Genomic DNA, 72,089 nt, shown 5'->3' on the forward strand with positions numbered 1-72,089 from the left:
TCCACTAATCCAAGATCAAGTCCAAGATTCTCCCACCACCAGCGATTTTTTTTAAGCATGGTATATTGATTGCCTTAGGCTTACTTTCAACCTTCCTATGTATGTTGAACTCACTAGGATTGTTTACCACAGTTTTAGGAGTTCAATATTCACTTAGGATCAACATTTCAGCCAGCAATTCAATCACCAAAACTCAAATTCACAATAGACACAATCATAAGGAAACCTAAAAGTTCAAGAAAAGGTTCACAATCAAAGACTCTCTAAGAATTTTGCATGAACATGTTAAGGACTAATTAACATGAAAGATTTGACTCAAATCAAATAATAGGCTAAAAGAATTTCATACACTCATGAACAAATGAGTTAGACAAAAAAAACAAGAAAATAAAATTCAGCACAACATAAGAAATCTTATGTGACAAGTTTCATGACTAGACATGACTTCTATGACAAAACTACAATAGGTGAACAAGTCACTCTAGATTTTTGAGGTTTTCTTCTACATTAATATTTTTGTAAGAATTTTATGGTTTAGGTTTAAGCCACAAAAAATAACAAGACAAAACTCAAAGGAACCTAAACTCAACACAATTCATGGTTCAAGAACAAGAACAAGAAATTTGAACCATAGAAAATCAAATCTAGCTTCTATAGCAAGTTTAATCGGTGGAAACTCTAAAGAATAATGTTAACAACATTTAGGACAAGACATGTGAGGAGATACATGGAGAAAAATGAAGAAACAACAATGGAAGAGAAGGTAAAGCAAAAAATTAATGGAGGTTTAAGGAGCACCTACTTGAAGCTCTTGTGCTCTAATTACCACTTGATGGAAGCTTGCTTGTGGGGCTTCTATGGAGGCTAGATCTTTGAGCTTCAATGAGGTCCTTTAATGGTGATTTTCCACCATAGAGATGCAGCAGAAGACAAAGGAGAAGAGGTGAGAGGAGGCACCATCCACTAGGGAATAAGCCATGGAAGAAGGAGCTTCACCACCAAGATGAGCCTTGGATAAGAAGCTTGGAGAGGATGCTTCAATGGAGGAAAAGAAAGAGGGAGAGAAAGAGAGAGGGGGGAGCACGAAATTGAAGGAAGAAAAAGGGAGAGAAGTTGAACTTTGAGTTGTGTCTCACAAGACTCTAATTCATCAAAGTTACAACAAGTGTTACACATGCTTCTATTTATAGACTAGGTAGCTTCCTTGAGAAGCTTTCTTGAGAAAACTTCCTTGAGAAGTTTCTTTGAGAAAACTTACTTGGGAACCTAGAGCTTAGCTACACACACCCCTCTTATAACTAAGCTCACCTCCTTGAGAAGCTTCCTTGAGAAGATTCCTAAAGAAGCTAGAGCTTAGCAACACACACCTTTCTAATAGCTAAGCTCACCTCCTTGAGATGAGAAGCTAGAGCGTAGCTACACACCCCCTATAATAGCTAAGCTCACCCCCATGACAAAATACATGAAAATACAAAAAAGTCCCTACTACAAAGACTACTCAAAATGCCTCGAAATACAAGGCTAAAACCCTATACTACTAGAATGACCAAAATACAAGGCCCAAACGAAGGAAAAACCTATTCTAATATTTACAAAGATAAGAGGGCTCGTACTTAGCCCATGGGCTCAAAATCTACCCTAAGGCTCATGAGAACCCTAGGGCCTTCCCTTTGATCTCTGGCCCAATCTACTTGGAGTCTTTTATCCAATGCCCTTGTAGGGTAGGATTGCATCAGTAGTAGAAGATGTATTGGTCAAGGTGCGTCATTTCACATTCCCTGCTGATTTTTTTATCATGGATATAGAAAAAGATGCTGAGATTCCATTGATCTTAGGCCGTCCATTCATGTTGACGTCCAAATGCATGGTGGATATGGGAAATGGTAACCTAGAAATGAGCGTCGATGATCAAAAGGTTACCTTCAATTTGTTTGACGTAATTAAGCATCCAAGTGACCACAAGGCATGTTTTAAGATGGAGAAAGTTGAACATGAGGTGGCTATGGTAGCTCGAGCTATGGTGCTACAATCTCCATTAGAAAAAGCTTTAACCAATGTTGTGGAGTGCCTTACAAAGGAAGAAGAAAAAGAATTGCAAAAATGCCTAGAAGAGTTAGATGGCTTGAAAGGAAGCCCCTCAGAAAAAGTCATATTTGGAGAACTGAAGAAGGACATGCCCAACGAGAAGGCTAAGGTGGACCTGAAGATCTTGTCGGAGCATCTAAAATATGTGTTCTTAAAAGATAATGAGGCAAGTCCAGTGGTTATTAGCAACTCTTTGACTGATGAGGAGGAATGCTGGCTGGTGCAAGTCCTGAAAAAGCATAAGGCAGCTATTGGATAGCACATTTCAAACCTTAAGGGAATTATCCCTTCCTACTGCATGCATAAGATCAACATGGAAGCCGAGTACAAACCTGTGCGACAACCGCAAAGAAGACCAAATCCTTCTATGAAGGAAGAAGTGCACAAAGAAGTGCTTAAGTTGCTGGAAGCAGGCCTCATTTATCCCATTTCTGATAGTGCATGGGTTAGCCCTGTACAGGTAGTCCCAAAGAAGGGTGGCATAACAGTAATCAGGAATGAAAAGAATGATTTGATCCCCACAAGAACGGTCACGGGGTGGAGGATGTGCATCGATTACAAAAAGTTGAATGATGCCACAAGGAAGGATCACTTCCCTCTTCCTTTCATGGACCAGATGCTTAAGAGATTAGCTGGTCAATCATTCTATTGTTTTCTAGACGGCTACTCTGGTTATAATCAAATTGTTGTGGACACAAATGATCAAGAGAAGACAACATTCACCTTCCCCTTTGGTGTGTTTGCTTACAGAAGAATGCCCTTTGAGCTTTGCAATGCCCCTACTACGTTTCAACGATGCATGATGGCAATATTTGTTGACATGGTAGAGAAGTGTATTAAGGTGTTTATGGATGACTTCTCGGTGTTCGACTCATCATTCGATTACTATCTAGAAAATTTGGAGCTGACGTTGCAACACTGTGAGGAAACCAATCTGGTACTTAATTGGGAAAAATGCCACTTCATGGTCCAAGAAGGGATTGTATTGGGCCACAAAATTTCTGTAAGGGGAATTGAGGTAGATAAAGCAAAGATTGATGTTATTGAGAAGCTGCCTCCTCCAGTGAATGTCAAGGGAGTAAGAAGCTTTTGGGGGAATGTTGGGTTCTATAGGCAGTTTATTAAAGATTTCTCAAAGATTTCAAAATCTCTCAGTAATTTGCTCAATAAGGATGCTATGTTCTTATTCAATGAAGAGTGTTTGAAGGCATTCAACGCCTTAAAGACCAGCTTAGTGTCCTCTCTCATCATTACAGCACCGGATTGGAGCCAAGAATTTGAGCTCATGTGCGACGCAAGTGACTATGCCGTTGGTGCTGTGTTGGGCCAGAGGAAGGGCATAATTTTTCATGCTATCTACTATGTGAGCAAGGTTTTAAATGATGCTCAGTTGAACTATGCCACCACAGAAAAGGAGATTCTTGCAATTGTCTATGCCCTAGAAAAATTTAGATCATTCTTGGTGGGATCCAAGGTTATTGTGTACACTGACCATGCAGCTATTAATTATTTGTTGACTAAAGTCGATTCTAAGCCCAGGCTAATCAGGTGGATTTTATTGCTGCAAGAATTTGATCTAGTCATTCAAGACAAGAAAGGATCTGAAAATCTGGTGGTTGATCACTTGTCAAGACTAGTCAATAAGGAAGTGACTTTGAAGGAGCTGGAGATAAGGGATGAATTTCCAGATGAATCACTGTTAGTGGTGAATGAAAGGCCATGGTTTGCTGACCTGGCTAACTTCAAGGCAGCAGGAATCCTTCCAAAGGATTTGAATTGGCAGTAAAAGAAGAAATTTTTGCATGATGCCCGATTTTATGTCTAGGATGATCCATACCTACTTAAGATTGGTGCTGATAATCTTTTGAGGAGATGTGTAACAAAAGAAAAGTCTAGAAGCATATTATGGCACTGCCATAATTCACCTTGTGGAGGCCATTATAGTGGAGACAAAATAGCAGCCAAGGTCCTACAATCAGGATTCTTTTGGCCATCACTTTTCAAGGATGCCAATGAACATGTAACTTAGTGCGATCAATGTCAAAGAATTGGAGGAATTTCAAGGAGAAATGAAATGCCCCTACAGAATATTATGGAGGTAGAAGTCTTTGACTGTTGGGGAATTGACTTTGTAGGTCCACTTCCTCCATGTTTTGGGAATGAATACATCCTTGTAGCTATTGATTATGTCTCCAAGTGGGTTGAAGCAGTGGCTGCCCCAAAGAATGATGCCAAAACTGTGGTAAAGTTCTTGTAGAAGAATATCTCTTCTCGCTTTGGGGTGCCAAGGGTCCTAATCAGTGATGAGGGCTCTCACTTTTGCAACAACCAACTTCAGAAGGTGTTAGGCCATTACTGCGTCACACACAAAGTGGCCTCACCATACCACCCATAAACGAACGATCAAGCTGAGGTTTCCAACAGGGAACTGAAGAAGATTTTAGAGAAAACTGTGGCCTCTACTAGAAAAGATTAGTCAAGCAAGTTGGATGATGCATTGTGGGCTTATAAGATTGCCTTTAAGACCCTCATAGGCCTATCTCCATTTCAAATGGTTTATGGCAAAGCTTGCCACTTACCAGTAGAGATGGAGCATAAAGCATATTGGGCTTTGAAGTTCCTAAATTTTGATGCGGGTCTATCAAGGGAGAAAAGGAAGCTGCAACTACTGGAGTTGGAGGAGATGAGACTGAATGCATATGAATCCTCCAGGCTATACAAGCAAAAGGTAAAAGCATATCATGACAAGAAGTTGCTGAAGAAAGACTTCCAACCAGGCCAACAAATTTTGCGGTTCAACTCAAGACTAAAGCTGTTCCCAGGAAAATTGAAGTCTAAATGGTCTGGACCATTTACTATCAAGGAAGTAAAGCCATACGGATCAGTGGGGTTAATGGATCCTCAGTCAACAACTCCTGAGAGAAGTTGGACTGTGAATGGGAAAAGATTGAAGTTGTATCATGGTGGGAACATTGAGAGATTGACCACCATCTTGCACTTACAGGACCCTTAGAGGTGACACACGTCAAGCTAGTGATGTTAAAGAAGTGCTTTCTAGGAGGCAACCCGACTTTTCTTACCTTTCTCAATCATTTTTGTTGTTTTAATGCATGTTAGTTAGGTTGTGTTCATTTGAGACTGCTAGAGTAGAGTGAAAAAACATGTTTTTAATGGGAAAGAGGTTGGCCATAAGCTTCTCTGAAGCTAAGGATGGGAAAGACTTAGAAAATTTTTCAAGCCTCTAACTCACTCAGCGCGACACTCGCACTAAGCGAGCCATAGCCTATGCACTGAGCGAGGAACACTCTTGCTAAGCACGCCAACCCCTCATCTAGTGGCTGTTGGGGTCTCGCTAAGCGAGACCATCACGCTAAGCCCATAACCTTCTCGGGTTGTGCATTTAATGAAATTGGGCTAAGCGAGCCAGCTCACTAAGCGCGTCATGTTCTCTTGCTAAGCGTGTTAAGCGCAAAAGTCTCTCTGTCTGAGCTTTAATGTTAATTGGGCTAAGCAAGCCATCTCGCTAAGCCCAAAAGTCTCTCTGGAATGGCAATTGCGCTAAGGGAGACCATCTCGCTAAGCACCACCCCACTACTGCATCCTCATTCATTTATCCGTTGAGCGAGCCATGACCCGCTTAGCGGAAGTTGCAGACCAATCAGAGCTGCAGAACTCACTAAGCGCATATCTGCGCACTAAGCCCAAAAACCTATCGATTTCACATTTTAGATAATTGGCCTAAGTGAGTCTGTCTTGCTAAGCGCGTGAATTCAAATTCTGAAAATTCAAACGTCACAGAGTGCTCGCTTAGCAAGACACTTGCACTTAGCGAGAAAATCAAAACTGAAAAAGGAAAACATAACTGCCTTAGGGCAGTTGCATTTTAAATTCTATAACTGCATCTTATTCAACCTTCTTCTCATCATTTGCATTGTTCATTGCACTCTACTTACCTTGCATTTTCCGCTCTATTCCTGCAATTCCAAGTAAGTTATCTTCTTTCCCTCTCTTGTTAATCTTCATTTTTGAACCCTAGGGTAGATGACTTAAAAAGTTTCATTTTGATTATCTACATTTGTTGTTGTTGATGATTGTTGGTTCTTTGTTTAGTTAGTATGATGTTAGGAATATAATATAGGTTGCATTGAGGGCTAAGCCTCAAACTTCCAAGCCTGACTAGTGGCTTGGGGAGTTGAGGCTGACAAGCCCAAATTCTGGGTTTTGTGATGAACTCGCTAAGCGAGTTCATCCGTTTTGATGAATTTCTGGGTTTTAGGATGAACTCGCTAAGCACTCCCTATTCCGCTAAGTAAGTTCATCAAGTTTGTTTAAATTTCTACATTTTTGTATGAACTCGCTAAGCCATTGCACTACGGCTTAACGAGTCTTTGAACTTCTGCTTTTATATTTCTGGGTTTGTATGAACTCCCTAAGCTGGCCATCTGTGCTTAGCGAGCACACGTAGATAGTTCTGAGACTTAGAGGCTTTTTGCATTCGTTCTATGGCTTAGCGAGCCATGCTTGCTAAGCCCAAATATGCCTCTAGAATAAAATTGGGCTAAGCAAGCCTGTCTCGCTAAGCCCAAGGCAATTTAATTTTTTGTATGTTTTGTTCATGCGCTAAGCGAGCCATGCCCGCTGAGCGCAAATACCTCTCTGTCATAGAATAAGGCTTAGTGAGCCTGAGACACTAGTGTTAGTTGTAGTGAGTCTCGCTAAGCACCCACTGGCGCTAAGCCTAGATAGTCTGTCGTGCTAAGCGCGCCCTATGCGCTAAGCGCAATTACCTCTCTATGTGTGAATAAGGCTTAGCAAGTCACTCTCGCTTAGCCACATTTGTGTTTCAGCTAAGCGAGAGGGTCTCGCTTAGCCATTGTTAGTGTTTTTCTGTTGTCACGCTAAGCGAGCCCATCTCGCTTAGCACCCAACCTATTTTACTACTTGTTTTTTTCTTAGGTCTGTTTTTCAATAAAACCCTGCCTAACTTCTGTCAATTGCTTTGTTTTGGTGCAGATGGCCTCAAAGAAGAGACGTGCTTCATCCTCTAGACCTCACGAGCCCTATGACACATCCAGATTTGTGTCTGAGGTCGCATGAGAGAGAAATATGGAGATAGCTTACTCCCATTATGACGAGTTCCTCCAAGAGCTGGAGAGGCGCCAGTGGCACAGGAACTTGACAAGGCAAATGGAGAATCACATTGACCTCGCCTTGGTCAAAGAGTTTTATGCAAACCTCTATGATCCAGAGGATCGCTCCCCCAGATAATGCAAAGTGAAGGGGAAGATGATCAAATTCGACGCCGCAACACTAAATGCCTTCTTGGAGACCTCGGTGGTACTAGAGCCTGGGGAGAGGTACTCGGCATACTCCTGCTTCTGCCACACACACCCGGACCCGTAGGCTTTGACAGCCAAACTTTGTCTTCTAGGGAGAGGGTTTGTTCTAAATGTTGAGGGGGCGCCGTGGAAGTTATTGAGGAAGGACCTGACCACTCTCGCATAGACTTGGAGTGTCTTTTCTTACTCCAACCTAGCCCCTACTTCTCACACCTCCGATCTTAATATGGACAGGGCGAGGATGGTGTATGGCCTTGTTATGAAGATGAATATGGATTTGGGCTCGATCATCTTAGGCCAGATCTCCCAGATGGCCCAGTCCAACGCCTCTAGGTTGGGCTTCCCTGCTCTTATCACAGCCCTATGCATAGCCAAAGAGGTTGTGTCTAATTCACTTACCTTCGAGTCTCTCAGCCTGACCACTAACCTGGCCTATATCAGGAAGAACTACTGAAACCCAGAGGATCCCTCCATTACATTTCCTGGGTCCCGCAAGGCCAGGGCCCCTTCAGACGCTTCAGCTTTAGCTTCAGTTCCAGCTCTCACACCAGCACCAGCCCCTCCACTTTCAGCACCGACTCTAGCTCCAGCTGGCCCTTCTATGTATAGCACTGATGCCATTGTGCTGATGCTGCAGAGCCTTCTCCAAGCCTTTGGCTGGTGATGCAGAGCATACACAATTTAGCTCAGCAGTGATCGATTATTAGCATAGAGGACTTCATGGCACAGGTGGCTTGGCCCGGAGTCCCACCTTTCTTTTTGGGGGCAGGTGAGGCTCTTGTGGCCCAGGAGCCATACATACAGGTTCCTGAAGATCCTGAAGACACTCTAGTTGAAGCAGCTGCGGATGATACCCCAGAAGCAAAGGCGGAAGCTGAGGAGACACCTGTAGATACACCGATGGAGGCGGCTGAGGAGGGAGGCACAACAGAGGCAGGCATTGACGAGGACTATGTAGTATATGTCACTGCGGCATAGGGGACTTGGGATCCATGGCCCACTTCAGCTCAGGACGAGCCCACTCTAGCCCAAGATGATTGAAGCGATTTAATTATTCTTCTTATTGAACAGTTTTTAATTTAGCTTTTTATTTACTTAGTATTTTACTGCTTTTGAAACATATTATTGTTTTTGAAGTTTGAACAGTGGTTTAATTCTGCACTTTATGGTTCTCCATATTTTACTGCTTTTGAAATATATTCTTTTATTGGTTTTTCCTGGCATATGTAATATTGCCCGCAATAAGAATAATTAATGACTTAATATCACCTAATATAGATTTGATGAATAGTTGCAATACTTTCTTCCACTTTAAGCTACATTTTTAAATACATTCGGCATCTAATATTAATATCCATTAATCACAAAAAAAAAAAAAATACTTCAAGACATTTTAAGATATGATTCAACCAATACTTTAGTTCAATAAATCAGCAGAATATAAGCATTTCAAAAAATTTCTATAACATTTTTTTGTCTTATCACGTTGCAATTATTGAGGGCTTTTGATTTATTTTGGAACTTTGGTATTGTATATCTACAAGATATTAATTGTTGAAATTATTTTGAATATTATGCCAAGTCTATAAATATTACCATAAAAAAAAACAGATATAACTTTTTATTATGAATTACCACCTTGTCTATATATATTTTAGTTTAATATTATACATGAATAAAATTTATTTATTTAACTAAAATTTATATATATATATATATATATATATATATATATATATATATATATATATATATATATATATATATAAAATTCTAAAAGTATTCTCATAAAATATAGTTCTTAAAAACATTAAGATTATTTTTGTTATCATTGGTACAATGAATCTATCAACTTTTTGTTCATGATTAATATCTGTCATACCCTAATTTCGTCCGGGGACCTTTGCTCGATGACGTGCGACCATTCTTTGGTCCTCGTAAGGTGCTTGGCACCCATCATTAGGCAATTTGTGAAATTCCAGGACATGCCGAAAAACCAAAAAAATATTGATGCACAATCCGTAAGTTTCCGTGACACACCGGAAATCAAATGGAAGCATCGTTGCATAATTAAGTGAGGTTCCGTAACATTCCGTAAGTCAAAAAGGGGATGATTATGTAATCCGCAAGGTTCCGTAACATTACGGAAAGAAAACAAGTATCGTTACGAAATTCGTAAGTTTCCGTAACTTTACGAAAAAAAGAATCACCAAAAAATAGCAGAGGGGGGTGTACTTAGTAAAAATGGGGGTGCAAATAGCACCCAGGCCCACTTGGGCCCTCTGGAATATTCCTCCAGAAGGCGGTTGCTTCTGGAGGAAGCAACCCTGCTCGCCTGGGCGAGCTGGGCGGCAACCACCTCCCCTATTTTGCTATAAATAGGGGAGGAATGTAAGAAGGAAGGGGTTCAGCCCCTTTGGCACTTCTCTCTCTTTCGAATTTGCTTGAAAAAAATCGTTTCCGTGAAGAAAATCTAAGCCGAGGCGCTTCCGAAACGTTTCCGTAACGTTTTCCGTGAAGAATTTCGCAAAGGTTTCAACCGTTCTTCGACGTTCTTCATTCGTTCTTCATCGTTCTTCGATCTTCAACGGGTAAGTACCTCGAACCAAGCTTTTCGATTCATTCTATGTACCCGTAGTGGTCCACATTGTGTTTCGTGCATTTTTATTCTCGTTTTGTTTACTTTTTATACCCCCTGTTGACGTGCTTAAGCCATTTTACTTAAGTCATTTCTCGCTTAACTTAAAAATAAAATAAATTTCCACCGAACGTTTGAATTGTATTATCCATTAACTTCGGTTAAAATAAATTTCGACCGTTCAGTCGTGCCGTAACCACGTTGGAAATCAAAAAGAGGTAAAAAATAATATAATAATCAAAAAGACATCTTTTAGTAAAATAAAGCGGAAAATCAATCGGACGTTTTCTCTTTGGGATTTCTCATTCTTAATCGAATTGATTAATAACTAAAGTGAAATTAAGGCTAAAATCAACTCGCCTAGTCAAGCTCGTCCACAAAAATAGGCTTTTGAAGTTTGTCATTTCAATTTCTCACTAAGTAAAATGGATCATTTTTAAGGTCCAACGCCTTAAAATGATCACCACTTAAGTAAAAAAGAATCATTTGATAAGAAAGAACTACGTAGGTCTGAGTTCCTCATTGAGGATACGTAGGAGCAAAAGCCCCGCTTTTGTCGACCACCCCAAGGGATCGTTAATGGTCCAATGCCTTAACGTTTCTCTCCTTTCAAAAACAAGAGATCGTTAATGGTCCAACGCCTTAACGTTTCTCCCCTTTCAAAATCAAAAGACCGTTTAACGGTTCAACACCTTAAATGACCTTTTGTTCAATAAAAACATATTTTTGCAAAAAAGACAAAAACAACTTAACAAAACACTTTGTTCCGAAAGAACTACGTAGGTCTGATTTTCTCATCCCAAATTGAGGAATACGTAGGAGCAAAGGGAAACACCCTTGTCGACCACAAAAAAGGAAAAATATAAAAAGGGTATAAAGGATATAAGAACATAAAAGGGAACATAAAAATCAAAGTCATGTTTGCACATTCGATTAAAGGCTGCCGTCCCTTGGGACGGACGTGTGGGGTGCTAATACCTTCCCCGTGCGTAAATACAACTCCCGAACCTTTCACTTAAAAGTTCGTAGATCACGTCTTTTCCGGTTTTTCCGACGTTTTCCTCAAATAAACGTTGGTGGCGACTCCGCGCGTATTCCTTTCGTGGAACACGCATCCCGCGAGTCTCGCGTCGCCCTCCCACCGAAGGGTAGGTTGCGACAGTTGGCGACTCCACTGGGGACCATTTTTAGAGAGTTAGGCCATTTAATCTTGTGCAATGTTTTATCATGACTTTCTCCTTTGTTGGTTTCCCTTTATTTGTCTTATGTTCTTGTGTATATAAACTACCTGTTGCTTTTAGTGTGTTTTAGAATGTATGCATGAGGTAAATATTTATTCATTTGATACACACAAACACCAACACTATTTGCACACACTGTGAGTGAAAAAGGGCCCTATACCCGGGTTCATGGGAGCATAAGGAGTGGAGGTGAATCTGTGATCATGCTAGGTCTCCGACTTGCTTGATTACAGTGAACCCTCATCTAGAGCTTTTCTCTTTGAAAACCTATTGTTGCTAGTAGTCCCTACTGCTACAATATGTTCTTCAAAGGGGATGATACCTCTAGAAACCATCAAGAGAGATATAACTACCTTGGGGATTATTGCTAAAAGCCTTGTTAGTTCTCTCCCTTATAGGTCCCTTAAATAGAGGCACGAAGCAAACACGCTGCGTGCCATTTTTCACACTGCCATGCATGAGTATCATATACCCTTTTGCTTATGTTCGGTAAATATTGTCATACTGTGCACATTCCCGCATTGTGTCTTTTGCATAGGCATTGCATATGGGTTCTGTCTTGATCCCTGCTGTAAACCAACCAACGGAGGGTCCGTGTCGCCTTCTTAAAAACGTGCGTTGGGGCATTTCGCTACCCCTAGACGTCGTATCTAAGAAGGGGACAAATTCCCCGGACCCCCGTATTCGTAAATTGCATCTGTGTCATATGCATTTCTTCATGCATTCATCCATCCCACCCATGAGATATCGGAGTTTTGATTTGCACCAGCTTTTGTCTCACTTTAGTAAGCATGGGAACAAATCAAACCGGCAAGAGGTTCTACCAAGTCAAGGTCAAAAGCCCAGATACCACCAGCATCAAGGAATTAGGGCGGTTGATGGAACCCCTCCAAATGCAAGCCTTCCGCAAGACTTACGGAAAGATCTTAGAGTTGACCATAGCAGAAGTGTCCATAGAAGCCATTGCATCACTCACCCAATACTACGACCAGCCTTTGAGATGCTTCACATTCGGAGACTTCCAATTAGTACCAACCATTGAAGAATTTGAAGAAATTCTAGGATGTCCTCTCAGGGGAAGAAAACCATATCTTTCCTCCGGATGTCTCCCCTCCTTGAGCAGAATTGCAACTGTGGTCAAGGATTCCGCAAGAGGTTTGGACCGCATAAAACAGACTCGGAACGGCATAGCGGGCCTACCACAGAAGTACCTAGAAGACAAAGCGAGGGGTATGGCCAATCAAGGAGAATGGGTCCCGTTTATGGATGTGTTAGCTTTGCTAATTTTTGGGGTCGTCCTCTTTCCAAACGTGGATGGTTTGGTAGGCCTAGCAGCAATCGACGCTTTCCTTGCCTACCACCATAGCAAGGAAAGTCCGGTGGTAGCTGTCTTGGCAGATCTATTTGACACATTTGACCGAAGGTGCGAGAAGAGTAGCGCACGGATCATCTGTTGCTTACCCGCCCTCTGTGTTTGGTTGGTTTCACGCTTGTTCCAACAAGACACAAGACATCCATGTCCGCTCCTGAGCCATCGCTCGTGTACTGAAAAGAGGAGAATGGATTGGGACCAGCTCTTGGCCGGGATAGGAAGTAGAACAATCAGTTGGTTCCCCCGATGGAAGGAAGGAAAAGAAGGAGTCCTTTTCTCATGTGGAAGATACCCAAACATTCCGCTGGTAGGAACGAGGGGTTGTATTAATTACAATCCCACGCTCGCTATAAGACAACTAGGGTACCCCATGAGGGGAGCACCGACGGAAGAAAGCATGTCTCCTTTCCTTGTGAGGGATCTCGGCGCACAAAATTCCAAGACTATACAAAGAATCCATAAGGCATGGGAAACCCCGTTAAGGAAAGATCAAGAGCTTAGAGGCATTCGTAATGGCATCATTGGTGGGTACCACGAATGGCTGAAAGTTCGCATACGAGGTTTAGATTGGCTCGCCAAGTTAAAAGTCGTCAGCGAAGAGAATTTTGAAGCACCGGAAGAGGACGAGGAAGTCCAAGCTCTCAAAAGCGAGTTAGGAAAGGCAAAACTCGCCAAGGAGAAGTTCAAGTTGGCTGCTACACACGTTCGGAAGGAGTGTGCCGGGTTACGGGAAGAGAATGCAATTACCGCAAGAGCCCTTGAACGAGAGACCAAGAGGGCTCGCAAGGAAGAGTATGGCCGGAACAAATTTCGCGGAGCCCTATGGGGTAGCAATAATGAACTCAAGTTGCGAAGGGAGGAGAGGGACCAGTCGCGAGCACATAGCATGGTTTTGAAAGAGGAGTTAGTTGCCTGTTCAAGGTCCAAAAGAAGCTTGTCTCAGCATTTATGCGAGACGGAGACCAACATGCTAGCTATCATCGCCAAGTACCAAGAAGAGTTAGGTCTAGCCACGGCCCACGAGCATAGAATCGCGGATGAGTATGCCCAAGTATACGCGGAAAAAGAGGCTAGAGGAAGGGTGATCGACTCTTTACACCAAGAGGCAACCATGTGGATGGATCGGTTTGCCCTTACCTTGAACGGGAGTCAAGAACTTCCCCGATTGTTAGCCAAGGCCAAGGCGATGGCAGACACCTACTCCGCCCCCGAAGAGATTCATGGGCTTCTCGGCTATTGTCAGCATATGATAGACTTAATGGCCCACATAATTAGAAATCGTTAGGAAACTTGTATGGTCTCTCAGACCTTGACTAGATATGACTTCCTTTTTGAAATAAAATGAGTTGGTCCCATGTTTCTACTCCAAAAAGCTTGTGCAAATCAAATCACTCCTACATCTCATCTCTAGCATGCATTTTCTTTCTTTACCCACTCCTCACGTTTGGTTTTTTAGGGAAAAACACCATAACTAAACGCGCCGCAAGGGATCCCTATCGCACCAGATCCAAATCTAGAACGATGGGTGATCAAGAGGAGACGCAGGAACAGATGAAAGCCGACATGTCGGCTCTGAAAGAACAAATGGCCTCCATGATGGAGGCCATGTTAGGTATGAAACAGCTCATGGAGAAGAACGCGGCCACTGCCGCCGCTGTCAGTTCGGCTGCCGAAGCAGACCCGACTCTCTTGGCAACTACGCACCATCCTCCCTCAAACATAGTAGGACGGGGAAGGGACACACTGGGGCACGATGGCAGCCCTCACCTGGGAAACAACCGAGCGGCTTACCCTTATGGATTGCCGCCCAACTATTCACCACCCATCTTGCAAGAAGATGCGGGCCACATTGCTTCTCCCGTCCATGAAAAGGAGCCTCCTCAGCAGCCCGACGAAGTCCATAAAGACCCTCAAGATTATGCTCGGAGGGATGTCGAGTTTTATCCCCCGATCCCCGAAGGGCCGGCACCAGGCACGTTGCCCCAACCCAACATCGCAGCATCGCCAATAGTTTTGTCTATGGAAGGGCCGCCCCCGGCAATTGAAGAAAGGAGGAAGCTCGATCTCCTTGAGGAAAGATTGAGGGCTGTGGAAGGATTTGGGGACTATCCGTTTGCAGACATGACGGATCTTTGCTTAGTACCCGATGTTGTTATTCCCCCGAAATTCAAAGTGCCGGACTTCGACAAGTATAAAGGGACGACTTGTCCCAAAAACCATCTCAAGATGTACTGCCGTAAGATGGGCGCTCATTCTAAAGATGAAAAGCTGTTGATACACTTCTTTCAGGATAGCTTGGCCGGAGCTGCGGTAGTGTGGTACACTAATTTGGAAGCTTCCCGTATCCGTACTTGGAAGGATCTGATTACCGCCTTCCTAAGGCAGTATCAGTACAATTCTGATATGGCTCCTGACCGTACTCAACTGCAGAATATGTTTAAGAAAGAGGGTGAAACCTTTAAAGAATATGCGCAGCGATGGAGGGATTTGGCGGCACAAGTAGCTCCTCCCATGGTTGAGAGAGAGATGATCACCATGATGGTAGACACTCTGCCAGTGTTCTACTATGAGAAGCTAGTGGGTTACATGCCGTCCAGCTTTGCGGATCTGGTGTTTGCCGGGGAAAGAATCGAGGTTGGATTGAAGAGAGGAAAGTTTGATTACGTTTCCTCCACAAACGTGAACGCCAAAAGAATCGGGGCAACAGGGGCAAAAAGGAAGGAAGGAGATGCCCATGCCGTCTCTTCAACACCCGCATGGGTCAAACCCCAGCAAACACCTCATGGTACCCATCAGTACGCGCAACATCACCCAAGCTTCTCGGCTCGTGCTGGGAACGCCTCTAGTTCAACACCCGTGCAGCCTAAGGCACCCACCCAGAGGGAAGCTCCCCAAGTTCCAACTCCGAACACGGCTCGACCGGCCGGTAATTCCAACACGACAAGGAACTTCCCTCCGAGGCCATTGCCGGAATTCACCCCGCTCCCGATGACGTACGAAGATCTTCTACCATCCCTCATCGCCAATCATTTGGCCGTGGTAACTCCCGGAAGGGTCCTCGAACCCCCTTTCCTGAAGTGGTATGACCCTAATGCAACTTGCAAGTACCATGGGGGTGCCCCGGGGCATTCCGTCGAAAAATGCTTGGCCCTTAAATACAAGGTCCAACATCTAATGGATGTCGGATGGCTGACTTTCCAAGAGGATCGGCCCAATGTAAGGACCAACCCGCTCGCCAATCATGGAGGGGGAGCAGTTAATGCAGTTGAATCCGATAGGCCCCACAGGTCCAAACCTTTAAGAGATGTGGCAACCCCTAGGAGGTTTATCTTTGAGGCCCTACAAAAGGGAGGTGTAATTCCCCATAGTGGGTGTAAGGAGGATTCCTGTCTGCTACATTCCGGCGAGATGCATGACATGGAGACGTGTTTGGAAGTAGAGGAATTGTTACAGCGGATGATAGACCAAGGTCGACTAGAAGTCGGCATTAAAGGAAAAGAAGAGCAGCATATATGCATGCAATCTACGGAGGGGAGCGGTGTTGCGAAGCCCAAACCCTTGGTGATATACTTCACTAAAAGTGCAGCCTCGCAAAAGCCCGGGCACCCCTTAATGGCCAAACCTGTTCCTTTCCCGTACCAAAGTAGTCACGCGGTCCCGTGGAGATATACACCTCCAGGGAAGAAGGAAGAAGAAGTCACTGACGTCAGCTCGCTGTCAGCTAAAGTAACAAATATCACGGGGCTGAGCGGTGTGACCCGTAGTGGTCGTGTGTTCGCACCTCCGGACCTACCAGTCCAACCCGCCGACGTCAAAGGAAAAGGAAAAGTGGTGGAGGAACAAGATGGCGAAGCACCCCACGCTTCGAATAAAGATATGTCAGCAAAGGGGCCCCCAGAGAAAAGGGATGGTAGAAAGGAGGTGTCGCTAGAGGAAGCCAGCGAGTTCCTTCGGATAATTCAGCAGAGCGAATTCAAGGTTATCGAACAGCTCAACAAAACCCCGGCTAGGGTCTCGCTGCTAGAGTTACTTATGAGCTCCGAGCCTCATCGGGCTCTGCTAGTAAAAGTGCTGAACGAGGCTCACGTGGCCCAAGATATTTCGGTAGAAGGTTTCGGAGGGCTGGTCAACGATATCACTGCCAACAACTATCTTGCCTTCGCCGAAGAAGAAATCCCCGCCGAGGGGAGAGGGCATAATAAGGCTTTACACGTATCAGTCAAGTGTATGGACCATATCATGGCCAAGGTACTCATCGATAATGGTTCCAGTTTAAACGTGATGCCTAAGAGCACTTTGGACAAGTTACCATTCAATGCTTCCCATTTAAAACCAAGTTCAATGGTGGTTCGGGCCTTCGACGGCACTCGCCGAGAGGTTAGGGGAGAGATCGATCTCCCAGTACAAATAGGCCCTCACACCTGTCAAGTCACCTTCCAAATAATGGATATTAACCCCCCCTACAGCTGCCTGTTGGGGCGCCCTTGGATCCACTCAGTGGGAGTTGTGCCTTCTACACTCCACCAAAAGCTGAAATTCGTAGTGGAGGGGCACTTGGTCATCGTGTCAGGCGAGGAAGATATCTTGGTAAGCTGCCCATCCTCCATGCCTTATGTGGAAGCCGCAGAAGAATCGTTAGAAACCGCTTTCCAGTCTTTTGAGGTGGTCAGCATTTCCTCCGTGGACTCCCTCTTTGGGCAACCTTGTCTGTCCGATGCGGCGGTAATGATGGCCCGAGTTATGTTGGGGAACGGTTATGAACCCGGGATGGGTTTAGGCAAAGACAATGGCGGCATAACTAGCCTGATAAAAACCCAAGGAAATCGTGGGAAGTATGGTTTAGGCTATAAGCCCACTCAGGCGGACATGAAAAGAAGCATCGCGGGAAGGAAGAACAGTGGTCAGAGCTCGCGTTGGAGACAAGAAAGTGAAGGAAGCCCGCCCTGCCACATAAGTAGAAGCTTTATAAGTGCGGGTCTGGGAGACGAAGGTCAAGTGTTCGCGATATGTGAAGATGATGTTCCAAGTACTTCGGATTTGGTCCGACCATGCCCTCCTGATTTCCAGCTGGGAAATTGGCGAGTGGAGGAACGCCCCGGCATTTACGCAACAAGCATAATGTAAACCTTTACGGTTTTAAAAGCTCTATAGTTGGGCCTAGGCTTTAGAGTTTTCGTTTTGTTAAGGCTTTGTGTCTTTTGTTTTTGAATTTATAATACAAGGATCTTTCTTCATCTGTTCCTGGTCTCTACCCATTCTCATTCATTTGCATGTTTACTTCTTTTTCTGAAACGGCAGATTCGATGACGAGTCCCCCGAAGGTACTAATACCTGGGACCCGTCTATCAACTTCGAGCAAGAAATGAACCAAACGGAAGATGAAGGAGATGAGGATGTGGGACTTCCTTCGGAACTAGAAAGAATGGTCGCCCATGAGGACCAAGAAATGGGGCCTCATCAAGAAGAAACAGAGCTAGTAGACTTAGGAATTGGCAGTGGAAAGAGGGAAGTAAAGATAGGTACAGGCATTACCGCACCTATCCGTGAAGAATTAATAATCCTGCTAAAAGACTACCAAGACATCTTTGCTTGGTCATACCAAGATATGCCCGGTTTGAGTTCTGACATTGTGCAGCACCGGTTGCCTCTAAATCCCGGGTGTCCCCCAGTAAAACAGAAATTGAGGAGGATGAAGCCCGAAACGTCCTTGAAGATAAAAGAAGAAGTGAAGAAGCAGTTTGACGCTGGATTTCTGGCCGTTGCTCGGTATCCAGAATGGGTTGCCAACATCGTACCAGTTCCTAAAAAAGGTGGGAAAGTACGAATGTGTGTAGATTACCGGGACCTGAATCGGGCCAGTCCCAAGGACAATTTTCCGTTACCACACATCGATATCCTCGTAGATAACACGACCAATTTCGCTTTATTTTCCTTCATGGATGGTTTCTCTGGTTACAATCAGATAAAGATGGCGCCCGAGGATATGGAAAAGACTACTTTCGTCACCCTGTGGGGAACGTTCTGTTACAAGGTGATGTCCTTTGGACTCAAGAATGCCGGGGCAACTTATCAACGGGCCATGGTAGCTTTGTTCCATGATATGATGCATCAAGAGATCGAGGTCTACGTGGACGACATAATTGCTAAATCTAAATCTGAGGAAGAACACCTTGTCAACCTGCGGAAATTGTTCGAAAGGCTTAAGAAATATCAATTAAGGTTGAACCCCGCTAAATGTACCTTTGGGGTCAAATCAGGGAAATTGCTTGGTTTCGTTGTAAGCCAGAAAGGGATAGAGGTAGACCCCGAAAAAGTGAAGGCTATCCTTGAGATGCCAGAACCCCGTACAGAGAGGCAAGTCCGAGGTTTCCTGGGGCGCTTGAATTATATTGCCAGATTCATATCGCAGCTCACCGCCATTTGTGAGCCGTTGTTTAAACTCTTGCGTAAAAACCAAACTGACCGGTGGAATGAGGATTGCCAAGAGGCTTTTGGAAGGATCAAAAAGTGCCTAATGAATCCTCCCGTGCTTATGCCACCAGTACCTGGAAGGCCTCTCATTTTGTACATGACAATCTTGGACGAGTCAATGGGGTGTATGCTGGGGCAACATGACGAATCCGGGAAGAAAGAGCGCGCTGTTTACTACCTAAGTAAGAAGTTCACGACCTGTGAGATGAATTACTCCTTGCTCGAAAGAACGTGTTGTGCTTTAGTATGGGCATCCCATCGCCTGAGGCAGTACATGCTGAGTCATACTACCTGGTTGATATCCAAAATGGACCCGGTTAAGTACATCTTTGAAAAGCCAGCTCTTACAGGACGAATCGCCCGGTGGCAAGTCTTGCTATCTGAGTTTGATATAGTCTACGTCACCCAAAAGGCGATAAAAGGAAGCGCTTTGGCAGATTATTTGGCTCAACAGCCTCTTAACGACTACCAGCCCATGCATCCGGAATTCCCGGATGAGGACATCATGGCCTTGTTCGAGGAAAAGTTGGACGAAGATCGGGACAAATGGACTGTATGGTTTGACGGAGCGTCAAACATTCTAGGTCATGGCGTTGGGGCAGTGTTGATCTCTCCGGACAATCAATGTGTACCTTTCACAGCCAGGCTAGGATTCGACTGCACCAACAACATGGCCGAATATGAAGCATGTGCCCTAGCCGTCCAGGCAGCAATTGACTCCGATGTCAAACTACTCAAGGTGTACGGCGACTCAGCGTTGGTAATCCATCAGCTGAGAGGAGAATGGGAAACTAGAGATCCCAAGCTGATACCCTACAAAGCCTACATCAAGGAGTTGGCTGAGACTTTCGATGAGATCTCCTTCCATCATATTCCCCGCGAGGAAAATCAAATGGCGGATGCACTTGCTACATTGGCATCTATGTTCCAGCTAACACCGCACGGGGACCTACCCTACATTGAATTTCAGTGTCGTGGCAAACCCGCACATTGTTGCCAAGTGGAAGAGGAACGGGACGGAAAGCCCTGGTATTACGACATCAAGCGATATGTCGAAAGCAAAGAATACCCGCCAGAGATTGCCGACAACGATAAAAGGACATTGAGGAGGTTGGCAGCCAGTTTCTTCATGAGCGGAGGCACACTGTATAAGAGAAATCACGACATGACACTCCTGCGATGTGTGGATGCCAAGGAGGCAAATCACATGATCGAGGAAGTCCATGAGGGCTCGTTTGGAACGCACGCCAACGGGCATGCTATGGCCAGGAAGATCTTAAGAGCAGGTTATTACTGGCTTACCATGGAAAGTGATTGTTGTGTCCATGTGAGGAAGTGCCACAAATGTCAAGCATTCGCGGATAATGTCAATGCCCCACCGCATCCTCTGAATGTCATGTCCGCCCCTTGGCCTTTCTACATGTGGGGAATAGATGTCATTGGGGCCATTGAGCCCAAGGCCTCGAATGGTCATCGTTCATCCTTGTAGCAATAGATTATTTCACCAAGTGGGTCGAGGTGGCTTCATATACCAATGTCACGAGGAATGTGGTGGTCAGGTTCATTAAGAAGGAGATTATCTGCCGATATGGTTTGCCAAGGAAGATTATCACGGACAACGGCACCAACCTGAATAACAAGATGATGGGGGAAATGTGCGAGGAGTTTAAAATCCAGCATCACAATTCCACACCCTACCGGCCAAAGATGAATGGAGCCGTGGAAGCAGCCAATAAGAATATCAAAAAGATTATCCAAAAGATGACCGTGTCATACAAGGATTGGCACGAGATGCTCCCATTCGCGTTACACGGTTACCGGACTTCAGTACGAACGTCAACTGGGGCAACGCCGTTCTCATTGGTATATGGGATGGAGGCGGTGTTACCATTTGAGGTAGAAGTCCCGTCATTAAGGATCTTGGCAGAATCGGATTAAAGGAATCAGAATGGGCTCAAACACGCTACGATCAGCTCAACCTCATTGAGGGTAAGCGCTTAACGCCATGAGTCATGGGCGCTTATACCAGCAAAGAATGAAGAGTGCATTCGACAAGAAAGTACGCTTACGCAAGTTCCATGAGGGAGACCTTGTGCTAAAGAAAATGTCCCATGCTGTCAAGGACCATCGAGGGAAATGGGCCCCGAACTACGAAGGGCCTTTTGTTGTGAAGAGGGCTTTTTCCGGAGGAGCCCTGGTGCTTACCAACATGGATGGCGAAGAGCTACCTTCACCCGTGAACTCTGATGTCGTCAAACGATATTATGCTTAGAAGCTGGGGCAATTAAGGATGTCGCTGCATGTTCTTTATCTTTATGCGTTTTCTGGATTTCCCCAGGGATTTCCTGTCTGTTGTATCTCTCGTTACAATCTTTCAAAGAAATGACGTGGATTTGAGGCTTTTAGTCCTCACGTTAGTTTCACACCTTGCGTTAATTTGTGATCGCCTGAGCCCTTCCGCTCAGTTCATGGGATCCCCCAAGCGCTTAATTAGAATTGAACCTGAACCAACTTTCCCTAAATTTTCTGCGTTGGAAAACATCCATGCATACGCATACGCATACGCATGTATATGTTGTGGTAAAAACAGGGCAGGGATCACCTTGGGCTACCTTCTGGAGTGGAGACAAAACACGAACGGCAGAAACAATCAAGGTAGGGTAATGATGCGGTCAAGATTGGCCATACCTGGTTGTTTATTACTTGCAGCACTAAGGATGAACGCAAGCGGGGATGGGGTCACGACGACCGATCGTTGCTCTTCTCTGTGCGAAGCAAGCAGGGAATGTCGCTGCAAGGCAACCCCGTATCCTTTGTATTTTGCAGCTTTCTTTTACTATTTGTTTGTTTTAAAAAGGAAAAGAGTAATAATAAAATAAGTAATCAACGCCTAATTCTGACCTAAGTAAGTTCAAGTTAGGCAAAATGCTAATCCCTGAGGAGGGAGGGGAAATGGTTAATGTTCCCCTCGAAAAAAAAAAAAAAAAAAAAAAAGTGCAGGTTAGTCGCCTGGGCGAGCTGAGCTCGCCTGGCGAGCACCTCTGCACCAAAATATAAAAGTGACGAAAGGGGGGACGTTTTTTTTCATTCAAAAACTTCTTTTCCCCTTTTCAAAAGCCATACCCACGGGATTTACGAGTTTGCAGTCCTAGGTATCATTTTCGCATTTTTTGTTCTGTTTCGCGCTTTTGTTCATCACAACAAGTAAGTATTCTCCACCCTAAGTTTCTAGCTTTTCATTGGTTATTTTGATCTCCTTTTGGTGCTCTAAATTGTGGGAATGTGCTCAAATATGTGGGCAATTTTGGTTTGTTTTCTTGCTTGATTAAGTTGAATTGGGGATTTGTATGAGATGGCCCTAGGCCTATAATGCATTTTGAAGTAATGGGGCATGCCACATTGTCCAGTTCTCTTGCTATTGATGCCTAAACGCGCGCCCACCAAGTGTTCGGTTGAAATGCCTCAACGGCATTAGCGCGTGATTGGCTGATTTCCAAGAGGATCGGCCGAATGTAAGGACACCCGGCTCGCAATCATGAGGGGAGGCAGTTAATGCAGTTGAATCCGATAGGCCCACAGGTCCAACCTTTAAGAGATGTGGCAACCCCTAGGAGGTTTATCTTTGAGGCCCTACAAAAGGGAGGTGTAATTCCCCATAGTGGGTGTAAGGAGGATTCCTGTCTGCTACATTCCGGCGAGATGCATGACATGGAGACGTGTTTGGAAGTAGAGGAATTGTTACGGGATGATAGACCAAGGTCGACTAGAAGTCGCATTAAAGGAAAAGAGAGCACATATATGCATGCAATTACGGAAGGGGAGCGGTGTTGCGAAGCCCAAACCCTTGGTGATATACTTCACTAAAGTGCAGCCTCGCAAAACCCGGGCACCCTTAATGGCCAACATGTTCCTTTCCCGTACCAAAGTAGTCACACGCGGTCCCGTGGAGATATACACCTCAGGGAAGGAAGGAAGAAGAAGTCCACTGACGTCAAGCTCGCTGTCAGCTAAAGTAACAAATATCACGGGGCTGAGCCGGTGTGACCCGTAGTGGTCGTGTGTTCGCACCTCCGGACCTACAGTCCAACCCGCCGACGTCAAAGGAAAAGGAAAAGTGGTGGATGAACAAGATGGCGAAGCACCCCACGCTTCGATAAAGATATGTCAGCAAAGGGGCCCCCAGAGAAAAGGGATGGTAGAAAGGAGGTGTCGCTAGAGGAAGCCAGCGAGTTACCTTGCGGATAATTCAGCAGAGCGAATTCAAGGTTATCGAACAGCTCAACAAAACCCCGCTAGGGTCACGCTGCTAGAGTTTACTTATGAGCCTCCGAGCCTCATCGGGCTCTGCTAGTAAAAGTGCTGACGAGGCTCACGTGGCCCAAGATATTTCGTAGAAGGTTTGGAGGGCTGGTCAACGATATCACTGCCAACAACTATCTTGCTTCGCCGAAGAAGAATCCCGCCGAGGGGGGAGAGGGCATAATAAGGCTTTACACGTATCAGTCAAGTGTATGGACCATATCATGGCCAAGGTACTCATCGATATGGTTCCAGTTTTAAAACGTGATGCCTAAGAGCACTTGGACAAAGTTACCATTCAATGCTTCCCATTTAAACCAAGTTCATGGTGGTTCGGGCCTTCGACGGCACTCGCCGAGAGTTAGGGGAGAGATCGATCTCCCAGTACAAATAGGCCCTCACACCTGTCAAGATCACCTTCCAAATAATGGATATAACCCCCCCTAACAGCTGCCTGTTGGGGCCGCCCTTGGATCCACTCAGTGGAGTTGTGCCTCTACACTCCACCAAAGCTGATAATTCGTAGTGGAGGGGCACTTGGTCATCGTGTCAGGCGAGGAAGATATCTTGGTAAGCTGCCCATCCTCCATCCTTTATGTGGAAGCCGCAAAGAATGTTAGAAACCGCTTTCCAGTCTTTTGAGGTGGTGCAGCATTTCTCCGTGACTCCCTCTTTGGGCAACCTTGTCTGTCCGATGCGGCGGTAAATGATGGCCGAGTTATGTTGGGGAACGTTATGAAACCCGGGATGGGTTTAGGCAAAGACAATGGCCGGCATAACTAGCCTGATAAAAACCCAAGGAATCGTGGAAGTATGGTTAGGCTATAAGCCACTCAGGCGGACATGAAAAGAAGCATCGGGGAAGGAAGAACAGTGGTCAGAGCTCGCGTTGGAAGACAGAAAGTGAAGGAAGCCCGCCCTGCCACATAAGTAGAAAAGCTTTATAAGTGCGGGTCTGGAGACGAAGGCAAGTGTTCGCGATATGTGAAGATGATGTTCCAAGTACTTCGGATTTGGTCCGACCATGCCCTCCTGATTTTCCAGCTGGGAAATTGGCGAGTGAGGAACGCCCCGGCATTACGCAACAAGCATAATGTAAACTTTACGGTTTTAAAAGCTCTATAGTTGGGCCCCTAGGCTTTAGAGTTTTTCGTTTTGTTGAAGGCTTTGTGTCTTTTGTTTTTGATATTATAATAACAAGGATCTTTCTTATCTGTTCCTGGTCTCTACCCATTCTCATTCATTGCATGTTTACTTCTTTTTCTGAAACGGAGATTCGATGACGAGTCCCGAAGGTACTAATACCTGGGACCCGTCTATCAACTTCGAGCAAGAAATGAACCAAACGGAAGATAAGGAGATGGAGGATGTGGGACTTCCTTCGGAACTAGAAAGAATGGTCGCCCATGAGGACCAAGAAATGGGGCCTCATCAGAAGAAACAGAGCTAGTAGACTTAGGAATTGGCAGTGGAAAGAGGGAAGTAAAGATAGGTAACAGGCATTACCGCACCTATCCGTGAAGAATTTATAATCCTGCTAAAAGACTACCAAGACATCTTTGCTTTGTCATACCAAGATTATGCCCGGTTTGAGTTCTGACATTGTGCAGCACCGGTTGCCTCTAAAATCCCGGGTGTCCCCAAACAAAAACAGAAATTGAGGAGGATGAAGCCCGAAACGTCCTTTGAGATAAAAGAAGAAGTGAAGAAGCAGTTTGACGCTGGATTTCTGGCCGTTGCTCGGTATGATCCAGAATGGGTTGCCAACATCGTACCAGTTTCCTAAAAAAGGTGGGAAATACGAATGTGTGTAGATTACCGGGACCGAATCGGGCCAGTCCCAAGGACAATTTTCCGTTACCACACATCGATATCCTCGTAGATAACACGACCAATTTCGCTTTATTTTCCTTCATGGATGGTTTCTCTGGTTACAATCAGATAAAGATGGCGCCCGAGGATATGGAAAAGACTACTTTCGTCACCTGTGGGGAACGTTCTGTTACACAGGTGATGTCCTTTGGACTCAAGAATGCCGGGGCAAACTTATCAACGGGCCATGGTAGCTTTGTCCATGATATGATGCATCAAGAGATCGAGGTCTACGTGGACGACATAATTGCTAAATCTAAATCTGAGGAAGAACACCTTGTCAACCTGCGGAAATTGTTCGAAAGGCTTAAGAAATATCAATTAAGTTGAACCCCGCTAAATGTACCTTTGGGGTCAAATCAGGGAAATTGGCTTGGTTTCGTTGTAAGCCAGAAAGGGATAGAGGTAGACCCCGAAAAAGTGAAGGATTCCTTGAGATGCCAGAACCCCGTACAGAGAGGCAAGTCCGAGGTTTCCTGGGGCGCTTGAATTATATTGCCAGATTCATATCGGCAGCTCACCGCCATTTGTGAGCCGTTGTTTAAACTCTTGCTAAAAACCAAACTGACGGTGGAATGAGGGATTGCCAAGAGGCTTTTGGAAGGATCAAAAAGAGTGCCTTAATGAATCCTCCGTGCTTATGCCACCAGTACCTGGAAGGCCTCTCATTTTGTACATGACAATCTTGACGAGTCAATGGGGTGTAATGCTGGGGCAACATGACGAATCCGGGAAGAAAAGAGCGCGCTGTTTACTACTAAGTAAGAAGTTACGCGACTGTGAGATGAATTACTCCTTGCTCGAAAGAACGTGTTGTGCTTTAGTTATGGGCATCCCATCGCCTGAGGCAGTAAATGCTGAGTCATACTACCTGGTTGATATCCAAAATGGACCCGGTTAAGTACATCTTTGAAAAGCCAGCTGCTTACAGGACGAATCGCCCGGTGGCAAAGTCTTGCTATCTGAGTTTGATATAGTCTACGTCACCAAAAAGGCGATAAAAAGGAAGCGCTTTGGCAGATTATTTGGCTCAACAGCCTCTTAAACGACTACCAGCCCATGCATCCGGAATTCCGGATGAGGACATCATGGCCTTGTTCGAGGAAAAGTTGACGAAGATCGGGACAAATGACTGTATGGTTTGACGGAGCGTCAACATTCTAGGTCATGGCGTTGGGGCAGTGTTGATCTCTCCGGACAATCATGTGTACTTTTCACAGCCAGGCTAGGATTCGACTGCACCAACAACATGGCCGAATAATGAAGCATGTGCCCTAGCGCCCAGGCAGCAATACCTCCGATGTCAAACTACTTCAAGGTGTACGGCGACTCAGCTTGGTAAATCGCATCAGCTGAGAGGAGAATGGGAAACTAGAGATCCAAGCTGATTACCCTACAAGCCTACATCAAGGAGTTGGCTGAGACTTTCGATGAGATTCTCCTTCCATCATATTCCCCGCGAGGAAAATCAAATGGCGGATGCACTTGCTACATTGGCATCTATGTTCCAGCTAACACCCGCACGGGGACCTACCCTACATTGAATTTCAGTGTCGTGGCAAACCCAGCACATTGTAAGTTGGCTGCTACACACGTTCGGAAGGAGTGTGCCGGGTTACGGGAAGAGAATGCAATTACCGCAAGAGCCCTTGAACGAGAGACCAAGAGGGCTCGCAAGGAAGAGTATGGCCGGAACAAATTTCGCGGAGCCCTATGGGGTAGCAATAATGAACTCAAGTTGCGAAGGGAGGAAAGGGACCAGTCGCGAGCACATAGCATGGTTTGAAAGAGGAGTTAGTTGCCTGTTCAAGGTCCAAAAGAAGCTTGTCTCAGCGTTTATGCGAGACGGAGACCAACATGCTAGCTATCATCGCCAAAGTACCAAGAAGAGTTAGGTCTAGCCACGGCCCACGAGCATAGAATCGCGGATGAGTATGCCCAAGTATACGCGGAAAAAGAGGCTAGAGGAAGGGTGATCGACTCTTTACACCAAGAGGCAACCATGTGGATGGATCGGTTTGCCCTTACTTGAACGGGAGTCAAGAACTTCCCCGATTGTTAGCCAAGGCCAAGGCGATGGCAGACACCTACTCCGCCCCCGAAGAGATTCATGGGCTTCTCGGCTATTGTCAGCATATGATAGACTTAATGGCCCACATAATTAGAAATCGTTAGGAAACTTGTATGGTCTCTCAGACCTTGACTAGATATGACTTCCTTTTTGAAATAAAATGAGTTGGTCCCATGTTTCTACTCCAAAAAGCTTGTGCAAATCAAATCACTCCTACATCTCATCTCTAGCATGCATTTTCTTTCTTTACCCACTCCTCACGTTTGGTTTTTTAGGGAAAAACACCATAACTAAACGCGCCGCAAGGGATCCCTATCGCACCAGATCCAAATCTAGAACGATGGGTGATCAAGAGGAGACGCAGGAACAGATGAAAGCCGACATGTCGCTCTGAAAGAACAAATGCCTCCATGATGGAGGCCATGTTAGGTATGAAACAGCTCATGGAGAAGAACGCGGCCACTGCCGCCGCTGTCAGTTCGGCTGCCGAAGCAGACCCGACTCTCTTGGCAACTACGCACCATCCTCCCTCAAACATAGTAGGACGGGGAAGGGACACACTGGGGCACGATGGCAGCCCTCACCTGGGAAACAACCGAGCGGCTTACCCTTATGGATTGCCGCCCAACTATTCACCACCCATCTTGCAAGAAGATGCGGGCCACATTGCTTCTCCCGTCCATGAAAAGGAGCCTCCTCAGCAAGCCCGACGAAGTCCATAAAGACCCTCAAGATTATGCTCGGAGGGATGTCGAGTTTTATCCCCCGATCCCCGAAGGGCCGGCACCAGGCACGTTGCCCCAACCCAACATCGCAGCATCGCCAATAGTTTTGTCTATGGAAGGGCCGCCCCCGGCAATTGAAGAAAGGAGGAAGCTCGATCTCCTTGAGGAAAGATTGAGGGGCTGTGGAAGGATTTGGGGACTATCCGTTTGCAGACATGACGGATCTTTGCTTAGTACCCGATGTTGTTATTCCCCCGAAATTCAAAGTGCCGGACTTCGACAAGTATAAAGGGACGACTTGTCCCAAAAACCATCTCAAGATGTACTGCCGTAAGATGGGCGCTCATTCTAAAGATGAAAAGCTGTTGATACACTTCTTTCAGGATAGCTTGGCCGAGCTGCGGTAGTGTGGTACACTAATTTGGAAGCTTCCCGTATCCGTACTTGGAAGGATCTGATTACCGCCTTCCTAAGGCAGTATCAGTACAATTCTGATATGGCTCCTGACCGTACTCAACTGCAGAATATGTTTAAGAAAGAGGGTGAAACCTTTAAAGAATATGCGCAGCGATGGAGGGATTTGGCGGCACAAGTAGCTCCTCCCATGGTTGAGAGAGAGATGATCACCATGATGGTAGACACTCTGCCAGTGTTCTACTATGAGAAGCTAGTGGGTTACATGCCGTCCAGCTTTGCGGATCTGGTGTTTGCCGGGGAAAGAATCGAGGTTGATTGAAGAGAGGAAAGTTTGATTACGTTTCCTCCACAAACGTGAACGCCAAAAGAATCGGGGCAACAGGGGCAAAAAGGAAGGAAGGAGATGCCCATGCCGTCTCTTCAACACCCGCATGGGTCAAACCCCAGCAAACACCTCATGGTACCCATCAGTACGCGCAACATCACCCAAGCTTCTCGGCTCGTGCTGGGAACGCCTCTAGTTCAACACCCGTGCAGCCTAAGGCACCCACCCAGAGGGAAGCTCCCCAAGTTCCAACTCCGAACACGGCTCGACCGGCCGGTAATTCCAACACGACAAGGAACTTCCCTCCGAGGCCATTGCCGGAATTCACCCCGCTCCCGATGACGTACGAAGATCTTCTACCATCCCTCATCGCCAATCATTTGGCCGTGGTAACTCCCGGAAGGGTCCTCGAACCCCCTTTCCTGAAGTGGTATGACCCTAATGCAACTTGCAAGTACCATGGGGGTGCCCCGGGGCATTCCGTCGAAAAATGCTTGGCCCTTAAATACAAGGTCCAACATCTAATGGATGTCGGATGGCTGACTTTCCAAGAGGATCGGCCCAATGTAAGGACCAACCCGCTCGCCAATCATGGAGGGGGAGCAGTTAATGCAGTTGAATCCGATAGGCCCCACAGGTCCAAACCTTTAAGAGATGTGGCAACCCCTAGGAGGTTTATCTTTGAGGCCCTACAAAAGGGAGGTGTAATTCCCCATAGTGGGTGTAAGGAGGATTCCTGTCTGCTACATTCCGGCGAGATGCATGACATGGAGACGTGTTTGGAAGTAGAGGAATTGTTACAGCGGATGATAGACCAAGGTCGACTAGAAGTCGGCATTAAAGGAAAAGAAGAGCAGCATATATGCATGCAATCTACGGAGGGGAGCGGTGTTGCGAAGCCCAAACCCTTGGTGATATACTTCACTAAAAGTGCAGCCTCGCAAAAGCCCGGGCACCCCTTAATGGCCAAACCTGTTCCTTTCCCGTACCAAAGTAGTCACGCGGTCCCGTGGAGATATACACCTCCAGGGAAGAAGGAAGAAGAAGTCACTGACGTCAGCTCGCTGTCAGCTAAAGTAACAAATATCACGGGGCTGAGCGGTGTGACCCGTAGTGGTCGTGTGTTCGCACCTCCGGACCTACCAGTCCAACCCGCCGACGTCAAAGGAAAAGGAAAAGTGGTGGAGGAACAAGATGGCGAAGCACCCCACGCTTCGAATAAAGATATGTCAGCAAAGGGGCCCCCAGAGAAAAGGGATGGTAGAAAGGAGGTGTCGCTAGAGGAAGCCAGCGAGTTCCTTCGGATAATTCAGCAGAGCGAATTCAAGGTTATCGAACAGCTCAACAAAACCCCGGCTAGGGTCTCGCTGCTAGAGTTACTTATGAGCTCCGAGCCTCATCGGGCTCTGCTAGTAAAAGTGCTGAACGAGGCTCACGTGGCCCAAGATATTTCGGTAGAAGGTTTCGGAGGGCTGGTCAACGATATCACTGCCAACAACTATCTTGCCTTCGCCGAAGAAGAAATCCCCGCCGAGGGGAGAGGGCATAATAAGGCTTTACACGTATCAGTCAAGTGTATGGACCATATCATGGCCAAGGTACTCATCGATAATGGTTCCAGTTTAAACGTGATGCCTAAGAGCACTTTGGACAAGTTACCATTCAATGCTTCCCATTTAAAACCAAGTTCAATGGTGGTTCGGGCCTTCGACGGCACTCGCCGAGAGGTTAGGGGAGAGATCGATCTCCCAGTACAAATAGGCCCTCACACCTGTCAAGTCACCTTCCAAATAATGGATATTAACCCCCCCTACAGCTGCCTGTTGGGGCGCCCTTGGATCCACTCAGTGGGAGTTGTGCCTTCTACACTCCACCAAAAGCTGAAATTCGTAGTGGAGGGGCACTTGGTCATCGTGTCAGGCGAGGAAGATATCTTGGTAAGCTGCCCATCCTCCATGCCTTATGTGGAAGCCGCAGAAGAATCGTTAGAAACCGCTTTCCAGTCTTTTGAGGTGGTCAGCATTTCCTCCGTGGACTCCCTCTTTGGGCAACCTTGTCTGTCCGATGCGGCGGTAATGATGGCCCGAGTTATGTTGGGGAACGGTTATGAACCCGGGATGGGTTTAGGCAAAGACAATGGCGGCATAACTAGCCTGATAAAAACCCAAGGAAATCGTGGGAAGTATGGTTTAGGCTATAAGCCCACTCAGGCGGACATGAAAAGAAGCATCGCGGGAAGGAAGAACAGTGGTCAGAGCTCGCGTTGGAGACAAGAAAGTGAAGGAAGCCCGCCCTGCCACATAAGTAGAAGCTTTATAAGTGCGGGTCTGGGAGACGAAGGTCAAGTGTTCGCGATATGTGAAGATGATGTTCCAAGTACTTCGGATTTGGTCCGACCATGCCCTCCTGATTTCCAGCTGGGAAATTGGCGAGTGGAGGAACGCCCCGGCATTTACGCAACAAGCATAATGTAAACCTTTACGGTTTTAAAAGCTCTATAGTTGGGCCTAGGCTTTAGAGTTTTCGTTTTGTTAAGGCTTTGTGTCTTTTGTTTTTGAATTTATAATACAAGGATCTTTCTTCATCTGTTCCTGGTCTCTACCCATTCTCATTCATTTGCATGTTTACTTCTTTTTCTGAAACGGCAGATTCGATGACGAGTCCCCCGAAGGTACTAATACCTGGGACCCGTCTATCAACTTCGAGCAAGAAATGAACCAAACGGAAGATGAAGGAGATGAGGATGTGGGACTTCCTTCGGAACTAGAAAGAATGGTCGCCCATGAGGACCAAGAAATGGGGCCTCATCAAGAAGAAACAGAGCTAGTAGACTTAGGAATTGGCAGTGGAAAGAGGGAAGTAAAGATAGGTACAGGCATTACCGCACCTATCCGTGAAGAATTAATAATCCTGCTAAAAGACTACCAAGACATCTTTGCTTGGTCATACCAAGATATGCCCGGTTTGAGTTCTGACATTGTGCAGCACCGGTTGCCTCTAAATCCCGGGTGTCCCCCAGTAAAACAGAAATTGAGGAGGATGAAGCCCGAAACGTCCTTGAAGATAAAAGAAGAAGTGAAGAAGCAGTTTGACGCTGGATTTCTGGCCGTTGCTCGGTATCCAGAATGGGTTGCCAACATCGTACCAGTTCCTAAAAAAGGTGGGAAAGTACGAATGTGTGTAGATTACCGGGACCTGAATCGGGCCAGTCCCAAGGACAATTTTCCGTTACCACACATCGATATCCTCGTAGATAACACGACCAATTTCGCTTTATTTTCCTTCATGGATGGTTTCTCTGGTTACAATCAGATAAAGATGGCGCCCGAGGATATGGAAAAGACTACTTTCGTCACCCTGTGGGGAACGTTCTGTTACAAGGTGATGTCCTTTGGACTCAAGAATGCCGGGGCAACTTATCAACGGGCCATGGTAGCTTTGTTCCATGATATGATGCATCAAGAGATCGAGGTCTACGTGGACGACATAATTGCTAAATCTAAATCTGAGGAAGAACACCTTGTCAACCTGCGGAAATTGTTCGAAAGGCTTAAGAAATATCAATTAAGGTTGAACCCCGCTAAATGTACCTTTGGGGTCAAATCAGGGAAATTGCTTGGTTTCGTTGTAAGCCAGAAAGGGATAGAGGTAGACCCCGAAAAAGTGAAGGCTATCCTTGAGATGCCAGAACCCCGTACAGAGAGGCAAGTCCGAGGTTTCCTGGGGCGCTTGAATTATATTGCCAGATTCATATCGCAGCTCACCGCCATTTGTGAGCCGTTGTTTAAACTCTTGCGTAAAAACCAAACTGACCGGTGGAATGAGGATTGCCAAGAGGCTTTTGGAAGGATCAAAAAGTGCCTAATGAATCCTCCCGTGCTTATGCCACCAGTACCTGGAAGGCCTCTCATTTTGTACATGACAATCTTGGACGAGTCAATGGGGTGTATGCTGGGGCAACATGACGAATCCGGGAAGAAAGAGCGCGCTGTTTACTACCTAAGTAAGAAGTTCACGACCTGTGAGATGAATTACTCCTTGCTCGAAAGAACGTGTTGTGCTTTAGTATGGGCATCCCATCGCCTGAGGCAGTACATGCTGAGTCATACTACCTGGTTGATATCCAAAATGGACCCGGTTAAGTACATCTTTGAAAAGCCAGCTCTTACAGGACGAATCGCCCGGTGGCAAGTCTTGCTATCTGAGTTTGATATAGTCTACGTCACCCAAAAGGCGATAAAAGGAAGCGCTTTGGCAGATTATTTGGCTCAACAGCCTCTTAACGACTACCAGCCCATGCATCCGGAATTCCCGGATGAGGACATCATGGCCTTGTTCGAGGAAAAGTTGGACGAAGATCGGGACAAATGGACTGTATGGTTTGACGGAGCGTCAAACATTCTAGGTCATGGCGTTGGGGCAGTGTTGATCTCTCCGGACAATCAATGTGTACCTTTCACAGCCAGGCTAGGATTCGACTGCACCAACAACATGGCCGAATATGAAGCATGTGCCCTAGCCGTCCAGGCAGCAATTGACTCCGATGTCAAACTACTCAAGGTGTACGGCGACTCAGCGTTGGTAATCCATCAGCTGAGAGGAGAATGGGAAACTAGAGATCCCAAGCTGATACCCTACAAAGCCTACATCAAGGAGTTGGCTGAGACTTTCGATGAGATCTCCTTCCATCATATTCCCCGCGAGGAAAATCAAATGGCGGATGCACTTGCTACATTGGCATCTATGTTCCAGCTAACACCGCACGGGGACCTACCCTACATTGAATTTCAGTGTCGTGGCAAACCCGCACATTGTTGCCAAGTGGAAGAGGAACGGGACGGAAAGCCCTGGTATTACGACATCAAGCGATATGTCGAAAGCAAAGAATACCCGCCAGAGATTGCCGACAACGATAAAAGGACATTGAGGAGGTTGGCAGCCAGTTTCTTCATGAGCGGAGGCACACTGTATAAGAGAAATCACGACATGACACTCCTGCGATGTGTGGATGCCAAGGAGGCAAATCACATGATCGAGGAAGTCCATGAGGGCTCGTTTGGAACGCACGCCAACGGGCATGCTATGGCCAGGAAGATCTTAAGAGCAGGTTATTACTGGCTTACCATGGAAAGTGATTGTTGTGTCCATGTGAGGAAGTGCCACAAATGTCAAGCATTCGCGGATAATGTCAATGCCCCACCGCATCCTCTGAATGTCATGTCCGCCCCTTGGCCTTTCTACATGTGGGGAATAGATGTCATTGGGGCCATTGAGCCCAAGGCCTCGAATGGTCATCGCTTCATCCTTGTAGCAATAGATTATTTCACCAAGTGGGTCGAGGTGGCTTCATATACCAATGTCACGAGGAATGTGGTGGTCAGGTTCATTAAGAAGGAGATTATCTGCCGATATGGTTTGCCAAGGAAGATTATCACGGACAACGGCACCAACCTGAATAACAAGATGATGGGGGAAATGTGCGAGGAGTTTAAAATCCAGCATCACAATTCCACACCCTACCGGCCAAAGATGAATGGAGCCGTGGAAGCAGCCAATAAGAATATCAAAAAGATTATCCAAAAGATGACCGTGTCATACAAGGATTGGCACGAGATGCTCCCATTCGCGTTACACGGTTACCGGACTTCAGTACGAACGTCAACTGGGGCAACGCCGTTCTCATTGGTATATGGGATGGAGGCGGTGTTACCATTTGAGGTAGAAGTCCCGTCATTAAGGATCTTGGCAGAATCCGGATTAAAGGAATCAGAATGGGCTCAAACACGCTACGATCAGCTCAACCTCATTGAGGGTAAGCGCTTAACGGCCATGAGTCATGGGCGCTTATACCAGCAAAGAATGAAGAGTGCATTCGACAAGAAAGTACGCTTACGCAAGTTCCATGAGGGAGACCTTGTGCTAAAGAAAATGTCCCATGCTGTCAAGGACCATCGAGGGAAATGGGCCCCGAACTACGAAGGGCCTTTTGTTGTGAAGAGGGCTTTTTCCGGAGGAGCCCTGGTGCTTACCAACATGGATGGCGAAGAGCTACCTTCACCCGTGAACTCTGATGTCGTCAAACGATATTATGCTTAGAAGCTGGGGCAATTAAGGATGTCGCTGCATGTTCTTTATCTTTATGCGTTTTCTGGATTTCCCCCAGGGATTTCCTGTCTGTTGTATCTCTCGTTACAATCTTTCAAAGAAATGAACGTGGATTTGAGGCTTTTAGTCCTCACGTTAGTTTCACACCTTGCGTTAATTTGTGATCGCCTGAGCCCTTCCGCTCAGTTCATGGGATCCCCCAAGCGCTTAATTAGAATTGAACCTGAACCAACTTTCCCTAAATTTTCTGCGTTGGAAAACATCCATGCATACGCATACGCATACGCATGTATATTGTTGTGGTAAAACAGGGGCAGGATCACCTTGGGCTACCTTCTGGAGTGGAGACAAAACACGAACGGCAGAAACCAATCAAGGTAGGGTAATGATGCGGTCAAGATTGGCCATACCTGGTTGTTTATTACTTGCAGGCACTTAAGGATGAACGCAAGCGGGGATGGGGTCACGACCGACCGATCGTTGCTCTTCTCTGTGCGAAGCAAGCAGGGAATGTCGCTGCAAGGCAACCCCGTATCCTTTGTATTTTGCAGCTTTCTTTTACTATTTGTTTGTTTTAAAAAGGAAAAGAGTAATAATAAAATAAGTAATCAACGCCTAATTCTGACCTAAGTAAGTTCAAGTTAGGCAAAATGCTAATCCCTGAGGAGGGAGGGGACATGGTTAATGTTCCCCTCGAAAAAAAAAAAAAAAAAAAAAAAAAGTGCAGGTTAGCTCGCCTGGGCGAGCTGAGCTCGCCTGGGCGAGCCACCTCTGCACCAAAATATAAAAGTGACGAAAGGGGGGACGTTTTTTTTCATTCAAAAACTTCTTTTCCCCCTTTTCAAAAGCCATACCCACGGGATTTACGAGTTTGCAGTCCTAGGGTCATCATTTTCGCATTTTTTGATTCTGTTTCGCGCTTTTGTTCATCACCAACAAGTAAGTATTCCATCCCTAAGCTTTCTAGCTTTTCATTGGTGTATTTTGATCTCCTTTTGGTGCTCTAAATTGTGGGAATGTGCTCAAATATGTGGGGCAATTTTGGTTTGTTTTCTTGCTTGATTAAGTTGAATTGGGGATTTGTATGAGATGGCCCTAGGCCTATAATGCATTTTGAAGTAATGGGGCATGCCACATTGTCCCCGTTCTCTTGCTATTGATGCCTAAACGCGCGCCCACCAAGTGTTCGGTGAAATGCCTCAACGGCATTAGCGCGTGATTGTTGTAGGGAAACAACCCATGGGGCAATTTGGTTTGCACATATTTTTGGGACATGCATTCATTTTCGAAAGAGCTAGAGTAATAGCCCCGCATATGTCCTAGGCCTAGAAACTAAAATTTTATGCAAAAAGAATACAAAAGGAGGTGCATATTGGGTAAAGTTACCCTTTTTGGCCAGCAATCAGCTATGGGCCACGCTACAATATTTTCCCTATGCCTAGAGGGTTAGGAATGTTGCTCATCATAAATGTGTAGGTTTAGAATAGGTAGCAAAATACCTTTGGCAATTTACACTTTGGGTATGAATAGCAAAATACTTGAATGTATGTATATATAATTTTTTTGGTAGTCAAAATGTCTCGCAAATAAAAATATATATAAATATGTTGCATGTTATGTGAAGAAAACATATTACAAAAAATATACCTTTTAATTTGAATACAATTTTAGTCCGCAAAGGAAAATATGCTTGAATTTGCGTGCGGCTTTAGGTAGCAAAAACTTGAAAAAAGGGATGAAGTGTAGCACCTTTTTGTGAAGATAGTCAAGATTCATCATGAAGTTTGTGTATATATAGGTATTAGAAATACCAAGATGTGCACATGTGCAATTTTTGGTACCCCAAAATGCTTTGAGTATGCATGTATGTAAATTCAGCCAAGGAGATGTGTGTGATGTAAGTAACGAATACACCTTGGCAGTACGTGTAAATAATCTAGGTAACGAAGCTGCCTTGATTGTATATGGGTGCACTTTTTCGGTTAAATGTCTTGTGCAAGAGAACGTATGTAAGGAAATATGCGCATAAGCTTGCTCTAAATTTACATTGGTGTTTGTATTTATGGGAGGAGGTTATATGCCATTTTTGCTTTAAGAGTAATGTCCCACTGGTAAAACTAACTTTCCAAATGTTTGCCTTCGCAGGAATGGCCCCGAGGAAGCTTGCCTCAAAGAGGTCCAGGAAGGACAAGGCGGCCGAAGGAACTAGTTCCGCCCCGGAGTACGACAGTCACCGCTTTAGGAGCATTGTGCACCAGCAGCGCTTCGAAGCCATCAAGGGATGGTCGTTTCTCCGGGAGCGACGCGTCCAGCTCAGGGACGACGAGTATACTGATTTCCAGGAGGAAATAGGGCGCCGGCGGTGGGCACCACTGGTTACTCCCATGGCCAAGTTTGATCCAGAAATAGTCCTTGAGTTTTATGCCAATGCTTGGCCAACAGAGGAGGGCGTGCGTGACATGAGATCCTGGGTTAGGGGTCAGTGGATCCCGTTCGATGCCGACGCTATCAGCCAGCTCCTGGGGTATCCGATGGTATTGGAAGAGGGCCAGGAATGCGAGTATGGCCAGAGGAGGAACCGGTCTGATGGGTTCGATGAGGAGGCCATCGCCCAGCTGCTATGTGTACCGGGGCAGGATTTTGCCCGGACTGCTGCCGGAAGACGGGTGCGGATCATGCGCACCAACATGACCACCCTGACTCAGATATGGATGACTCTGCTGCTCAGCAACATCCTGCCCACCGATCATAATTCCGACCTCCCCATGCCGAAGTGCCAGCTGGTGTACGCCATCCTGACACGGATGAGCATCCATGTGGCTCAGTTGATCGCTGATGCCATCTATATTTTTGCAGGTATGGCGCCCACTAGGCACCCTTTGGACCCAGATAAGTCCAACAGGGCCCTGGGATTCCCCGCACTGATCACAGGACTCTGCCAGTCGTTCGGAGTCCCCGTTGCACCTACCAAGGTGATTCGGCCGCCCATCACCCGGGCTTTTATCGAGAAGTACTATACCCAGAGACAGGCTCAGGGTGATGCTCCACAGGCCGCAGGCGCGCCCCCACCACCTCATCAGGCTGGCCAGGCTGGGGCATTTGACATGGAGCAGTATTTACGGCATTTGGTTCGCCAGCAGGCGGCCAACCACCGAGCACATGTACGGACCCATGATTGTCTGTACCAGATGAGCCTTAGCATGCAGAGCCAGGGCTTCGCTCCTTTTTCATGCCCTACTCCAGACCAGTTCAGGGCAGAGGTTGCATGGCCCGGAGATTGGCCCGAGGCCCAAGCAGGAGAGGCACCCCCAGAAGCTCCCGGCGATGGAGAAGAAGCCCACGAGGATGAGGAGATGGCCGATTTGCTTGACTTCTTGGGAGGGAGTGGAGATACGTGACTAGGAGATCCCCAGATTCATGTTTTCTTTCATATTTCTTTTGTCATTTTTATTCTATGTTATTATTTTGACTTGAGAGACTAACGTTTATTTTTGCTGTTTTGATTGTCATTTGTACAGCGCATACATTTTTGTTTAGATTGTTGCGTTAGTATTTATATATCATTACTATCAATGATGTTTTTCTGGAACTGTGTAGAGTTCTTCGTTTAGGAACATCGTTCGAAAGCATATATGTAAAATAAACAAAAAATCATCATAAAAATAAAAATAGAAAAGAAAAGAAAATGAAATGGAAAAGAGAACAAAAGAAAAGAAAATGAAATGAAAAAGAGAGCAAATAAGAAAAAAAGAAGAAGGCAAGTAAGGAAAAAGGTGGAAAAAGAGAAAATAAGTTGTCTAGCTAAAAATGACATGCTTTTGAAAAGAGACGATTTCCAACTTTTCTTTGAAAAAATTCATTGATCATAACCAATTTTTGGAAAATGTGTATACACCTGAAGGGTGAATGCTGTGAAGATTTTCCCAGACGCCCGAAATGGACTCGGATGAATGCACAAATTGATAAAAGAACATATTTTGGAAACATTGGGTTGATTTAAAATAGAGGAAATGAATCCTGAGCCCTAGCATCACATGACCATAAAAATTTGACACTTGAGTGTCCACATAGGTGCATGCATGACCAGTTTTGCATAAAATTTCCAAATCATCATTTTTGCATTTGTGTCATGGAAATAATGTGGGGCATCCCTTTTTATCCTTGAACCAAACCAAACCCCGACATGTATCATGTCTAGCCATTCTACAAACCTTGAGCCAAGATCCTGACTCACCATGAACCTTGACCTAGGGTGAGAATGTCAATCCTTACCCTCGGGAGCAAAAAAGAAAAGAAGGAAAATTCCCCAATCAAAGAGTGGGAGAAAGCAAAAAAAGAAAAGAAGGAAAATTTCCAATCAAAGAGAAAGTCAAAAAGAAAAGAAAGAAAATTCCCAACCAAAGAATAGGAGAAAGTAAAAAAGGAAGGAAAGAAAGTTCTTGATCAAAGAACTAGAAGAAATGTGCAGAAAGGTCTTTTGACCAGACAATATCTGAACAATACAGAATTGTCACCAAATGAACGAAAAAAGAAGGAAAGAGAACCACAACCTAAAATAGTCTTCTCCCTTTGATTACCAACCAGAATCCCGTGCGCTAGCGACTTTTTTTTCTCGCCCCGCACTAAACAAAAACAGAAAAAGAAAAAAGCCAGAAAAATCAAAAGCCAAAAACACACAAAAGCCGAAAGAAGAAACCACCAAAAGAACCCATTCCCAAGGGAAGCCCTATTGATCCATGATCACGCGTGTAATTTTTGATTTGATAGGAAATAATTTGCAAAGTCAAGTCATGACATATCTATGGTTCGGAATTAGGATGAAACACTTACCTGTGCGAGATTGATACACTTTGAGTAGATTTCTTCTATTTTTTTCGAACCCAGTGTTTCCTCTAAATGATCATTTAGAAACGAAATGCTAACATCCAAAATCTCATTTATGGTTATGGGAGATTTCATCAGCAGACTCTCCTTCCCCGGTAGACGCATTGTTTTTCACTCAAAAAGGCATATGCTGCTCTAAGTCAGTTGGAATATTTGTCTCTTTGCTAAAGCATGTTTGCATTTTAGTGGAGAAAACAAACGAGACTTTTTCAAGTCTCACAAGTTATCCAGAACTACGTAGGTCTGAATTCCTCATGGGAGGATACGTAGGAGCAAGAGCCTCGCTTTTGTCGACCACACCGCCTTTTGTTGCCATGACTCAAGAGCTGGTAGCCCGCGGAGATACCTTACGGTTATCCGCACCTTTTTGTCATCCAGAGGCGGCGGGCCCGATGACAAGCAGAGACCAAGTTTGGTCATTCTGCACCCATGATACGCGGAGATACCTTACGGTTATCCGCACCTTTTTGTCATCCAGAGGCGGCGGGCCCGATGACAAGCAGAGACCAAGTTTGGTCATTCTGCACCCATGATACGCGGAGATACCTTACGGTTATCCGCACCTTTTTGTCATCCAGAGGCGGCGGGCCCGATGACAAGCAGAGACCAAGTTTGGTCATTCTGCACCCATGATACGCGGAGATACCTTACGGTTATTCGCACCCTTTTGTCATCCAGAGGCGGCGGGCCCGATGACAAGCAGAGACCAAGTTTGGTCATTCTGCACCCTTGTATCATCCAGAGGCGGCGGGCCCGATGATACGCGGAAATACCCGAGTGGTTATCCGTATAAACATTCTTTTGCTATCTGTAAGACAAAACGCTTGATAGCATGCAGAGGCTGACATAGTCTTCTGCACCTTTTGTTCCTCCGGGAACAACAACTCATTTACATGCGGAAATTTCATGGTCGCCCGCGACTCTCGTCAACCGAGAGGAGCGAAATTAGTGTCATACACTAATTTTCGGGGACCTTTGCTTGATGACATGCGACCATTCTTTGGTCCTTGTGAGGTGCTTGGCATCCATCATTAGGCAATTTGTGAAATTCTAGGAGCGACAAGTCACGGTCACCCGCGACTCTCGTCAACCGAGAGGAACGAAATTAGTGTCATACACTGATTTTTGGGACCTTTGCTTGATGACAAGCGACCATTCTTTGGTCCTTGTGAGGTGCTTGGCACCCATCATTAGGCGATTTGTGAAATTTTGGGAACAACGAGTCATTTGCATGTGGAGATTTTATGGTCACCTGCGACTCTCGTCAAATCGAGAGGAACGAAATTAGTGTCTTATCTTTACTTTCCTTTTATCTCCAATAAAAGACAAGTAAAGAGGGGCAACTGTCATACCCTAATTTCGTCCGGGGACCTTTGCTCGATGACGTGCGACCATTCTTTGGTCCTCGTAAGGTGCTTGGCACCCATCATTAGGCAATTTGTGAAATTCCAGGACATGCCGAAAAACCAAAAAAATATTGATGCACAATCCGTAAGTTTCCGTGACACACCGGAAATCAAATGGAAGCATCGTTGCATAATTAAGTGAGGTTCCGTAACATTCCGTAAGTCAAAAAGGGGATGATTATGTAATCCGCAAGGTTCCGTAACATTACGGAAAGAAAACAAGTATCGTTACGAAATTCGTAAGTTTCCGTAACTTTACGAAAAAAAGAATCACCAAAAAATAGCAGAGGGGGGTGTACTTAGTAAAAATGGGGGTGCAAATAGCACCCAGGCCCACTTGGGCCCTCTGGAATATTCCTCCAGAAGGCGGTTGCTTCTGGAGGAAGCAACCCTGCTCGCCTGGGCGAGCTGGGCGGCAACCACCTCCCCTATTTTGCTATAAATAGGGGAGGAATGCAAGAAGGAAGGGGTTCAGCCCCTTTGGCACTTCTCTCTCTTTCGAATTTGCTTGAAAAAAATCGTTTCCGTGAAGAAAATCTAAGCCGAGGCGCTTCCGAAACGTTTCCGTAACGTTTTCCGTGAAGAATTTCGCAAAGGTTTCAACCGTTCTTCGACGTTCTTCATTCGTTCTTCATCGTTCTTCGATCTTCAACGGGTAAGTACCTCGAACCAAGCTTTTCGATTCATTCTATGTACCCGTAGTGGTCCACATTGTGTTTCGTGCATTTTTATTCTCGTTTTGTTTACTTTTTATACCCCCTGTTGACGTGCTTAAGCCATTTTACTTAAGTCATTTCTTGCTTAACTTAAAAATAAAATAAATTTCCACCGAACGTTTGAATTGTATTATCCATTAACTTCGGTTAAAATAAATTCCGACCGTTCGGTCGTGCCGTAACCACATTGGAAATCAAAAAGAGGTAAAAAATAATATAATAATCAAAAAGACATCTTTTAGTAAAATAAAGCGGAAAATCAATCGGACGTTTTCTCTTTGGGATTTCTCATTCTTAATCGAATTGATTAATAACTAAAGTGAAATTAAGGCTAAAATCAACTCGCCTAGTCAAGCTCGTCCACAAAAATAGGCTTTTGAAGTTTGTCATTTCAATTTCTCACTAAGTAAAATGGATCATTTTTAAGGTCCAACGCCTTAAAATGATCACCACTTAAGTAAAAAAGAATCATTTGATAAGAAAGAACTACGTAGGTCTGAGTTCCTCATTGAGGATACGTAGGAGCAAAAGCCCCGCTTTTGTCGACCACCCCAAGGGATCGTTAATGGTCCAATGCCTTAACGTTTCTCTCCTTTCAAAAACAAGAGATCGTTAATGGTCCAACGCCTTAACGTTTCTCCCCTTTCAAAATCAAAAGACCGTTTAACGGTTCAACACCTTAAATGACCTTTTGTTCAATAAAAACATATTTTTGCAAAAAAGACAAAAACAACTTAACAAAACACTTTGTTCCGAAAGAACTACGTAGGTCTGATTTTCTCATCCCAAATTGAGGAATACGTAGGAGCAAAGGGAAACACCCTTGTCGACCACAAAAAAGGAAAAATATAAAAAGGGTATAAAGGATATAAGAACATAAAAGGGAACATAAAAATCAAAGTCATGTTTGCACATTCGATTAAAGGCTGCCGTCCCTTGGGACGGACGTGTGGGGTGCTAATACCTTCCCCGTGCGTAAATACAACTCCCGAACCTTTCACTTAAAAGTTCGTAGATCACGTCTTTTCCGGTTTTTCCGACGTTTTCCTCAAATAAACGTTGGTGGCGACTCCGCGCGTATTCCTTTCGTGGAACACGCATCCCGCGAGTCTCGCGTCGCCCTCCCACCGAAGGGTAGGTTGCGACAATATCTATTGAATAACTTATTATTTTTAATAATATTTTTTTAATTATATTTTTTTTATTTATAAAATTTAAATTTAAGACTTTACTTAAGAAATTAAATTTAGTTTCATTAGGACTAACATTATTTTAATAAAAATAACTATTCTAAATTATATATAAAGGATAACATCAAATTATTCTACTATAAACTATCCTATTTATTAAAATTTGGCTAAATCTAAAAATACAACTTATTTTGGAACATAATCTTGGTACATAGTCTGTAATAGATAGACTCGTCCCGTCGCGTTTTTTTTTTAATATCTTTCCGATTTTATAGAGTGATGTAATTTTTTAAAACATTAATAAATTTTTGCATTATATGAAAATTGAATGGGTTCGAAACTTACACGTCTGCTAAAAGAATCAGTTTCATTGTATTTTTAAATTGTTTTTTAATAAAAAATACTCATAATCTATTGAAGAAAAATGCTAATCTAAAAACCTTCGTCATTATTATTAAAACATATTTAATCCAAAGGGAAGCTCGAATCTTGTCTTGGATATCTCAGTGTGAAAAATGACAAAGGGTAAAATGGAAAAATGGAAGGATACCATCTGTAGCTTGGTGAACAAGGTTTACTGGCACTTACTCGGTTTTCGAAGCTTCACCTTCCATTCCACACACAAACCACAGGTCCGGAGTTCCGTTAGGTCACTCGTGGGGCCCATCCAAACCGCAGGCGCGTCTCTTCGTAGTGGAAAACACCGAAGACGAGGCACAGGTTCGGAAACCCAACCTCTTCCATGGCAATTCCAACGCACATCCTTGGTGGAATTTCCCGCTCACTTGTACACACTGTCGCTTTCTTTGTCTTTGCCTACTGAGAAATAGCAACAAAAAAAACGTTGTAGAGGTTGAATACGCTGAACTTGTCTCTCGAATGCGTTTTCTTTGTTGCTCTTCTTCGATACAATGGCTAGGTGAGCTTAGAATCAGTGATGCCCAACACTGCAGAAACAAAGTTTTCGTTTGTGAAGTTGGAGAGACATGTTTTGTTTCGAAAGCTTCTTCCTTTTTTATTTTTATTAGCCCCTTCAACTTTTTTTTTTTGTGTGTGGGTTGGGTGTAACATGGACCTGGTTGAGTTTTGAGGTTTTTGTGTAGTGTAGGGTGTGTCACAGTTTAAGTTTCTTTCATTCTTTCTTGTTTTTATTTTAATTTTTGTTGTGTTTTTTCTTTTGGTCTTCTGGGGTTAATGATGGATTAGGACAGTTTGTTTTGGAATTTTTTTTTTCAATCTCTGAAATGATTGTTTGTGGGTATTCTGACATTCCCATTTTGGGGATTTGCTGTTTTTGTGTAATAGAATGGAAATAAGAGGAACACAAGTGGAAATAAAGTGAATGGTACTGTAAATTTTAGCTATTTTCCCTTCTTAGAATGGAGGTTCATAACATTTTTGGTGCTTTAGTTTGACCACAAGTTAGAATGGGTGGGCGGGGGGTATGGTTGACACTCTTGCAACGTGGGCAGAGGACAGTTGGGAAGTGCTAGATAGTGATTAGGGATTCTTTTGGAAGATTGAAATACACCCATTTGAGCTAGCGAATGTGTAAATATAGTAGTGAAGACTTGCTGGGGTTTCATAGTTACTTATGTCAATGAGAATGAAAATATAGGGGTGGCCTGTAATGGAAGTGATGAACATGGACATTGAGTGAAATCAGTTTGTATCAGACCATGATATTGATAATCCGTGAAGGACGTTAATTTGGAGCTTTGTTGTTGTTTACTTGTTTTATGTATTGTTTTGGGTGTTTGCACCCCAAATGAAACCACGAGAAACTGACTTTGCACATTCTATTGAATATTATGTCTGACATGTGTAAAGGAGCAGGGTTTCTAGCTGATTATATATGATATAAGCAAATCTTTCGTATCATTTTGGGCTGATTTGGTGGGGAAATTTTGATGTTTCTTATATTGATGATTTTATTTAATTTCGTTATACTACAAAATGCTACTTGTTTGCCGTTGCACCCTGTCCTTGCATGTCTATTTTCAGTTTCTCAGGCAGTAGGATGTGTTGCTGCTACATAGAGCCATTAGAATTTACTGCATCTGGAATCTATAGCAATGTATTGTGTTCTGTTCCCACAATTCCCTCTTATTTTGTTCCTTCTGCATGCTTTTCTTTGGTTGCCCTTGGTCAAAACTCAGTATATGTTATTGACATTCTTAAGTGACTGAGTGCATTTTCTTTTAATCATGTAAAGAAGCTGATTCACATTTGCTAAAACAAAAATACTAGAAATTTGAGTTTCAGTTATCTATCAGTGCTCTTGTTCTGTTGGTCATTCTTAAGTAAATACGCATTTAAAGTTCTTCAGCTTTTTTTCATTTGTTAGTCACAGACTGGCAATATAGAGTATATTTGCTAATTTTCTCTACAGGAGCTGGCTTATTGACATTGGAGGATTTGCAAAGAAAGTGAAAAGCACTACTCTATCTTCAGCTGATCAAATCAAAGATTGTGGGGCATATCGTGAATGTCCAAACTGTTCTTATCATATTGATAACAGTGATGTATGTTACAATTTGACATTATATTCATTCTATGTTCATAACAGCTTACTCAAATTCACACATGCACTAAAAATGCAGTAATGTTAGAAGCAATTTCTGCTCTTACAGTAGAGCTTTTCATGTTACTATAGAGACTGTTTATGCTCCTATTCCTTTATCCTTTGGTTTTTTTTTTTTTTTTCTTGTGGTACACAGAATTAATTCTATTGTTTAATGTGCTTGCGGGAAAGTTTGCATACTTTACTTCTGTAGCAGGATTCATTTCTTGAAAAAGTTTAGCATGAGTTTGAATGATAGAAGATGTTTCATTAGAAATATTTCTTTGCATGTAGGTTTCTACTGAGTGGCCTGGCTTTCCTCTTGGTGTAAAGTTTGATCCTTCTGATGTAGAACTCTTAGAACATTTAGCAGCAAAATGTGGCATTGGAAACACTCAGCAACACATGTTTATCAATGAGTTCATCCCAACACTGGAAGGAGACCAAGGAATTTGCTACACACATCCGGAAAATCTTCCAGGTGAGATTTCTCTGACCTTTTTGCTTTCAATTCAAATATGTAAACTTTTACCACTCTTTTTATTATACTTGATTGATCAATGAACCTGTAAAATGAAGTCATTAATCAAACCACACAAACATCTGGAAGGAAGACTGATCAATGTAAGTGACTAGAGATGTCCCTTGTGGAACTGGTTATGGAAAAGTGCCATGAATGACACATCAATGTAATTTGACTGCCTTTTGCACCTTAGAATTCAATGCATGTTTTTAAATTGATGTTTGAAAAAATAAAACAGGACACAATATAATCTAAAAACACATTGAAAGTTTAAGTTCATTGAATCTCAATTTCCCTGTTAGATAGACCTGAACCTAATCAAGATTCTAATCATGCTGATAGTTATGTTTAATGCTTCACTGATGGGGGTTGAGGGAAGGAAGAATATTTTATTGCCAGAAAAACTTAGTGGCTTCTAATTATGATTATCTTATAATTAAATCTACATGTTTAGGCTATTGGCCCTTTTCTGGAACTGTGTAACCAAATTATGTCTATTTTGTTTTTCAGGTGCTAAGAAAGATGGGAGTTATGTCCATTTCTTTCACAGAACAACCAATGCATATGCTACTGGTCAACGAAAGCGTCGAAAGATTCATCATCAACAGGGTTTGACTGAAGAGCATGTGCGCTGGCATAAGACTGGCAAGACGAAAGCTATAATAGAAGATGGAGCACATAAGGGCTTTAAGAAGATCATGGTTCTCTATGTAAGATCCAGTGAGAATGGGTCCAGGTCTTATAAATCCAACTGGGTAATGCATCAGTACCATCTAGGGACTGTAGAAGAAGAAAAGGAAGGTGAATATGTGGTTTCAAAAATTTTCTGTCAACAGCAAAAGCAGACTGAGAAAAATGAGGGCAATCCAATGGCTGAAGATCCTGACAATATAATATCACGAACAGGTCCTAGAACTCCGAAACCAAATCCCCCCAATCCACCTCGTGCGGGAAAATCTGTTGATTGTGATGATAACATTGATGAAACTGTACTTCTGTCTTCTGCCCTGGTGAGTAAACTATATATGATGCATATGGTTAAATATGATTATTAATTTCACTTTAAGGTCAATTATCTTCTAGAAAAATCAAATGGAAAAGAGTTGTTCTAGATCTAATGAGTACACAAGTGATGCAATAGTTTTACTTGACATTTTTTACCATCTACTTGGTTCACTAAAATTTACTTTCTATGAACTAGGATACCAAGACAATCCCTGGAGAATCACATGCTCCACAATCAGATATTCAGGATCAAGACTTTACTGGCAATGCTGCATGGCTAGCTGGCGAATCGCAGGCTGAGGAAAGCACCAAATATGATGGCTGTGACGACATCTTATTGTGCAAGGAGATCTTAGATTCTTCTGCTATATTAAATGACCCTGGATTGGACTCCACCAATCTTGAAGACATTGCAGGCTATGCTACCCAAAGGGCTAGAAATGATAATGAATCTTGCGGAATTTCTGTTCTGGATTCACTGGAATTGGATACTCCTGATTTTGATCTTTCTGTAAGCATAATTTTACTCTTGCTGACTCCACTTTTTTATTGAGTTCTCCAACTTACTAACATAGTCTGATTTTCAATTTGCATGCAGAGTTTGTATTTTTGTTCTCAAGACAGTATCCTTGATTGGATGGACAGGTTATGAGGTGCTCTATGTATGATGCCCTTTTTGGTACCAAATCCAGAAGTTGTTCCATTCAATTGCCGGGGTAGTGCATCCTTTTTCTCCCTTTCATGCTTCAATTGCTGTGGTTTTTCTTCTTCTGGATGCAGCAAATATAGTGCATGAAGTTTTGGTCGTCATCATCTGATGTTTCATGCTAGTAAGCGGAAATAATACTACTTTCTTTGGTTCCTCAACTCTTGCAACTTTTGTCATATTATGAAGTTAAGCTCTTATCTAGCTAGAGCTGGAGTTTTGCCTTCTTCATTGGAGGTTATTTGTGTGAGAAATTGTTTTTGGAGGCTATTTGTTTCTTCATGGCCAATTTAAACTTGTGCTTTGGCTCATTATGTCAGCCGTGAAAGTGAATACTACTTTGGTGATGAAATCCGAAATGGTGTAGTTGACTATATGTACTAGATTTCAAGATGGTGAGTGTTCTATGTGAATATTGATAACATAATTATTGCGTACAATTATTTTCAAGGCAAAATATTCTCTACACTAGTAGTTCCATTTACAGGTATCTATATTGTTCATAATATTTACGTGTTGTGATGATTTACAATAACGTGTAATGTGATAACAAAATCTAGAAAAATCATTCTTATTCTTTTAGGCTTTCTTTTTAATCATTTTGATTTTTCCCCCAACAAAATACCAAGATGGGTGGTCAAACAAACTATTTAACCATCATGTGTTTTTTTGGGTCACGTCGGATTCAAAAGATGTGGTGTAATGATCTTTTACATTGGCTGTAAAAATAATCCAGATAAAAGATTATTGTGTCGTATAGGATGGCGCCTCTTATATCAAATGTGACAAAAATAACCATGATAGGTAAATTAGTTTGTTTGACCGTACATTTTGAGTTTTTGTTTGAAAAAAAGTCCAAAATGATAAAAAAAAGTCTTTATACTTATATATATATATATATATATATATATATATATATATATATATATATATATATATATATATATATAATTAAATAATATTAACTAAATAAATTATAAAATATAAGAAAACGTGAAAACTAAAATAATTCTTAACAATATTTCTTGTAAAAAAAATTTGTTAGTAATATTTTTTACAATATTTTTTAATAACTAAAATGTATTTGGGACTTTTATTTGACACCTAACTTTTTTTTAATGACTAAGATGTATTTGAGATTTTTGTTTGATTAGGATATATAATATGAGATAAAAATATTTTACATGAGAATAAGAATTAATTTTGAATTGTGAAAATTTAATATCATTTGATCAGTTAAAAAATCATATTTTTAGTATTAAATCTTAATCATTTATAGTTTTATATGTTAAATTTAAAATATTTTCTATCATTAGATATATCTTTTTTATTTGATACCTAAGTGATTCTCCTCTTGATTATAATAATGAGATATTTTAATAACCATAAGAACTTTAGATTCAATCTATTTTAACACCGTTATCTATCTCTACCCCAATTTATATTCTGATCTTCACTTAAGATTAGGTTCTAGAAATAGCGTAATTTGTATTCCGAATTTAGGCCATTGATATTTTTACTTCCACCTCTTATTAATATACCTCTTATTTTTTCTTCCAAAAATCTCCTAATATTATTTCGGATTCTTATTATAACATCTAAATAACTAATTTATCATTATTACAAAAATTGATTAATTTAGTTGAGAGTATTAAATTTATTTTGATATATTTTTCCAAAACAACAAAACTAACAAATATTAATGGATTATATTTTTCTTATTGCAATATCATTCTAAGACTCACTTTAATTAAGGATAAAAATAATTAATACAAATAATATTTTAAGAGTCCGTGCTTCATAGTGTCCAACACATTTAAGAGTCTCGATCATAGAAATAAATTTTAGAATATTTTTCTCAACTGAAGTGAGAAAATAATGCAAAATTAAAAATAAAAAATAATGCAAAATTAAAAATTAAAAATAAATTTTCTCACTCAAAGCAAGAAAATAATGTTGGAATGGTTGAGACGTGTTATGAATTTCATTATAATTTGATCTTGCGCAAGAGAAAATTATATTCTTTTGAGTTTACATTGCAAGATAAAACTCTTCTCGTCTCTCTGATCATATTATTCATAACTATGATATGTATATTTATATTGTTCACAAAAACATAAAATTTATTTAGACATATTGTGTCTTGAAGACACTATCAAATAAAGAAATTCTAAAAATATTTTTGAAAAAGATCCCGAAGACCTTAAAGTGTGAACTCAAAAGAATATGACTCATTTGACTTACATTGCTCCATTCCCTGAAGTGAATGTTGCACATATGTATTTTTATCAAATAATCATTCAAATAGTTTGTTTTTATTATACAACTTTTATTCATTATTGTTATAGACGTAATTAACATTGATTACATATGATTTAAATGTTTTATATGGAAATCTTTTGGATTATTTTGTAATCATGCTTATTCCTACATTATGATTTGATTCATGTTTTTGTCAGAAGACATATTATTTGGCTTAAAATATTTGTAAATTCATGGAATCAATAACACACACATATGTGTGTGTGTGGATTTTACTTATGTTTCTTAAACCTTTTAGTAAATTGGTTTATAGACCAATATATGGTATTTGTTGCTTGTGGCAATGATCAAAATTCAAATTATTTTGAGCGTCATATATGTATGTTGTCATCTTTATATTTATATATGCATTCAGTGAATTATCATTGTCCATTTTGTTTATCATGGGCATAATTAATGATATATTAAAATGAATATGAAATTGTTTTAAAGTTATGTATTGCGCATGATTGATTTTATATAACAAATTATAATAATTTTTACATGTATTAAGGTCGCAAATCTTGTGCTTGAATGGTTTTTTTGGTTTATAAACATGTATACATTGTATGTGATGTGTCTTTTATGGTAAGCAATATCAAGAAAAATAATTTAAGAAATAGTTTGAGATATATTTTGTATGTCTCATTAATAGTATAATGATTCACACAAGACAAAAGATCAATGTTAAATTTGCATTGCATGTTTAATAGTACAATTGAAAAACATACAATTGTAAACCAGAAGTTTACAAAAAAAAATGAGTTTGTTGTTTTGGCATGACCAATTGGGTCATCCCGTGTCTGTTATGATGAGAAAAATATTTGAAATTTCATGTGAACACCCATTGAAGAACCATAAGATTCTTCAATATAGTGATTTCTTATATACTATATGTTTCCAAAGGAAGTTGATAATTAAACCATCACCAAGAAAAAATGAGAATGAGTTCATTTCATTTTTAGAATGGACATAGGGTGATATTTGTGGATCAATACACTCACCATGTGAATCATTTAGATATTTTATTATTTTAATTGATGCATCAATTAAATGGTTACATGTTTCCTTGTTGTCAACTCGCGACCAGACATTTGTGATATTATCAGATCAAATAATTTGAGTTATAGCTCATTTTGAAATTATCCAATTAATAGAATCTGTATTGATAATCAGGTTTTTGCTTGAGAATGTCTTATTCTAGTCTTCCATTGATAAAGGCAGTTTTGACATCGAGTTGTTCTAACTCAATGTCTAGAGTTTCTACTTGGGCCAGCAAAACACATATGGAGGTGTGTCGAACTATTGGAGAGAATATCTCATTGTAGTCCACTCCTTCCTTCTGACTGTAGCCCTTAGCTATCAGACGTGCTTTATAACAAATGACTTCTTTAGTGCACCATCTAGATTTCTTCTTGAAGATCCACTTGTACCCTACTACTCGTCTACCTTTAGCTAGCTCAACTAAATCCCAAGTCTAGTTCTTCTAAAGGGATTCCATCTCTTTATTCATAGCGATTGTCCACTCCTCAACTTCAAAACAAGAAATTGCTTCCTAATAAGTGGTTGGTTCAAATGAATCAATTTCTTCTGCTACATGTAGCGCATAAGACACTATATCAAAGACATATCTTTCAGGAGCTTTAATTTGTCTTTGTGACTTTCTGGGTGTTGTGGTTTTGGGCTGCTTCAGATGGTTTTGACTCATCTAGTCAGTCCTTTCAATTGATGTTGAGGGTACATTTGAAGATCTTGATTAGTTTCATAAGGTGCTTCTGATCACTAATGTTTCTGATTGTGGAGCTCTCAAACTCCATTTGCTTAGTGACATCCTCAGCCTTGCCCAAATATTCATTAGATTTAGAATGCAACACAGAGATTTCTTCAAAGTTGACATCTCTACTCAAAATGACCTTTCAATAAAATGGACAATAGACTCAAAATCCTTTGACTCCATCTCCATAGCCCATAAAGAATCCCTTTTTGGCTATGGGCTCTAGCTTACCTTCACTTATGTGATAGTATGCTAAACATCCAAACACCTTTAGCATTGAGTATTCAACTAGTTCGTTAGACCAAACCTCAATAGTGGTCTTGAAGTCTATGGCAGTGGATGGTGAGCGATTCACACAAACTACTCCAAAGAGAACTTGGTGTAGATGAAGTAAAAAAGCTATATCGAAAGTGGTAAAGGAATTTGAAAGTCTTGAAAATAACGAAATGCTTGTAAAGTACGAAATAAATAATAGAAGATAAGATAAATTGATTTGAATTTGAGTTGAAAGTCCTACCAGTTGTTACAATTCAAATATTTATAGATAACTAAGCTGATCCACATTAATCGTGATCAAATACTAAAAATGGTTTCAACTCACTACTAAGACTTACTCCTTAATTTAAGGGATCCTAAATCAAACCGCTCCACTCAGCTTTGACCTTGTCAATCCTTATCTTTTCCCATGAATCAGCATCTGATGGACTTCTTTAGTCAATTTGGCTTTAAAGAACCCACGACCCATTACCTTATCTTTATCGGCATCCTTCGATCGACATCAGATAGATTGACATACATTATTGACAACCAGTCGATTGTTTTGTATTTTTCAAACCTATTGCATTGGCTAACTTATTTGCTAAGTACTAAAATATTGAATTTGGTTACCAACACAATCCTATTATTTCCAAAAATTATTAGATCATCAACATAAACAAGAACAACTATCTGTGTGTCCTTTTATTGCCTTTTGCTCATTTCATCTCAAATTAGACCATGCCATGTAGTCTCATCTCCCAGCATAAGACAACGGTCATTTGAAGGACTCAACACTAATCTCATAACGAATCCCTTACTGAAGTCTATAAAAGGCAAACTCTACCCAAAAAGCATGACAATGAAATTATTACAAGAAAATGAGAATAACTCTAAAGCAAAACTCTACCGAAATCACTGGACAATTCATTTAAGCTTTCATTATTTATTCTTTGCGAGCAAAGTTATCTTGTATTTTAGCATTATTGTTTATCCACTCATTGAGTGTGTACTTTTTAAAAAAGAGGGTCAGAAAAATTATTAGAAGAATTCCTTACAAAAAGCTCTTTATACTCGAAAAAAGTGACCCTAGAGGCATATTCTATGTATACCTTCTCTTCTCTTCTATTTTGTTCTTTCCTTAAATTCAAATGTTAGAAATTCAAATAAAGACAAATACAAAATTCATGAAAGACAATACATGTACTTTCTTTTTCAGCTATCAAATCCTTTTCAAACTGTGTTGAACACTTTGAAAGATGTACGAGTCTCATATCAACTGGATGCGAGTTTTAATTATATATAGTGTATAAGACCGGTTAATATCACGAATGGACACTCTTGGTTTTAACGGGTTGGACGCTAGTTAATAATAAATAAAGTATTTTTCTCTTTGAGTTTAGACAATATATGTAGATAACAATTAAGTCCTTTAATAACGTTGGTAATGTCCACTTGTCATAAACTCATTAATATATCAACAATTTATACTATTTGTTAATCATCAAAATCTAAGGTGGGCATGAATGGCTGTCCAAACCTAACACAACATTTAGATGGTGATGCCTTTGACATGGTTTATTACATCAATCCAATCGAACCATGTACAAGTATCAAATATATTTTTTGCCTCTTCATTTAATATGCCATCGAATGTGAACAATCACATGCCTGGAGGCATTGATTGTATGCCAATCACACAAATCAAAATAATCATCTTAACGGGTAGGTTAACTTGGCAAGTACTGCCTAATACTATAGGCCATATTAGCATGCCACAACTAGGGAAGCTAGGTGTGTCAACTACTAATGTTATGCCCAATGGTGATTTAGCTTGGAACCATCTGTCGGCAAGAAGTCCTCATGGAATGGTACAAACTTCCAACCAGCCGATATGAGCATCGTAGTTAATTGATCCTCGGGTAATAACCGAAATGATGATGAAATATTTTTGCATATAACTAAAACCAATGGAGTCTTGGTATATGAACTTATCAAGTGAGAACTTTCAAATTTAGAGAAACCCTAGAATTCACAAAAGGGAAATCCAGAGCCAAATTCTATTTTTTCAAGACAAAGAAAAGTTCATAAAGTGATAATAAAAAGGGATAGGTGTTTACAAGAAATTGTATCTTGAATAGGTTGACAAATGGCCCCTTTACCTAAGGGTTACAAGATTTTTGAATTTCATTACCTTCATAGGAGAAGATAGAAAGTCTACCTTAGAACATGTGGGATGATTTACAACCCAGTGTAGTGAGGTAAGCTAAAATGATTGCCATAAACTTCAGTTGTTCCTTTTGTCTCTTACGGGGACCACGCTTAATTGGTATTTGACACTACCACAAAATTCGATATAGAAATGGGTTGACATGGAAAAATGTTTTCACAATCGATTTTATATACGTCAACCAGATGTTAATATTAATGATCTGATGGGTTTGAAGCAACAAGTCAATTAATCAGTAGTGGAATTCTTAGAGAGATTCAGAAGCATGGTTGGCCAATGTTCGATACAATTTCTTGAAACCAAATATACAACTATTGCTATGAGTAATATCTATTCTTAGTTGAAAGAGAAATTAGTGGCACAAAAGTATAGTGATATGAATAAACTAGCCTTGAACGCCACAAGGGTGGAGCAATTCGTCAAAGATGAAGAATGGAAATGAGAAAGGTTGTGGTCCACATTTAGTGTTAGTTACTGATACTAATGAGTACAATGTCGTTTCAATTCAGGAAGAAGCTGAGATCGTTAGGGGTAAACCTTATTCTTGTCCGATGTTGAAAGTAGCCAAGACGATAACTTCTAATATCACTAATGCTAAATTCAAATATCTATTTCATATTTCAAAAGGAGATTGATATTCAATTATCTTATGAAAGATTAGCAAATTCGGTGGATGTATGGACGTAAAATCTCTTCAACTGATGATATAAAAGACAAGAAATATTTCAAGTGGCATAATTTCTACAGTCATAACACCTCCAACTTCTTCGTCCTCAAGGAGGGAAGGTTGTAGCTGTCCGACCAAAGCATTGATGAGATGACTGTCGATACTGACCCCTTTCCAAGCATAGACATTGATAACTGTGAAATTTGAGTTAATTTGATAGTCAATTTTGGCTAAGAATGATTGCAATTTCTTTACTTTACTATAGTTTTTAATGAAATAATAAAGAAATTAATATCTTTGCAATTTTTTATCAGCAGGAATCAAAAGAAGAAAATTTCAAGTGCTTTGGAGGAAAATTGATGCAAAAACATGAAGAAAAAGTCTTGAAGAAAAAATTGAAGATTAGGACAGCTCGCTTAGCATGCAAGACAGGCCCAGTGCATCTCCTCGCTTAGTGGTCAGTTCACACTTAGTGTGAAGAAGGCCCACGAAGAAGCCCAAAGGTGTGCTTAGCGCAGGCTTTCGCGCTAAGCACGAGGTCGCGTGGAAATTAAGCTACCTTAGGCCTATAAAAGGAGTAGGAAGCAAAGGAGAAATACACCATATCCCTACACACCTACAGACCGAGACACCAAGACTCAGAACTCTTTAATGAATACATCCTAAGTCTGAGTATCTCAAATAGGGGAAACCCTCTATCTATGTCCATTATCCATTTATCTTCCTCTATTCGTCCCTCTTCTTCTATCCATATCATCCCCTAAAGTGTATAGCTTCTCATGTCAATGAGAGGCTAAAACCCCATTGTTGGGAGCCTAGCAGCCAAATGCCCTTATAATGTAATCTTTCCTTACTATCTATTTAATGCAATGCCAATTTTTATTGTTTCTTTCCTATGTTTTATTGTTATTGTATGGCCTGATCATCCATGCATTAGTTTTAGGGGTTCTACATTGGGAAATGGTAATTTCTAAAGAACTGGAAAAAGGTATCTAAACATTTCATTGCTACGGATAGAGTGACTTTTTTTTGCCTCTGCATACATCTCTAAGCTTCATGCAATTTACGATTTTATCTCTGCAAAGGGATTTGGGAGAGAGAATAGATAAATTAGGTTCTTCATCATGAGGGATCAGGGTTGAGTATGTTAGTAGATTTAGGTGGAAATTGGAATAGTATTAAATAGTGAAACACATTAATATTGCATAAAGGATAATTAGGCATGCTAGGCCCCAACATATTTTAAATTCTAAATTTATCTTTTTATCATCATTTTTATCTTATATTTTTCTTATCTTTTACATTAAAAATCTCTTATTTATTTTATTTTCTAATCTCTTATCTTTTATTTTAAATCTTTATCTTATCTCCTACCTCTCTTTATCTTCTATTTTAAATTCCTCATCTCTTGCTTGTAAATTGGATTTGAATTAATCTAAGTACAAACAAAGTTCCTGTGGATTCAACACTCGGACTTTCGAGTACTTTACTACTTGAGACAATTTGGTGCACTTGTCAATGAGTTAATAGACATCAATATGGTTTTATGCAACCCTAATAGGAAAAAGGAATGAACTACTTGGCAAATGGAATAAGCTGACAGGATCGATTGGTTAACCTAGAATTATTATATCTGAGAGGTTGGGGAGGTTGAAGTCCTTAGTCCCACGACCAACCTGGACACCTCATGAGATTATAAAGTGGCCTTTAATGTAGCTCCATGTAGACCTTGTAGGCCTTGGATCTTCTTCATCAATGGAGTCCTTTGCTTCTTGAAGATCAATAATAGCGGAATGGAGAAGGAGGAAAGGTGATTGGAGATGCCACTTCAAGGGGAAGATGAGTCAGGAGCAAGCTCATCACCATAGTAAGCCATGGACAAGAGCTTGAAGGTAAGAGAAGATGAATGGAGGGAAATGGAGAGAGGGAAACAAAATTTTGAGAGAGAGAAGAGGGAGAATGAGGGCTGAACTTTGAAATCTAATTTCTCAAAAATCAAAGTTGGAAAAATGAACACACAAGGCCTTTATTTATAGCCTAAGTGTCACACAAAATTGGAGGAAAATTTGAATTTCTATTCAAATTTCACTTGAATTTGTGGAGCCAAATTTGGAGCCAAAATTTCACTGATTATGATTAGTGAATTTCAGCTATGGTTCAGCCCACCAATCCAAGATCAAGTCCAAGATTCTCCACTAAGTGTGTTTAGGTGTCATGAGGCATGTAAAACATGAAGGACATACACAAAGTATGACTATATGATGTGGCAATGGGGTGTAGCAAGCAAATGCTCACCTCCCTCTTAGGCTGGTCCGAAATTTAGTTGGATTGGGATTCTCCCAATTTAATTAAATTTCTCTCCCAACATACACATCAAATAGTGCACTTAATGCATGTGAAATTATAAAATCACCCCTAATACAAAAACTAGTCTAGGTGCCCTAAAATACAAGGGTTGAAAAACTTATTTTACTAGGGTACGCTCCCTACACTATGGAGCCCTAAATACAATGCCCAAAAATAATGAAATCCTAATCTAATATGTACAAAGATAAGTGGGTTCATACTTAGTGTAATCAATTACTAGAAACCTGTAATCGATTACCAGAAACCTGTGTAATCGATTACTAGAAACTTGTAATCGATTACTAGTGAAGAATTTCAGAAAAAGCTTTTTGAAAAGACACGTCTCTTCAAACCATTTTGAAAAGGCACGAAGGGCCTATATATATGTGTGTATGACTTCAAAAAGTAAGAGAGAAATATTCTAAGAGAACTACATTGCCAAATGCTCTCTCAACAACTCTTGGGAAAACACTTGCAAATCTATTGAGAATTCATCTAAGAACTTCAAATTTCATTATCATCTTTAAAAGAGAGAAATTCCTCTAGGAACTTCAATTTGTGTCATCCACTCTAAAGGAGAGAAATAATTTTGTTCATCTCAGAAAGTCAATTGTAATGAAGAGACGGGTTGTCTCTTGGAGAATCTTGAACACAAGGGTGTGGGATCCCAAGGTGTGTTCAAAGTCTGTAAAGAATTTACAGAAGATAGTGGAAAATCTCAAGTGGATTTCTTGAGGACTGGACCTAGGCACGAGAAGTGGTCGAACCAGTATAAATTGAGTTTAAATTTCTCTCTTCCCTTATCTCAGTTATTTTACTGTAGTTTACTTTGTCTTGCGCCTTTAAAAGAACATTGTTAAATTGATTGCTTCTTCTTCTTCTTCTTCTTCTTCTTTTGCATTCTAAGCCTATCATTTAAAAGGGGGTTTAAAGTTTGTTAGTTGGAAATTTTGAAACTTAATTCACCCCTCCTCTCAGTTATTTTACTGCAGTTTACTTTGTCTTGCGCCTTTAAAAGAAGATTGTTAAATTGATTGCTTCTTCTTCTTCTTCTTCTTCTTTTGCATTCTAAGCCTATCATTTAAAAGGGGGTTTAAAGTTTGTTAGTGGGAAATTTTGAAACTTAATTCACCCCTCCTCTTAAGTTATTGAGGCCACTTGTCCAACAAGTGGTATCAGAGCAGGATTCTTGTCTAAAATTTAAAAACTTCAAGAATAATTATGGCCTCATATAACTTTTCATTTCTCGAGGGAAATTCTATTAATAGGCCCCTTGTTTTCAATGGCGAGGGTTACCACTATTGGAAAACCCGAATGCAGATCTTTATAGAAGCCGCAGATTTAAATATATGGGAAGCCATTGAAATTGGTCCCTTCATTCCTACAATGGTAGTGGAAAATACAACTATAGAAAAACCTAGAGAAGAATGAGATGATGATGAAAGAAGAAAGGTTCAATACAATTTAATGGCAAAAAATATAATCACTTTTGCATTAGGCATGGATGAATATTTAAGAGTCTCAAACTGTAAAAATGCAAAAGAAATGTGGGATACATTACAAGTAACCCATGAAGGCACAACTAATGTCAAGAGATCTAGAATAAACATTCTCACACATGAATATGAACTGTTTAGAATGAATCAATATGACACCATACAAGATATGCAAAAGAGATTTACTCATATAGTTAATCATCTTGCATCGTTGGGAAAAATATTTCCTAATGAAGATCTCATTAACAAAGTACTAAGATGTTTAAGTAGGCAATGTCAACCAAAAGTAACAACAATTGCAGAATCAAGAGATCTCACTAATATGTCTCTTGCCACTCTCTTTGGAAAACTTCAAGAACATGAAATGGAACTTATGAGACTCCATCAACATGAATAGAATGATAAAAAGAGGAAAGGAATAGCAATCAAAGCCTCATCGTCTTCTATTCAAGAAGAAAGTGACAAAGAGGACTTGAATGAAATAGAAGAAGATGATGATTTAAGTTTTTTGTGAAGAGATTCAATAAATTTCAAAGAAACAAAGGAAATCAAAGGATATCAAACATCAATCCAAAGAAGAAAGGAGAAGATTCCTCCTTAGCCCCAAAATGCTATGAATGCGATCAACCTGGGCACAGGAGATTCAATTGTCCTATCTTTAAAAGAAGAATGGAAAAATCCGACAAGAGGAATTTCAAAGAAAAGAAAGCATACATCACTTGGGAAGATAATAACATGGATTCTTCAAGTGATTCAGAAAATGAAATCATAAATATGGGTCTCATGGTGAAAGACTATGAAAGCGAAGAAGAGATAATGTCTTCTAACTATGACTTATCTATTTCTTTTGATGAACTTCAAGATGCATTGAATGATTTGTATAAAGAATCTATCAAACTTTCCAAATTAGTTTCATATTCTAAGTAAACTATTTCAAGTTTAGAAAAGGAAATTTTGAAATTAAATTTAGAGTTAGAAAATCTTAAATCTGAAGTAAAAATTTTAAAATCAGTAGATAAAAATCAATTTTCTACAAAATGCTTAATACAAGGAAACAATAAAACATCTCCTTCATGTGAATGTTGTGATAAATTTAAAGAATAAATTGAAGATTTAAAAATTGCTCTTGCCAAATTTACTCTTGGTAAAAATAATTTAGATATTATATTTGGCAAACAAAGATGTGTTTTTGATGAAGCTGGATTAGGATATAATCCTGAAAATCAACAAAAGATGCATAAAAATTTCTTTGCCTCCACTCAAAAGGCTAGTTCTCCCTTGTTAACATGCTTTTACTGTGGTAAGAATGATCATAGTGCATCACATGTTATATTAGAAAGAATAGTAGTACCATTAGAAAAATGGTATGGGTTCCAAAAGGATTCTTACTCAAAACTAACATACAAGGACCCAAGAAAATTTGGGTACTAAAATCAAAATATGATTATATGAATGATGGACTCCTTGAAGCAAAGTTGGCACATTGATAGCGGTTGCTCCAAACACATGGCGGGAGATGCATCAAAGTTTATTCATATTTCTCCCAAAGATAGTGAATATGTGATCTAAGGAGACAACAAACAAAGGTAAAATTGTTGGAGTTGGAAAAATAGGTACGAATCCCTTTACCTCCATAGAAAATGCTTTACTTATTGATGATCTTAAGCATAGTTTATTAAGTATTCATCAATTATGTGATAAATGCTTTTTGATATCATTTGATTCTCATATATTCCAACAAGCGGTAACATTTTCTTTTAGGCCATAAAATGATACTTGAACAGCATGACATTCTCTACTCTTTTAATTCATTATAAATTGCTGAATGCTTTTCTCTTCTCTGCTCATGATTTGTTTTTGATGTTGACAAAGGGGGAGAGATAGATAAAAGATAAGATAGTAAGGGTTTATGATACAACTTTTTTATATATGAAATCTATGCAATCTTCAACTGTTCCATATAAGCAATCATTGCAAAATCAAGGGGGAGTAAACTATACAGATAGATATTCTTTTGTTTTTACTCCTAACATACAGATGGTTGTCATCATAAAAAAAGGGGGATAATGTGAATCATGCAGGTTTTGATAATGTAAAAAAAAAATTTGCTTGATAATGATTGTCATCATCAAATTAAAAAAAAAACTCAAAGAAAAATTATAGTTATGTCAATTTGGCAACACATCTAAAAGATGAAAAACTCCAAGAACTGAAATAGGCTTGTAATACAACTCAAAATAATGAACTATTTTCAAGCAAATCAAGCATACATATTTTTTTTGCTGTTATGGACGTGTATTTTGACGTTAATATTTATCACCCTTTCTCGCTCATTTAGTTTTCATTAGTTTTTGATTGTTTTCGTCCACATGTCTATTTTATCTAGTTAAAATTTCAGCTTAAAAATTGAAGTATTCAAGCTATAGTGGAGTTAAGAAGACGGTGTGCCAGAATTGACAACAACCAAAATTTCAACCTAGAAATCAAGAGTAATGTTTATGTTACTTAAGGCTTGGATAGTTATAATTTGTGTTTGCTTATTGTTAATCATCTTATACGACTAACTTTTGTATAGAAAACATTTTCCAAAACTTGTATAGTTCCCCAATTTATGGTTATTTTGTAAATAAATCTTGTTTTATGGTTAAAGTTGTCTCTAGAATATTTCCATTGGATTTAATGATGAAATCTGTGCAATTTCAGGTGAAAAAGAGGCTAAGTCATGAAGTGCTAAAAGTGACATTTGAGCTTAGCTCATTAGTTAGGCTAAGCGCGCATCCACCGTTAAGCGCAGCTTCAGTGCACTTAGCGTGACAAAAGAATCTGGCAGAGCATCAATATCAGGGTCGCGCGCTAAGCGCGAGATTAGTGCGCTAAGCGCGAGATTAGTGTGCTAAGCATAGTAGTTGTCTTTAGCCAGGCTCAACGCACGACTGGTGCTAAGCTTAAATCCACTTACTCGCGCTAAGCGCGAGGGTGGCGCTAAGCGCAACGTTGCGGGTTCAGAGCCTATTTAAAGCTATTTTATGCAGAATTAGGGTAAGAATCCAGAGAATCGCCATCACACATAGAAGTCAGAGCCCACCACAGTGCCTATTTCTGGAAAAGAGCTCTGGAGGCAGCAAGAGGAGCAACTTTTGCAGAGATACCTAGGTTGTGTAATTACAGAGAGATTAGTGAGTTGTAGAGTGATTGTGAAATGCTGAGAAGAGGAGGAGGGATCCCCCTTCTTGTGTATGGAGCAATATTCTCTACTCTTAATCTCATTATTGTTAGGGTTTTTCTGTAATGGCTGGCTAAACACCCTTGTTGGGGATTTCTAAAGAACAACTAATGTAATTACTTTAATATCTAATTGATTGTGTTTCTTGTGTTCAATGCTTCTTTCAGTGCTTAAATTCTGTATGCTCTTGGTCTGATCAACCATTTGTGTGCATAGTTAGGTGACTTTAGCATTGGGAAATATTTTGTTGCCTTAGAACTTAAATGAAGCAGGATTGAAACTTAGTCTTAAATGAGTGATCTGTGGATTAAGTTTTGGTTTTAAATATGTTATTACAATAATGTTGTTTGGTCTAAGTCTAGTCCAACAAGAGGGATTTGAGGACAAAGCTTAGGCTAAATTAATCTAAACTTTCGCAAACTATTTAAGCTGAGTCTAGTCCAACAAGAGGGATCTGAGGATGAAACTTAGTTTAAGTTAGTCTAAACCTAGGAGGGCTGTCTAAATTAAGTCTAGTCCAACAAGAGGGATCTGAGGATGAAACTTGGATTGATTCAGTCTAACTAGGGATCGAGATTTAGTAATTTAGGCTATAGCATAGAACACACAAGCATGATTGATTGGAGAAACATCTTTATATACATCAGCTGGTTTGTTAGAAAGACCCAACACCTTTACCTACTGCTACCAATCTTACTTGCATTTTTACTATTTTTAGCCTAGACTTAGTTTAATTTTGTTCTAAATCATCAATTATCAATGTTTCCTTCAATAATGCCTTATTTATGAATTTAACCCTGTCTAATACTAGTTCCCTGAGTTCGATACTCAGATTTATCCATTTTAATTTTAAATACTTGACAACCCGGTGCGCTTTCCGGCAAATCAAATTTCCCTTGAACATATTTGTATAAAGAAAAAGTGGACCAAAAAGTAACTGCAGGGGAAATCCAACACTTATGCTCAATTGTCTTGGATAACACAATTCAAGAGAGATTAAGACTTATTTTGATTCACAAATCCAGCCACAATGCAGCACCACAACTTAGTTTATTCATAGGCATCATATAAGAAACTTAGAAAAAAAAAGTTCAACAACAAGACTACTTCTAGGAATTGATAGGCTATGAATAACATGCATGAATTAGACTCAAAATTCAAATGATAGGCTACGAATTTCAAGAATACATGAACAAATGTATCTAGAATTCAATCAACAAAATCAAAATTCAATAGAAACTTAGAACATAATGTGACAATTATTATGACTAAATATGACTCTAAGACAACATGAATTAAATTTTTGTGTTTTCCTTTCTAATCAATATTTTGCAAGAAAATTGAGATATAAAGGTTCAGCACAAGAAGATTATGACTGAAAAATGATATAACCTGAAATCAATGCAAAAACATGATTCAAGAGTAGATCTATAAAATTCGAACCATAGAAATGCAAGAACAAGTGTAGATTTAAGATTTAATTGGTTTATTTATTTTTTGAATCTACTCTAAACAGAACCAAACCACAAGAAAATGGAGGAGATACATGGAAAAGAAGATGAAGAACAAGAAATTAAAGTGAATTGACTGAACAAAAAGATAGAGGAAGTAACAAAACATCACCTAGAGGAAGATGATCTGATACCACATAATGTAGCTCCATGTAGAGCTTGTAGGCCTTGGATCTTCTTTATCAATGGAGTCCTTTGCTTCTTGAAGATCAATGGCAGCGGAATGGAGAAGGAGGAAAGGTGATTAGAGATGCCACTTCAAGGGGAAGATGAGTCAGGAACATGCTCACCACCATAGGAAGCCATGGATAAGAGCTTGAAGGTAGGAGAAGATGAGTGGAGGGAGAAGGAGAGAGGGGAACGAAAATTTGAGAGAGAGAAAAGGGAGAATGAGGTCTGAACTTTGAAATCTAATTTCTCAAAAATCAAAGTTGAAAAACTGCACATTCAAGGCCTCTATTTATAGCTTAAGTGTCACACTAAATCGGAAGGAAATTTGAATTTCTATTCAAATTTTACTTGAATTTGAATTTGAATTTGTGGAGCCAAATTTGGAGCCAAAATTTTACTAATTATGATTATTGAATGTCAATTGTGGTTCAACCCACTAATCCAATATCAAGTCCAAGATTCTCCACTAAGTGTGCTTAGGTGTCATGAGGCATGTAAAGCATGAAGGACATGCACAAAGTGTTAGACCTTGTGGCCTGTTGGTATCATTTGATATTACTTGTTAGGCTTGTTGATCAAGTGACCTTTGCTTGTTGTATCCATAAATCACATATTCACTATCTTGAGATTCACTTTTCTTGGGGAGAAATGTGGCCTTTGTTTATTGTCTTCATAAATCACATATCCACTTATCTTGGGGAGAAATATGAACAAACTTTGATGCATGCCATGTGTTTGGAGAAATTGCTATCAATGTATCAACTTTGCTCTTCTCCGTTTTCATAGTCTTTCATCATGATACCCAGACTTATGATTTTATTCTGTGAATCACTTGAAGAATTTATGACATTATCTTCCCAAGTGATGTATACTTTCTTTTCTTTCTTTTCTTTGAAATTCCTCTTGTCAGATTTTTCATTCTTCTTTTGAAGACAGGACAATTGAATCTCATGTGCCCAGATTAATCGCATTCAACATTTTGGGGCTAAGGAGGAATCTTCTTCTTTCTTCTTGCATCATCATCTTCTTTCTTCTCTAGTTTTTTTATGTAGTTTCATTTCTCTCTACCCTTGTAGGAATAAAGGAATCATATTCAATGGCTTCCCATATCTTTAAATCAATGGCTTCTTTAAAGATCTGCATTTGGGTTTTCCAATAATGGTAACCCTCACCATTGAACATAAGAAGCCCATTAACAGATTTTCCCTCAGGAAATGGAAAGTTGAATGAGGCCATATCTATTCTTGAAGTTTTTAAAATTTATACAAGAATCTCGCTCTGATACCACTTGTTAAACCATCAACCTTAATAACTTAAGATGGATAGGCTTAGAATGCAGAAGAAGTAGCAATCAATTTAATAATGTTCTTTAAACATGCAAGACAAAATTGATTGCAACAAAATAAATGAGATAAGGGAAGACATAATGCAAACACAATTTTATACTGGTTTGGCAAAGTCCATGCCTACGTCCAGTACTCAAGCAACCCACTTGAGATTTTCCTTTCTCTTTGTAAATTCCTTTACAACTTCTGAACCACACAGGGACAACCCATCCCTTGTGTTCAGGAATTCTTACAACTTAAGAGACCCTCGGTCCCTTAAACAATCTCTTTGTATGAGAAGAAAGAAAGAAGAATTCTCTCTTGAAGAGAAGGATATTACAATTGATGTCCATGGATGAACTCTTAATGGATTTGCAGGTGTTTGCCCAAGAGTTTCTTTTGAGAGAGCATTTGACAATGAAGTTCTCTTGGAATCTCTCTCATTTTCTTTTGAGAGGATAAGACATTCTGGACCAGCAAAACTCTCTACCAATTTCATCCCAAGTCACACATATATATAGGCCTTTGATGGCCATTCAAAATCCAAATGATAAGATGTGACTGTTGGCGATATTCCTTGAAAATCCTCTCTGGTAATCGATTACAACATTAGTGTAATCGATTACACAGTTATTTTTCTTGAACAGTTGTGACTCTTCATTTAAAATTTGAATCCCCAACGTTCAGAGTCTCTAGTAATCGATTACATATGATGTGTAATCGATTACACACTTTCAAACCATTAGTAATCGATTACATGTGCCTTGGATGACTTGAAACCTTTCGTTTTGAGGCAAGGCTTGATCTTGAAGAAATCTTGAATCAAGGCTTTATTTGTTGAAACAATCTTGTATTAATCTTGAAGCAAATGAGCCTTGTTTGATTCTTCTTTTGACATCATCAAAATCATGTATACATAGATTCACATTCTCCCCCTTTTTGATGATGACAACCACCTGTAGGTTAGGAGCAACAAAAACAAGAAAATATCCATTTGTATATAGTTTTACTCCCCCTTTGATTTGCAATGTTTGCTTATATGAGACATTTGAAGATTTCATAGATTTCATATATAAAAAGATGTCTCATAAAGATTTCATATATCTTTTATCTATCTTTGATTGATTACTTTTGATGAATTTTGTCTATGATTGTTAACTTTTGATTGAGTTTTGATGCTTGTTTTCTGCTTAAATTTTTTATTGTCATTGATGATTATGATTGATAGTTATGTTGATTGTCTTTGATAATTGTTTTTGATTGTGTTTTGTTGATTGCTTTTGATTGTGTGTTTGATTATTTGTGTTTTTGATTGATGTGTTATTGCACTTGTTTTTGCTTGATTAATATTGAATGATTGTTTTAATGCCTTTTGGTATCACTTGATTCTCATACATTGCAACAAGTGGTAACTGTAGAAGCAAAGCTTCATGGTGAATCAAGATTCATTCAAAGATGTTTTGATGATAACAATGATGATAACAAAAGATGATGACAAAGGTGATGACAAAAAGCTCAAAGATCAATCAAAGAACAACTCAAGTGATCAAGATAGAATCAAGAACAATTCAAGACTCAAGAGGAAAGTTAAAGAGTCAAGAATCAAAATCAAGATTCAAGACTGAAGATTCAAGAATCAAGAGAAGACTTAATCAAGATAAGTATGAAAAGGTTTTCTCAAAAATTGAGTAGCACATGGATTTTTCTCAAAACATGTTTACCAAAGAGTTTTTACTCTCTGGTAATCGATTACTAGATTGCTATAATCGATTACCAGTAGCAAAATGTTTTTGAAAAAGTTTTCAAATTGAATTTACAACGTTCCAATTAATTTCAAAAGGCTGTAATCGATTACAATGTTTTGGTAATCGATTACCAGTGCCTTTGAACGTTGAAATTCAAATTCAAAAGTGAAGAGTCACATCCTTTCACATAAAAGCTTTGTGTAATCGATTACACTGATTTGGTAATCGATTACCAGTGATTGTTTCTGAATAAATCAAAAGATGTAACTCTTCAAAAGGTTTTTGAGTTTTTCGCATTGGTTTTAAGTTTTTCTAAAAGTCATAACTCTTCCAAATGGTTCTCTTGACCAGACATGAAGAGTCTATAAAAGCAAGGCTTTGATTTGCTTTTCAATACATTCATTCATTCAATCTTGAATACTTTTCCAATCAATCTCTTACAATCCTTTACAAGCCTTGAATCTCTTTGAACTTCTTCTTCTTCTTTGTACCAAAAGCTTTCTGAAGTTTTTTGGTTTTCTAAACCTTGAAAACTTGTGCTACTCATTCTTTTCATCTCTTCTCCCTTTGCCAAAAAGAATTCGCTAAGGACTAACCGCCTGAATTCTTTTTGTGTATCTCTTCTCCCTTTTCCAAAAGAACAAAGGACTAACCGCCTGAATTCTTTTGTGTCTCCCTTCTCCCTTGTCAAATAATTCAAAACGACACAGTCTGAGAATTCTTTTGATTCTTCCCTTTCCCTAATACAAAAGTGTTCAAAGGACTAACCGCCTGAGAATTCTTTTGTATCCCCATTCACAAAGTATCAAAGGTTTAACAGCCTGAGATCTTTGTCTTAACACATTGGAGGGTACATCCTTTGTGGTACAAGTAGAGGGTACATCTACTTGGGTTGTTGACTGAGAACAAGAGAGGGTACATCTCTTGTGGATCAGTTCTAGTGGAGGGTACATCCACTAGGTTCAAAGAGAACAAGGGAGGGTACATCCCTTGTGGATCTTTGCTTGTAAAAGGATTTTTACAAGGTTGAAAGAAATCTCAAGGACCGTAGGTCGCTTGGGGACTGGATGTAGGCACGGGTTGTTGCCGAACCAGTATAAAAACTCTTGTGTGTTTGTCTCCTTCTTCCCTACTCTTTTACTTTCCGCTGTGCATTTAATTTCCGCTTTTACTTTCTATTAAGTTTCTCTTCTACTCCTTATTCTCTTAACAACTTAGTAAAAGCCTTAGAAGAGTAATTTTTTAATTAGTAAAGGTTTAGGAATAATTAATTCAACCCCCTCTTCTTAATTATTCTGAGGCCACTCGATCCAACAGTAACATCTTTCTCCTTTCTATTCATGATTTGTTTTTGATGTTGACAAAGGGGGAGAGATAGATAAAAGATATATGAAATCTTTATGAGACAACTTTTTATATATGAAATCTATGAAATCTTCATATCTCATATAAGAAATCATTGCAATACAAAGGGGGAGTAAAACTATATATAAATGGATATTCTTTTTTGTTGTTGTTATTCTTGTTGCTCCTAACCTACAGGTGGTTGTCATCATCAAAAAAGGGGAGAATGTAAGTCATGCAAGCTTTGATGATGTCGAGAAGAGATCACATGTTTGTCATCATCAAAAAGGGGGAGAATGTGAAGGTATGTATACATGATTTTGATGATGTCAAAAGAAGAATCAAACAAGGCTCATTTGCTTCAAGATTAATACAAGATTTTTTCAACAAGCAAAGCCTTGATTCAAGATTTCTTCAAGATCAAGCCTTGCCTCAAAACGAAAGCTTTCAAGTCATCCAAGGCACATGTAATCGATTACCAATACATGTAATCGATTACCAATGGTTGGAAAGTGTGTAATCGATTACACATCATATGTAATCGATTACCAGAGACTCTGAACGTTGGGAATTCAAATTTTAAATGAAGAGTCACAATTATTCAAGAAAAATAACTGTGTAATCAATTACACTAATGCTGTAATCGATTACTAGAGAGGATTTTCAAGGAATATCGCCAATAGCCACATCTTATCATTTGGATTTTGAATGGCCATCAAAGGCCTATATATATGTGTGACTTGGGACAAAATTGGTAGAGAGAGTTTTTCTGAACTGAAATGTCTTATCCTCTCAAAAAGATTCCTTGGTCAAACACTTGCATATTCAATAAGGAATCTTGATTGATCTTCAATTGTAATATCTTTCTCTTTTAAAGAGATTTCTTCGTCTCTTCTTCTTACTTCTGAAAAGGGATTAAGAGATCGTGGGTCTCTTGTTGTAAAGGATTCCTGAATACAAGGGAAGGGTTGTCCCTGTGTGGTTCAGACTTTGTAAACGGATTTTTACAAAGGGAGTGGAAAATCTCAAGTGGGTTGCTTGAGTACTGGACGTAGGCAAGCACGGACTTTGCCGAACCAGTATAAAAATGTGTTTGCATTCTCTCTTCCCTTATCTCATTTATTTTGTTGCAATCAATTTTGTCTTTCATGTTTAGAGAACATTATTAAATTGATTGCTACTTCTTCTGCATTATGAGCCTATCCCTCTTAAGTTATTGAGGCCGCTGGTTTAACACAAAGTGACTATATGATGTGGCAATGGGGTGTAACAAGAAAATGCTCACCTCCCCCTTAGGCTTGTTCGAAATTTAATTGGATTGGGCTTCTCGCAATTCAATTAAATTTCTCTCCCAACACACACATCAAATAGTGCACTTAATGCATGTGAAATTATAAAATTACCCCTAATACAAAAACTAGTCTAGGTGCATTAAAATGCAAGGGCTGAAAAATCCTACATTACTAGGGTACCCTCCCTACACTATGGAGCCCTAAATACAAGGCCCAAAAATAATGAAACCCTAATCTAATATGTACAAAGATAAGTGGGCTCATATTTAGCCCATGGGCCTAAAATCTACCTTAAGGCTCATGAGAACACTCGGCCTTCTCCTGTATCTCTGGCTCAATCTTCTTGAAGTCTTCTATCCAATGCCCTTTGGGAGGTAGCATTACATCCGCCTTGTTGAGGCAAATATGTGTCAATAAGGTTTCTCTGCAACAATGAATAACAAATGTTTGACAGATCCTAAAACCTCATAAATGGGGTCCATAATGGCTATATGCCAACAACCTAATCATAAGCATCATAAGGAAACAATTAATCCTAGTATGAGATTGCTAATTATTGGCAAAGAACATATTCAAGATGAAAGCAAATAGATGGTTGAATTCAAGGTGGAAAATGGCATGAAAATTTTGAGGATTAACATGAAGAATGGTAATTATCCAAGTGGTCGAATGATTAAGCCTTCCACGAATGTCCAAAAGGAGGAACGGATAATTCATCAATAAAAGGAAAGATCACTCACACTCAAATGTTTGACTAGGACATAGAAGAGAAGGTCTGCGATTTTGTCTTCTATGAAGAAAATGAGTGGGAGTCGCCACCAACGCTTATTTATGGAAAACGTTAGAAAAAAACCAAAAAGAAGGTTTGCGAATTTTGAAAAAAAGAGGTTTGGGAGTTGTTTACGTATAGGGAAGGTGTTAGCACCCAATACGGTCATCACAAAGAATGACAACCTTTAATCGAGTAAGCAAAATGTAACTTCAAAATTATTTATTTTCCCAAGAGCAGTGAATTCTCTTTTTTATTATTTTTTTGAATCGACAAGGGTGTTGCCCTTGCTCCTACGTATCCCCAGGTGCAATGAGGAAATCAGACTTACGTAGTTCTTTACAAAAAAAGTTTGTGTGTTGAATTGATTTTAACTTTTTTGAGAGATATGTCGTAATTACAAAAGAAAAGTCTTTAAGGCGCTGGACCTTGAAAAGATCTCAAGTGATATTTGACGAAAATAAGTTTGCTTGTGAATTGATTTCTTTTTGATTTGGTTTTGTTCGTTGGTCGGATATCCTTTATATCCACCTATTATGAATATGATGAATATCTCTGAGCGCGCGAGGCGAGTCCAGGACCCAGCATCGGGCGCTACAACAACAAAATGCTCTTGGAGAATTAATTGGCAAGTTTGAGACTTAGCCTGACAACTTAAAGTAAAAGGAAGTAAACATAACGGAATCGCGGGAACAACATAAATACAAAAATCATGAAAAATACGAGAAATAATGAAATTTAGTGCGTCAGAAATCGTAAATTATGGAAACGAATTTAAATTAATTCAAGAAATATAGGATTGGATTTCATCGTTCATACCATATAGAAATCATTTTCTAACATTATTGATGCATATATAGTTATCACAAGTCGATCCTTCACACTTGGAACCTAAGAATACTTAGTGAATATCGATCCCTCACATATGCACTAAATACCCCAGCATTACAATTTTATTCTCATGCTTTTTTGTAATCAAGACGTTATGCTCTATTCCCAACAACGTAACATAAAGAGTAAAATCATTCGGTTTGGATTCTAAGATTACCTTCTGATCTCACTTAAAATCCAATTTCATGACACTAGTGATCAACTAGGATAGAGAATTACGCGTAGAATGAAATTACCAATAATGAGTAGAAAAGATTAATACATACATAATATAAAAGGGACCCGCAAGTGTATAGAGGTTACATCCAATCTTTTAAGAAAAACTAATCGATCATTGTGCAGAGCACAAGACTAATAAGAGAACTGGCATAGGAAACAATCCACAGACACAATTCTGCAGCGCCTCGGCTCCACTTTTCCTCTTCCCTTGCAGGGCTATTTATAGAAAATTCCATTTAGTGCAGGGGAAACTCGCCCAAGCAAGCTGGAGCTCGCCCAGGCGAGTTGCTTGCTTAGGGCTAAAGTTTCCTCTTAGCCAAGGCGAGCTAGATGCTAGTTTGGGCAAATTTAGGGTCAGAAAAATTTATGAAATTACCATTTTACCCTTCCTTGTGGATTTGTTTCTAGATCTAACAAACAACCATCAAAACCCTAAGTGACCCCTTCGCCTTGCACCATAACCAGTGCCAAACACCGTAATTCGATTGGTAATGATCATAACATTATACTCAAATGATAAAAGCATTATACTCGAATGATAAACGCATTATACCTAGATGAAATTAGGGTTTGACAG

The 72,089-nt window shown here is 40.7% G+C and overlaps 2 protein-coding genes across 2 annotated transcripts; both read left to right on the forward strand.

Annotated features, from left to right (window-relative positions):
• Positions 1-4,672: 4,672 nt before the first annotated feature.
• LOC114398587 lies at positions 4,673-5,098 on the forward strand. The gene has a single exon (XM_028360768.1). The coding sequence runs from the start codon at positions 4,673-4,675 to the stop codon at positions 5,096-5,098; it is 426 nt and encodes a 141-aa protein (XP_028216569.1).
• Positions 5,099-43,689: 38,591 nt separating this feature from the next.
• LOC114399088 (SUPPRESSOR OF GAMMA RESPONSE 1-like) lies at positions 43,690-48,410 on the forward strand. The gene is made up of 6 exons (XM_028361193.1): positions 43,690-44,075; positions 45,549-45,681; positions 46,014-46,200; positions 46,753-47,252; positions 47,444-47,758; positions 47,846-48,410. Exons 1-6 carry the CDS (start codon positions 44,068-44,070, stop codon positions 47,897-47,899), a joined length of 1,197 nt encoding a protein of 398 aa, XP_028216994.1. The 5' UTR covers positions 43,690-44,067; the 3' UTR covers positions 47,900-48,410.
• The last annotated feature ends 23,679 nt before the right edge of the window (positions 48,411-72,089 follow it).

Source organism: Glycine soja, chromosome 19 (genome assembly GCF_004193775.1).
Source record: "Glycine soja cultivar W05 chromosome 19, ASM419377v2, whole genome shotgun sequence".
Classification (NCBI taxonomy): Eukaryota; Viridiplantae; Streptophyta; class Magnoliopsida; order Fabales; family Fabaceae; genus Glycine; species Glycine soja.

Excerpts from the sequence above, each read along its gene's own strand:
- LOC114398587 (XM_028360768.1), top strand. The coding sequence starts at position 4,673 with ATGGAGCATAAAGCATATTGGGCTTTGAAGTTCCTAAATTTTGATGCG.
- LOC114399088 (XM_028361193.1), top strand. Across the intron at positions 45,682-46,013 it reads ATCATATTGATAACAGTGAT|GTTTCTACTGAGTGGCCTGG; the intron begins GTATGTTACAAT and ends CTTTGCATGTAG. Across the intron at positions 47,759-47,845 it reads CTCCTGATTTTGATCTTTCT|AGTTTGTATTTTTGTTCTCA; the intron begins GTAAGCATAATT and ends ATTTGCATGCAG.